This window comes from Schistocerca serialis, chromosome 1, assembly GCF_023864345.2.
Source record: "Schistocerca serialis cubense isolate TAMUIC-IGC-003099 chromosome 1, iqSchSeri2.2, whole genome shotgun sequence".
Taxonomy (NCBI): domain Eukaryota; kingdom Metazoa; phylum Arthropoda; class Insecta; order Orthoptera; family Acrididae; genus Schistocerca; species Schistocerca serialis.
The window spans coordinates 631117681-631189769 of NC_064638.1; positions in this window are offsets into that span (position 1 = coordinate 631117681).

Sequence of the window (72089 nt, forward strand, 5' to 3'; positions counted from 1 at the left end):
TCATATACAGGGTGAAAAGTATTTAAACCGACAAACTCTGGGAGGTTGTAGGGGACATCAAAACAAATATTTTTCCCTATGAGGATTATTTAAACCGGTGGAGGCCGTATTAGCTCTTCAGTTGTTAGAGGCCGTATTACGATCTTCAGTTGTTAGAAGGCGTATTACGATTTTCAGTTGTAGGCAACTGCTGTCCACCAGAGTAGTAGTGCATTGTCTCTGTTTACTAATGGAGCGATACACCTGGAGTGAGTACACTGATATGGTTGTGACGTACTACCGTTATGATGCGGAATACGGCGGTATCCCACATCATACGACTTGTACTGCTGTGTATCAACGTCTGCGTGAGACCGGGTCATTTAGCCGATTACCTGGACAGGGTCGCCGCCACACGGTAAGAACGCTGCAATTTGAGGAAGCTGTCTTGCAGCATGTGGAGCGGGATGCTTCAATCAGCACTCGTGCAATTGCACGTAACATGGGGACGAATCAGACGAACGTAAGAACAGTCCTTCGAGAGCAATTGTTACGTCCATTTCACTTACAGCGTGTCCACAACCTGGAACCAGTTAATTACCCACCCAGAGCACAATTTTCCCAGTGGTACCTGGACAGTGTGAAATGCATCCTACATTTCCATCCTATGTGTTGTTTACCGATGAAGCAACGTTTGGGCGCGATGGAGTCTTCAACATGCATAATTCGCATGTTTGGAGTGAGGATAACCAACACGCCACAGTTACTAGCGCTCATCAAGTGCGGTTCTTTGTTAATGTGTGGGTCGGTGTTGTTGGGGACTGTTTAATTGGGCCGTATCTGCTACCTAGGCCATTAAATGGCAGGCACTATTACAATTTTCTCGCCAGAGCTTTGCCAGAAATGCTGGAAGACGCCTCGTTCCCTACAAGACAACGTTTGTGGTTCCAACATGACGGGGCGCCGGCACATTTCAGTCGTCGTGTGCGTCGATTCTTGGACCGACGGTTCCCAGAAACGTATATTGGCAGAGGTGGTCCTGTACCATGGCCTGCTCGATCCCCTGATATGTCCCCTCTGGACTTTTTTGTATGGGGAGAGTTGCGCAACCTTGTTTACGCAACTCCTGTTGCATCAGAAGAGGATCTGGTTGCCCGGATAGTAGCAGCAGCAGGAACAATTCAGGATACTCTGGGGTTTTTGCCCGTGTCAGACAGAACATGATGCGACGGTGTAACCTTTGTTTACATGTCAATAGAGGTATTTTTGAAAATCTACTGTAATTGAAATTGGGTTGTGTTAATATGTTGTCTCTTGGTTATAAAAAATGGAAAAGTGTTTGTTGGTTTAATTAATTTGCCGCCAGAGAAATCTTCCTCTACCAGTTTAAATTCTCCTCATAGGAAAAAATGACATTAGGGAAAAATATTTGTTTTGATGTCCCCTACAACCTTCCAGAGTTTGTCGGTTTAAATACTTTTCACCTTGTATATAAAAATTATCCCACAACTACTACCACGTGCCAAAATTACACTCAGAGATAACTGAAGCAGAAAGAAGCATTATTTACGTCCTAACCAGGCCATGGCTCGCACCGAAGTGGCGCTTTTCGTCTCTTTGTTTGCTGTGCTTGTTAAAAGGCATTGTTGATGTTAGCGACAAATTTTATATCTTAGGATATGTACAACAATTATATTAAAAAGTACTTACAGTGGAACACATCTGGAATGCTGTCGGGCGCCAGCTTTGCGCCCATAAACCATAAGCCCATAATTTACGCGGACTGATGACCTATGCGTAGACATCTGGTGTTACTTACCTACCAAGGTCTTGTCGAATCCAAACCACGCAGCATCCTGCTGCATTGTGCTCCAAAGGTGGACCAACACGCAGCTGAATAGGTAGTCACAACGTTAGTTTAAATAGAATTAACTTTAAATACCTTTTTTTATCAATTCAATACTTGTCACCCTTTTTGAACTAGGTACAGGCGATAGTTCGACCAAAGTCATAACGGCTGTGGAGCCGCGCTACGCAATGCAGTTGAGGCCACTAACGACGGCGGATTACATTACTCGATGCGACCGAACATGCGGTGCCGCTGTCACACTGATTGGGTACACGAAGCGCGCCATGTAGGCGCCGTGTGTTCGAACAGCGGCTGACCAGATGAGCCGCTGTCAATAACCGCGGCCGCTCACCACGCACCACGCAGCGCAGACCGCCAACACCTGCTGCCGCTCTCCGCCGAGTCCGGACGCCGTCCTTATGACCAGCAGCGAACAACATAGGGAAGGTTGGGGCGGGGAAAACGCCATGTCCCAAGACAGAGCGATTAAATGTCTACATAACTGTACTTACTTATTCAAACATAGGCTATATCCACAAACTACAACTGTCAACAGCTAATATTTATTTCTATTCATTGACGAAATATGAAACTATAAGTATACTGCCGCTAACGTAATACTACACTGAAGAGCCATAGAAACTGGTACACCTGCCTAATATCGTGAAGGGCACCCGCGAACATGCAGAAGTACCGCAACACGACTTGGCATGGACTCGGCTGATGTCGGAGGTACTGCTGGAGGGAACTGACACCATGCATCCTGCAGGGCTGTACATAAATCAATAAGAGGTGTTAGAGGCCTCTTTTGAATAACACGGTGCAAGGCATCCCAGATATGCTCAGCTGTGTTCATATCTAGGGAGTTTGGTGGCCAGCGGAAGTGTTAAAAAACTCAGAAGGATGTTCCTGGACCCACTCTGCAGCAATTCTGGACCTATGGGGTGTCTTTTTGTCCTGCTGGAATTGCCAAAGTCCGTCGGAATGCACAATGGACTTGAATGGATGCAGGTGACCAAACAGGATGCTTACGTACGTGTCATTTGTCAGACTGGTACCTAGACGTATGAAGGGTCCCATATCACTCCAACCGCACACGCCCCGCAGCGTTAGAGAGCTTGAACAGTCCCCTGCTGACATGCAGTGTCCATGGGTTCATGAGGTTGTCTCCATACCTGTAAACGTCCATCCCCTCGATACAATTTGAAACGAGACTTGTCCAACCAGGCAACGTGTTCCCAGTCATCAACAGTTCAATGTCGGTGTTGATGAGCCTAGGCGGGGCGTAAAGCTTTGTGTCATGCAGTCATCAAGGGTACACGAGTCGCCCTTCAGCTCCGAAAGCCCGTATCGATGATATTTCGTTGAATGGTTCGCACGCTAACACTTGCTGATGCCCCAGCACTAAAATCTGCAGCACTTTGCGGAAGGGTTGCGCTTCTGTCATGCTGAACGATTCTCTTCAATCTCGTTGGTCCCGTTCTTGCATGATCTTTTTCCGGCCGCAGCGAATTCGGAGTTTGCCGGATTTATGATATTCATGGTACACTCGTAAAATTGTCATACTGGAAGATCCCAACTTCATCGCTATCTCGTAGATGCTGTTTCTCATCGCACGTCTGCCGACTGTAGCACCACGTTCAAACTCACTTAAGTCTTGATAACCTGCCACTGTAGCAGCAGTAACCGATCTAACAACTGCACCAGACTCTTGCTGTCTTATATAGGTGTGGCCGGCCGCAGCCTGTTTACATACCTCTGTATTTGAATACCAGTTTCTTCATCGCTTCAGTGTACTTGCCAACACTTTAACCGTCACTACTGTTAAGAGTACGCCCAGTATCACGACCGAATACATCTACTCCCATTAGTCTCTCTCATATCACAGTTGTACACTGTCTCTACTAGACTGTCGGTTTTTGGCTCATCACTCACGTGACCAGTTGGATGCGGTCCGCCACGAATTCGTCTCCCGTCGTATCAAACGGTTCAAATGGCTCTGAGCAGTATGAGACTTGACTTCTGAGGTCATCAATCCCCTAGAACTTAGAATTGCTTAAACCTAACTAACCTAAGGATATCACACACATCCATACCGGAGGCAGGATTCGAACCTGCGACCGCAGCGGTCGCGCGGTTCCAGACTGTAGCGCCTAGAATCGCACGGCCATCCCGGCCGGCCCGTCGTATCATCTTCATTTCAGAATAGCACTTGTTACCATCATCCTGAATTATCTGTTAAATGTATTCCAATCTGTCTTGCCCTCAAGTTTTTACCCTCCACTTTCCATTTAGTACCATTAAAGCTATTCCCTGATGTCTTAACAGATTTCCTATCATCCTGTAATGTCTTCTTGTAAGAGTATTCCTTAAGTTAACTTAATTCTAAACTTCTTTCTATAGCACGACAACTCAAAGATTTCCATTCTTTTATTTTCCGCTGTTTAAGCTGTTCATGATTGACTTTCATCCATTATTGCGGTGTACATTTAAAAATTACTTTCCTAAATTAACGCCTATATTTGGTAATGGTAAATATCTCTGGACCAAAATTGTTCTCTTTATGTGTTCTATTTGGCTTTTTGTGTTCTGCTTGCTCCATACCTAATGTGTTATATGGCAGCAGAATATCTTCACTTTGTCTTCTTCGTAGCCCTCGGTTTAGATGTTTACCGCTAATCCCATTACTAGTACTTCTCATTACTTTATCTTTCTTCACAGAACTGAAAACTAGCACTCGCAGCAGTGCAGTAGCCACTGCACGGACTGTCATTTAACAAATGTGCAACTAAAAGTTCTCTGTTTGTACTCATGGAGTTTGTTATTTGTGGGTATATACATGCTACAGAGTGTAGATTCCTGCAAGGCAGACTGCGTTTAATCTAAGGATCTTCTTGATCCGGACACAGAAGAATATCACATGAGTGCAACTTCCTGGCTGATATGGAAATTGTCATATGTAGGACATTCTTTGATCCTATGCAACGTCGCTGCAGGTGTGACAACAGATTGCGGGCATTCAAATAACTACGAAATGGTGAGATGAGGTGGCCCTCAACTACATACCCTCCGACTCAACGTTGAAATATTAGAAGTTTTGGCTGGTTTCGTTGTCTAGGGGCTGGGATACGTAGTTGCCACATTACAAGCCAAATACTGCTGAGTCTACAGTATACAATATGAATATACACATGAATCGAATGGTCGAAGGCTCCCATCACAAAGCACCGTCCTCGTCACAGTGTCTACATGGAATTCCCAGCCACGCGGCCGCTGGACCCCACTTGCTTCGGCCATCGTCCGGCACCACGTGTTCGGCCTGCCCAGCTGCCCGCGCCCGCCGAGCGTCCTGTGCGGCCGTCCCAAAAATGGGTCAAATGGCTCTGAGCACTATGGGACTCAACTGCTGAGGTCATTAGTCCCCTAGAACTTAGAACTAGTTAAACCTAACTAACCTAAGGACATCACAAACACCCATGCCCGAGGCAGGATTCGAACCTGCGACTGTAGCGGTCTTGCGGTTCCAGACTGCAGCGCCTTTAACTGCACGGCCACTTCGGCCGGCCGCGGCCGTCCCAACTCCGAACATATAGTACAGTATTTCCAGGGCGCCACAACTCACCCGTTACCTCACAAAATAATATGCAATATGCTGTAACTACAACAGTTGCTCCAGCACTAGCTCCACTCCTGGTGATTGCGACTAGGTTTTATAATAGTCAAATCCTCTAGGCAGTCCTCACCACACTTATTCTGCCGTAACTATGGAAAGTTCTCCCCAGTTCGTTGTTGGTCATAAATACCTGAGACATTAGTAATGACGGGAGTAAGACCCGTTTCCTGCTAGTCAGTCCTTGCAGGGGGCGACCGCATTATTGAGTAAAGCCTTTGAAAATATAGGGTGAATTCTTTTTCATCTGTTGCTTACCCTAACCTCTCAACCGCAAGGGAGCATTTACGGAGCTTAGCACGTGTCTCAGCGGACAAGGAAAGCGAAAGCTCAGATGCGCCATGAAGCATGCCGTCTCACTTCACATCCTTCGCAGAGTCCGGCGCTTGGGTGGAGGATAGTAGAACTGCCTGCACAAAGACAGCCGCCCAGGCCTAGGCACGGACATGTACCGCTGACGGCGGTCTTCCTGCCGATGCTGCGACCGTCGCCAGCTCGGTGCTCTTCCATGAGCCGAGCTCCGACGCCATCTGTGCAGCCAGACTCAAATGCTGACTAGCAGTGCCAACGTTGTCTCCGAACCGCCGACATCACCGTGTTTCAGAGCGTTGACAGCGAGGGCACGGTAGCCCGGCTCTTGACATCGTTGCCAGTCACCACAAAGTTAACAGCGCTGCGCAAAGAGTGGTTGTCACTGATGCAATGCAGGCTATGTTTGCTGGCCGCAATGGCAGCTAAAGGTGCTAAACTAAATGAGCAAGAGGCAAGGTCAGATGAGAAATTAGAAGCACGAAGTTGATAACTGTCTTCTGAATTAGCTACAAGATTTGATCAGTGATCGCAATCTTTAGAACCTTCATGATGAAGTGCCTATCATAGCCCTAATGGTCATAGTTCTGATATTTCTCGTATAAGTAACGCACTGTCTGAAATTCTAAAGTTTGCAGTGTAAAACAGGGCTCAGTATCAGTTTACATTGGTGCATGTTACACTATATACTCATGCATGTTAAGTTTAGCTAACATACAGGGTTATTACAAATGATTGAAGCGATTTCACAGCTCTACAATTACTTTATTATTTGAGATATTTTCACAATGCTTTGCACACACATTCGAAAACTCAAAAAGTTTTTTGAGGCATTCACAAATGTTCGATATGTGCCCCTTTAGTGATTCGGCAGACATCAAGCCGATAATCAAGTTCCTCCCACACTCGGCGCAGCATGTCCCCATCAATGAGTTCGAAAGCATCGTTGATGCGAGCTCGCAGTTCTGGCACGTTTCTTGGTAGAGGAGGTTTAAACACTGAATCTTTCACATAACCCCACAGAAAGAAATCGCATGGGGTTAAGTCGGGTGAGCGTGGAGGCCATGATATGAATTGCTGATCATGATCTCCACCACGACCGATCCATTGGTTTTCCAATCTCCTGTTTAAGAAATGCCGAACATCACGATGGAAGTGCGGTGGAGCACCATCCTGTTGAAATATGAAGTCGGCGCCGTCGGTCTCCAGTTGTGGCATGAGCCAATTTTCCAGCATGTCCAGATACACGTGTCCTGTAACGTTTTTTTTTTGCAGAAGAAAAAGGGGCCGTGCACTTTAAACCGTGAGATTGCACAAAACACGTTAACTTTTGGTGAATTGCGAATTTGCTGCACGAATGCGTGAGGATTCTCTACCGCCCAGATTCGCGCATTGTGTCTGTTCACTTCACCATTAAGAAAAAATGTTGCTTCATCACTGAAAACAAGTTTCGCACTGAACGCATCCTCTTCCATGAGCTGTTGCAACCGCGCCGAAAATTCAAAGCGTTTGACTTTGTCATCGGGTGTCAGGGCTTGTAGCAATTGTAAGCGGTAAGGCTTCTGCTTTAGCCTTTTCCCTAAGATTTTCCAAACCGTCGGCTGTGGTACGTTTAGCTCCCTGCTTGCTTTATCCGTCGACTTCTGCGGGCTACGCGTGAAACTTGCCCGCACGCGTTCAACCGTTTCTTCGATCACTGCAGGCCGACCCGTCGATTTCCCCTTACAGAGGCATCCAGAAGCTTTAAACTGCGCATACCATCGCCGAATGGCGTTAGCAGTTGGTGGATCTTTGTTGAACTTCGTCCTGAAGTGTCGTTGCACTGTTATGACTGACTGATGTGAGTGCATTTCAAGCACGACATACGCTTTCTCGGCTCCTGTCGCCATTTTGTCACACTGCGCTCTCGAGCGCTCTGGCGGCAGAAACCTGAAGTGCGGCTTCAGCCGAACAAAACTTTATGAGTTTTTCTACGTATCTGTAGTGTGTCGTGACCATATGTCAATGAATGGAGCTACAGTGAATTTATGAAATCGCTTCAATCATTTGTAATAGCCCTGTATTTAATTTTTCTTTAGACACGGATGGAGGTCACACATTTACGACTGCGCCCATCAACAGTAAGGCTGCAATGAGAGATTTTGGCAAACGATAGTACTCAAAAAGGAGAATATATTGCCATACGGTAAACAAGCGGAAATATCTTGTCTGTTGCGGCGTACTAGTTATTGCAAATTTTTGCAATGGATTTATGAAATTTTGTCAAAGTCATCGACAGCTGGTGAAATCTGAATTAGCGTGAGTGGTTTTGCAGCAAGAAAGGTTATTTTTTTCTGAGAATGTGCTTCTTTATAAGATTTTGACCTGATTTGTCATCAGTTGCCTGTATCCTAGCCCACTGCTTCAGTGTGCTTTCGGAACTGTAGCTGCACTAGGATGTTAGTGAGAAGACATTGTTGAAATCCCGCTTTTTTATGCCTAAACAAGCAAATTTTAACATGGCAACCAGAGAAATGTAAGCGGTACTCGAAATTCTCTACTAAAGAACGAGCGGTTTTCACGTGACAGCAAGTTTTCGTTGCTACAACTATAGTAAATGGGATGGACCAATGATGACATCGAAAAACTTGTAGAACTGTACCGTCGAATACATTGTTTGTGAAAATTGACGTATGTACGTTACACAATCAAGAATGTAAAAAAAATAAATAAAAAATAAGGTACACAAAAAGATGGTTGAAACATTACTCCAATAGTGGACATAAGTGTTACCGAAAGTAAGAAAAGTGTCAAGCAAGTGAATAGCTCAAAAACACTCAAGTAGACTACGTTCGCTGATGTGAGTGGAAATCGGACGTAATATATCTTTAAGTAAGGTTAACATCTTTTGCAACGAGCTAGTTTCAGAAGTAGAAAGCAAGCCAAATTACAGTGATGTTCCATTTTTCACCAATGATGATGTTCTATTTTAATAAAACGAAACGCTTTTGGTGACAAAAATACGTACTTCGTTGTAATAGCAAAGATGGATTTAAAATACCTTCAATAATTTCACAAATAATTCCAGAAAGCTTTTCGTCTCTTGAAAAAAGCGTGAAAGGGAGGCGGATAAGCTGTAGAAACGAAAACTATAGCGAGCGCCAGCAAAATATTGCTGGTACTCCATTATTGTAGGTTATTACTCATAATTGTGTCATGTCCATTATTTTAAAGTTATTATGAATTTCTGTACTTTAAAAAGGTTCAAACAGCTGGCGACTGCCACATTTTTTTCCTAGCATCGTCCACGCCTTCTGTTGAAAATGTAAAATACTTTAAAAGTGCGAAAATGTACTACGATAAATAAAATGCTTATAAAGCGTCGCATTGTACAACGTACTTGCGGTGAGGCATAGTCGAAACTCCCGTGGCCTCTGGCCTGTCGAGCATGCATGGCAGTCCAGCGACTGTGGATAAATCACGAAAATTCGTCGATTTGCCCCCACACACGAATGGACCCAGCCTGCTGGCAGATCGGAGCGACGGACAGGGTCTGCACGTTAGTGGGAGGCGGATCTCAGGGGCCAGACCCGTCAGACATACCCGCAGAACTGGCCAGCGGTTCCGGCCCGTGGCGGAAATCCGCTCCTGTGTGGTCAGCTTTTGTTGGTAGATCTCCAGGCTGTTCCCACTGTTCAGGATGTCGCTTCAGCTGACAGCAGTGAGAAACGCATTAGAACTAACGGCACCACTTGCGGCTCTTTTGATTGTAACTTTGCGCGTTCAGGCCCTCTCTTGCCTATGTCAGAAGCTACGCTGTAGATTTCGTTTCTGCTCCAGTAGTACCCTCGCAGATACAATGAGCAAATCAAGCAGTATTTTATAGATCTGACCCACGGGAACGAATTCACAGAATTAAGTCAGAGAGGAGTAGTCTCATTCGCTTGAAGTAAATAATTTACAGCCTGGCAGTTCTGTCGCAGTCACACTTCCTAACTGTGAACGCTTCAATGAGATGAACTGAAGGACACATCCTACTGATTTCCCACAAAATTTTCGATTCTGGTATGGTACTGTCAGTGTCAGTCCTCATAGGTTATTGACACCATCTCTTTTCTGAGGCATATCTTTGGTGACAGATCATCTTTCGTTACTGTTTGAATTTCGCTCTACTGAGCAGAGGGTTATTAGCCCAAGGAAAAGAACATAGGCCAGTCGTGGCGCCACCTTTCTGCCCTTCGCCCCTCCCTCACTCATCCCTCCAGGCACTGGGGAATCACTGGAATGAAGACTCTAGTCCCCCTACATGCCTGCTGGCCAAGCAAGAATGCTGAAATAGAACAACTTATTCTAACTCTCACTGCGCTGAGTATCTGGAATTTAACCGTGGACAGACGCCATTGAAGCTTGTCAGCACCTGCAAATTGATTTTACCGTCTGTCCTAAACAAGATGTGGTAGTAGCAGTTTATCCTTCTCTAAAATTCAGTTTGTAGTTCGTATACAAACGAATGATGAGATACGCTTCAAGTTCTCTGAGGCAATAGATACGTTAGTTTGGTTAGTTGGTTGGTTTGTGGAGGTTAAAGGGACCAGACTACAAAGGCCATCGGTCCCACTATACAGTAGATACAGCTATAAGGACTAGCTCAGTAGGCAGTACAGTTGAAGAGGACTGGACATCTGTAAAAAGGACAATCACAGGAGTTGGAACGAAAAACATAACTACAAAGGACGTAACTACGGAGGTACAAAGAAGATAACTACGAAGAAACCATGGATAACAGAAGAAATACTTCAGTTGATCGATGAAAGAAGGAAGTATAAAAGTTTTCAGGGAAACTCAGGAATACGGAAATACAATTGGCTGAGGAATGAAATAAATATAAAGTGCAGGGAAACTAAGATGAAATAGCTACATCAAAAATGTGAAGAAATCGAAAAAGAAATGATTCTCGGATGGAGTGACTCAGCATATAGTGAGAGGTGGCATGAGCCCCCTCTCATATTTCTATCTTACGATTTTCCTCTCTAATTGCATGCAGTGAAAAGTTGCTATTCCTTCACATGCAGACTTCCCACACAGCGTCTCTCGTCACTCAGGTGGTCTGGTGACAGGCAGGCGCTGCTGATCTTGAAAGGGTAAGCCGACAGGTGTGAGGGAGTCGAGTGAATGCTTTCCAGACGGCGACATTGTCAAAAGGCACGTCCAGAGGGGCCTGAAGTAGCGGCTGGGCTAGAGGTTCCGTTACTTCGCAGAAACTTAGCGAAAACACTTTCTGGCGGGCTACCAGCGAGACGTGGGAATGACTTGTGTTCCCAAGCAGCCTTGGCGCGCAAATTCCCGCGTTTTCTGCCGTATAGTCACTGTGATTGGCTTGCTCAGGGCATAGCTCCGTGACGTAGCAAAATCGGCGCAGAAATTGGCGCGAAGAATCTCCATTGGTGGAATGGTAGTGCTTCGGCAATAGAGTGGAATTTTCCGCCGGTTTTCAAGTTGCTGATTGGAACGTTTAACCACGACCACTGTCGTGGGGGCGGGAATGTTCTGTGTTCGGTTTGTACGGGTGCTCTTGTGAAGGAGTTGGCTCTCGCCTTTTCGGTCGAAGTAGGTTACAAGACTGAGTTCTCGCTGCGCGGGTCAGCCTGCCTTCCGTTGGCTGTCTACTATACTTTTATTTAATTGTAACTGTTTGACGAAGTTGCTGAAGTTTCGACTTCAACGTAACTTTCTGAGTACAGTTTGCAATTGAGCGTTCTGTGTACAAGAGGCCTATGTTGTCTGTCTTGGGCAGTTTTGGCTAATGTTGACTGTATCGGAGTTACTGGGTGACTTTGCTTGTTAAAATCAGTCACTGTACCGTCAGTGAATGTGTGGCGAGCCTTCTTCGTCTCCCTCAGAGGCGCATTTGTATTGCTAGGAAGTATTTAGTCTGGAACAACCAGGCCAGGATAATTTGTTTCGGGCTATACTCGCGACATTATCATCACCACGACGGGACGTCGAAGCAACCAGCCATCGCTTCCAGTACGCCAGATCGTGTCCTTGCAGCTAAGAAGACAGCTTGGTAATGTACGTCCGCAACACCGGCAAAGCAAGCATTTTTGCTAGGCGATAATCAGAGCTCAGCAGAGCGCGCCTGTTCGTCTTTTCTAACTTTGTTCTATCTTGGGTGTTCATTGTCTGAGTTCTCACTAATGTAGCAGCAATTAATGTTGGGTTAGCGGTGTGTCTCTCTTAAGATTTGAGTGGCAAGGAATTGGCTCCACATACCACTTCGTCATAAACGTCACAATCTAGTTTAGGGACAACTTCACCTTCACAGCGTTTGTTTGATTATCGAATTTGAGCCAATTTGATGTATTGTAAATGTTTCATGTGTTTTTGTTTATTATTTTGTGTTTAGTATTAATAAATCATATTGTTATTTTGGACAGAAATTTCATTCTGTTAATCGGTAGAGCAACCCTATCATTTCTCACTATGTTAGTGAAACCTTCCTTTATTTAACTTATTTATCAAATTAAATTATTGCAAGTGCCAAACTCTTTTCTACTCCACTTGCAGGGTTGATTACAGTCAGTTCGCGTATCTTTTTAATCCATGTGCAGCAGCAAAAGTCGGAGTTAGAATAGGGGGGCTTAGAGCATCATTTACATATGTAGATTCTAGAAGAATTTAGTGTTAAAAATACTGCTAGCCCCGCCGGCCGGTGTGGCCGTGCGGTTAAAGGCGCTTCAGTCTGGAACCGCGTGACCGCTACGGTCGCAGGTTCGAATCCTGCCTCGGGCATGGATGTGTGTGTTGTCCTTAGGTTAGTTAGGTTTAATTAGTTCTAAGTTCTAGGCGACTGATGACCTCAGAAGTTAAGTGGCATAGTTCTCAGAGCCAATTTTGAACTGCTAGCCCCGTCACCTCACATAAAATGGCGACCCTTAGCCTTGGATCTTTCCTGTGAATCACTGATAAGGTAACTGTGTTCTTAGTAGGAACATTCAAATTTTTTTCACTACTTTTTTTAATAAGTAGTACCCAAGTTCTTTTTCTTGTAGTTGCGTGGTGATTAGTTTTATGTAGCAGCGCATGATTACTGTTTTTATTTTCAGGGCACATATTTTTTGTATGTTGATTGTTTTATGTGTTCCTTTGATGTGGTGTCCGTACCACATCACACTTTGTCGGGTTTGTGTGCGGTTTCTGTACCACTACAAAACGTGCGTGTAGTTACAGCGTTGGAACGGCGTTGTTGAAATTTTATGTCTATGTGGAAAAATATATGGAGTTGAATATTTGTATAGTGCATTTTAGATAAATTTGTTTTTAATGAATGATCACGAGAAGTAAGGCACAACTATTATCGAGCGAAGCAAAAACAAAAGAGGATAGCATAATGGATAAGGGGCAGTTTACTGATGGGGATAGGTTCGGAGATGAAATGGGCACAATTTTTAGCAGGAGAGGACGACAGGGTCATTGATGAGGAAGGTGACTGGGACGCGATCTTAGAGCAACGTCGCGTCCGTGATTATGATAGTGAGGTAGAGGATGAAACAGAGACAGGCACACAGGTCGAGACGGTAGCAGAAGTTTATAATCAAACGAACGAGAGCAGACAGGGGCCAGATCGGTCACGTCAGAGCTCTATCGCCCAGGTGTCCAGAGTTACATCACCCATGTGTGACGAGGATCAAAATGATGACATTAACCTAATACTGAGCTTCCTACGATCAATGAAAGAAGAAGCTGACGAACAGCGTAAGAAGGAGAAGGAAGAAGATGAGAAACAACGCAAGAAGGAGAAGGAAGGAGATGAGAAACAGCGTAAGAAGGAGAAGGAAGAAGATGAGAAACAACGTAAGAAGGAGAAGGAAGAAGATGAGAAACAACGTAAGAAGGAGAAGGAAGAAGATGAGAAACAGCGTAAGAAGGACACAGAGGCAATAATTTCGCATATAGGGGAAATTCGTGGGGGATTACTAACAATAAAGAAAGAATGTGGAGAAGCAAAACAAATGTCAATGTAGCACAAAAAGTAGCAGGCCTAGCCAAAACGGCAGCAACAGGGGCAATGAAAATCGCAAAAGTAACTTCTCAACTGGCAGGTCGCTTGCGACGTGCGACACAAGCCCGCTCAAAATCCCTAGCGTTCTTAAAAACTCAAGGTAATATTGCGGTTACGAACATCACGAAACGAATGAAAGAAGTAGAGAGTCGGATAGCAAAACTAGAGCGAAACTGGCACACGAGCACTGCGCGTTCGGATACCAATGATGGAGTACACAGAATTTTGTCTCCGAGGAAAAGCCCGCCGTGCTCTAGCCCAGTGACAGAGTGCGGAACTAACAAGGCACACGCAGAAACACCTAGTAGTAGCTCCAATAATTGTAGCCCACTTAAGAGAGTGAATTCGGAGTGTCACTTCCACTGTGATACAGAGGTAGCACATCACAGTTATCAGCAAGATAGATCAGGACACTCAGCAGACGTGCAAGTATCGGAAACGAGTGACAACACCAGTGCGAGGATCGGACAGGATTTTGATCAGAATCACTTCCTGTCGATACTAAAATTCCAGAAGTTCAAAGATAATGGAGGGTCGATGCATCCGAAGAGCTGGGTGATGCAGTTTACAAATTCATTACCGTCGTCATGGCCAACCCAGGCAAAATTAGAATTCATGTGTGGACACATCGAAGGCCAAGCCGCGGAAAAGATGCGAGGTGTGGCAGCGACGTGTCGGACTTATCAGGAATTTGTTGGTGCATTCCTGCGGACCTACTGGTCAAAGGAAACGCAAGACAGGATTAAAGAGGAAATAATATTTTGTCGTGAACTGGAAGTGTCCGGGCATAGGAGCGCAACCAAATTTCTTGATGATTTACTGAAGAAGAATCAATTTTTAGATAGTCCATATAGCAACGGAGAAATCATTAAATTTTGCTTTTCCAAATTGCCAGTTAGGTACCAACAGACACTTGTCGGGAAGTGTGGATCTGACATAGAAGCATTCAAGAGTCTATTGCGCGAACTCGAAGTTGTCTTTGATAAACAAGACGCAAAGGACAGGAAGAAGGGGCAAACTAACAAATACCACGGGCCAGGAAGGGAAGACGACAACAGATCGCATAATCGCACTGGTCAGTTAGGAAACTAGGGTTACGGAAATCAAGGTTACGCTATTCAAGGTTATGGAAACCAGAGACACGGAAACCAGAACTTCAGGGAACAGGGTCAATCCAGACAAGGAATCTGGGACAGGAGGAATAACGAACGGCAAAGCGACCGTAACTGGAGAGAGCGAAACCAAGGACAACAGGAGAACCAGGAGATTCAAATTAGACCTGCAAATCCTAATGCACGTCAGAGGAAGGGGAGTCTGACAAGGGATTGGCGCTAGTCCATAGGACTCCACCACATCTCTCACACAAAGAAGTTCGTGGAATAATAGTAGTTTAAGTAGTGTACATAGTAGAATAGGCAAATATACGAACCTTTCTTCGGGGAACAATAATCGTTGCATTAATAGATTAAGATTGTTAAAGTATTAACACGCTGCGTTTCCTCGCATAATAATTTACTGCTGCTAACTTTTTTTTGTTTATGTTCGCGATCTCCACTGTCGATGCGATAAGAGGCACTACCTTTCCATGAGCAATGTTTTTGTCCTTTCCTATCTAGTGTCCATGTTAAGGGATAGTGATGAGTGACGAGATGTCGCACAAACGGGCGCATACAAGAACGTGCTCTTAGAAGCGTTCTGAGAAGTCGTGATACGCTCCATAGCGGCCACAACCAGTTCGTGAGACGTTCATACCAATGCTTGCAGGCACGCGTCAGTGCACTGTAAGATTATGATATATTGCGTGATTTCGAGGATGAATATGAGCAGTATAGTTTTTACAGTGATGCGCCAGCATCGTTGTCTTGCAAGTCGGGGTGAACCAGTGAGCGTTTGACTCCAATGGTGCCCTAGACAGAAACGCGGGCATAAAGCCTACCATGCCAATGTGCTGGTTGGGGATTTAGCATGCTGCTTGCGACTGTCACAGATGAATAACCAGGGACTTATACTTGGATATTCGTGACATACTGCGTAGCTGGCGTGTGGTGGGCGACTGAATCCTCAACAGGAACCAGTTTTGGCTTGGTCATATTACATTGCCTCTGGAAAGGTGCGCTTTCATTGCTAAAACTGCATCACATACAAAATTAAGTTCAACTATAAATTTATTGTCTTGTATAGCTATGGCTAACCCAATCTCTGGAGTTTCAGTGAGGCATAGTGAGAACTCGGAGGCCGTGTCGTACGGCGCGCACATCACTGTCGTCGTCAATAGCGGCGAGCAGCGAGACATCTCAGCGTAACAGGAATTATGTAAGAGTATTGTACAAAAAAAAAAAAAAAAAAAAAAAAAAAAAGGTGCGATATACTAGGATAAGTTAAACCGTAGGATTTAACAATAACTAGATTAATATTATTGGGGTTTTCTACCACAAGTAGGAACGTTTGGCGCGCGCCTGTAGGGATGTTATTTTTCAGGTCATCAAATCACAGACCCGAGATGGAGGGACGACAGGCGAGCGAAAGTAGAATAGTTGCATGTTCGTTATAGCACAGTAAAACTTCGACCTGCATAACAACATAATTTAATGAAAAGACATAGAATGTAGGTCGTTGGCAAATGGTAGTTAATTCTTGAGCATATCTACTGTCGATCTATATAATTAATAGTAATATTAGCGCGGGCCCGCAAATTTTGTTGTTCATCAAATACATGTGCTTTACACAAATATATAGATAAATTATTTCCGTGTCTAGATTAGATACACCAAGATTTGGTTATAATGATAGCCGTAGATTGATAACTATAAAATTAAAATAAGAGTGTCTGAAATGACAGACCATCAATGTGTCGTTATGTAAATTTATTATAACATAGAAGGTCATGGGAAAAAGTTAGGCATAAGATTTTTGTCAGAACTGTGCAGATGACGGGAATCGTGGCAATGCAGAGGCCTGGCGGAGCAAACACAAGAGGCCATCGGCTACCTGCATGAAGGGGAGCGTCAGCGCGCCACCTGACGTGAAGGGCGCGAGAGCATCTGGTCCTACAAGCTATCAGTCACCGGGCCGTATACCTGAGGGATTAGGCGGCAGAACAGCCCTTCGCCGGGCCACAAGCGAAAGTGTGGCTGGCCGTTGACACTGACACGCGACCAGCACTCCACAGCCAGCTAGCTCTCCGGACGCGGCAGGCGTTTCGAGGGATTCCCTGCGGCAGACCACATTGTCGTGAGTACACGAAGATCACGTAAGGCGTCAGAACCTGCGCCTCATGAGCCTCAGGACAGAAAGGGACGCTATATAATCACCTATTTGAGTGTTTACAAATCACTAGCATTGGCCGATCCGCATACACAAATCAGTATCGTGCCACACACTCTAACAAATGAAGTGTCTCATTTTTAAATTCCCCTCTCACTTAGAGAGCAGTTGTAGCAATCGTCGCTCCTAGTTCGATCCTGTCTGGATCACCTCACACACTTGTGGAGTCACTCCACATGCCATCATCACTCGTCGAACTGCAATATTGGGAAACTTAAAGTACTGTCCAGGGAGAGAAAAGACCTGGACTGGTGATGCATCCCAACTAGTAGTCCTCAGAGACATTTAATCGACATGAGGAGAGCCTATGTCTTCCTACCGTACTGCCGTGATCATATGCGTGGGTCTTGCTGCAATCTCAACAGCGTACTGCAGATGCTCCAGCACACCCTATTGCTGTTGCAACAACGTAGCAACAACACCCGACGTTTAGCCCTATGTGATGTCAGTACTGTGGCCCCATCCCAAAAACCCCATCCGATGCTCAAGACATGGAACCACGTGCATCAATGCATATGACTCAACATACCAACCCCCTCACAGAAACTAACGAATTTGTGAAGTGCTTCGAATATTTCCAGCAATGTGATTTAGTGCCTCATTCTCAGCACAGTTGTGAACATTGTGCAAGGTGGAAGCACAACTTGACACCCCATGAACATTGTTTTTTTTTTTTTCTTAAATTTCTTTCTCTAGTGTTGTTTTTGTAATGTATGTTATACCTTGTATGTGATTGTGTTTTACACTGTAATTCTTATGTAAGTGATAGAGTAGGGCGCACAAATTACAAATTACTGTATTGTTCTCCATACCATGGTTTTTGTTTGTATTTTGTATTTATTGTTGTGTGTATGCAAACAGTGTGCCTGAAGTCCCCATAAACTGAAGCAGATACCACCACTGTCATTGTGAATGGACCATCAGTTCAGGGAACATTTTGTAAAGGTTATTCTTGCTTCAGGGAGACAGAATGAATCGGAGGTTGTAATCAGATTCTGAAAGCTCACAAAGAGATTGTTAACGTAAATAGTATCATGTGTGAGTGAGTTCAGGTTAGTATAATGATTCAAACTGTTGTAACATCTTGGGCATTTAATTGCAGAGCACTCCAACTCTGATTGTAAAGAATAAATTGCTCCATATTTGGCTCACATGCCAGGGCCATGTTTAGAGAGTGAATGTCTGTGTGAATCTGTGTTTGGAAGGGGCTCCCTGGGTATGGATGTGTGATGTGAGTGTTAGAGTTCCATATTAAGGAGGTGAAGTTCGCTACATCATAAATAATCCTCCCTCTATGAGCTGCATTTTTCAGTTGCAGTGATTTTTTTTTATAGAGTGCGGCATGTGGAGTCAGTTTGTAAGATTGTTCTTGGGCGATTGACTCACTACCTTGCTCCTAAGTGAGCCAACCGCTCACCAATTACAATCTAAAATGGCGTAGGGGCTATGAGAGGTGGCATGAGCCCCCTCTCATATTTCTATCTTACGATTTTCCTCTCTAATTGCATGCAGTGATAAGTTGCTATTCCTTCACACGCGGACTTCCCACGTAACGTCTCTCGTCACCCAGGTGGTCCGGTAAAAAATGGAAATGTCGTGTGGCTAGGGCCTCCCATCAGGTAGACCGTTCGCCTGGTGCAGGTCTTTCGATTTGACGCCACTTCGGCGACCTGCGTGTCGATGGTGATGAAATGATGATGATTAGGACAACACAACACCCAGTCCCTGAGCGGAGAAAATTTCCGACCCAGCCGGGAATCGAACCCGGGCCCTTAGGATTAACAGTCTGTCACGCTGACCACTCAGCTACCGGGGCGGACTTTGACAGGCGGGCTCTTCTGATCTTGAAAGGGTAAGCCGACAGGTGTGAGGGAGTCGAATGACGGCGACATTGTCAAAAGACACGTCCAGAGGGGCCTGAAGTAGCGGCTGGGCTAGAGGTTCCGTTACTTCGCAGAAACTTAGCGAAAACATTTTCTGGCGGGCTACCAGCGAGGCGTGGGAATGACTTGTGTTCCCAAGCAGCCTTGGCGCGCAAATTCCCGCGTTTTCTGCCGTATAGTCACTGTGATTGGCTTGCTCAGGGCATAGCTCCGTGACGTAGCAAAATCGGCGCAGAAATTGGCGCGAAGAATCTCCACTGGTGGAATGGTAGTGCTTCGGCAATAGAGTGGAATTTTCCGCCGGTTTTCGAGTTGCTGATTGGAACGTTTAACCACGGCCACTGTCGTGGGGGTGGGAATGTTCTGTGTTCGGTTTGTACGGGTGCTCTTGTGAAGGAGTTGGCTCTCGCCTTTTCGATCGAAGTAGGTTACAAGACTGAGCTCCGCTGCGCGGGTCAGCCTGCCTTCCGTTGGCTGTCTAATATACTTTTATTTAATTGTAACTGTTTGACGAAGTTGCTGAAGTTTCGACTTCAACGTAACTTTCTGAGTACAGTTTGCAATTGAGCGTTCTGTGTACAAGAGGCCTATGTTGTCTGTCTTGGGCAGTTTTGGCTAATGTTGACTGTATCGGAGTTACTGGGTGACTTTGCTTGTTAAAATCAGTCACTGTACCGTCAGTGAATGTGTGGCGAGCCTTCTTCGTCTCCCTCAGAGGCGCATTTGTATTGCTAGGAAGTATTTAGTCTGGAACAACCAGGCCAGGATAATTTGTTTCGGGCTATACTCGCGACATTATCATCACCACGACGGGACGTCGAAGCAACCAGCCATCGCTTCCAGTACGCCAGATCGTGTCCTTGCAGCTAAGAAGACAGCTTGGTAATGTACGTCCGCAACACCGGCAAAGCAAGCATTTTTGCTAGGCGATAATCAGAGCTCAGCAGAGCGCGCCTGTTCGTCTTTTCTAACTTTGTTCTATCTTGGGTGTTCATTGTCTGAGTTCTCACTAATGTAGCAGCAATTAATGTTGGGTTAGCGGTGTGTCTCTCTTAAGATTTGAGTGGCAAGGAATTGGCTCCACATACCACTTCGTCATAAACGTCACAATCTAGTTTAGGGACAACTTCACCTTCACAGCGTTTGTTTGAGTATCGAATTTGAGCCAATTTGATGTATTGTAAATGTTTCATGTGTTTTTGTTTATTATTTTGTGTTTAGTATTAATAAATCATATTGTTATTTTGGACAGAAATTTCATTCTGTTAATCGGTAGAGCAACCCTATCATTTCTCACTATGTTAGTGAAACCTTCCTTTATTTAACTTATTTATCAAATTAAATTATTGCAAGTGCCAAACTCTTTTCTACTCCACTTGCAGGGTTGATTACAGTCAGTTTGCGTATCTTTTTAATCCATGTGCAGCAGCAAAAGTCGGAGTTAGAATAGGGGGGCTTAGAGCATCATTTACATATGTAGATTCTAGAAGAATTTAGTGTTAAAAACACTGCTAGCCCCGGCACCTCGCAATAGGAAACCCCCCCCCCCCCAAAAAAAAAAGAAACATTAGGTGAAATTAAAAGCAAGGGTGGTAACATTAAGGGTGCAACAGGAATTCCACTATTAAAACAGAGTGGAGGGTGGATAAGCGTAAAGAGTACTCTGAAAGCCTCTGTAAGCTGGAAGGTTTGTCTGATGTGAGCGAAGAAGAAACTGAGTCGATTTGGATGTAGGGGATCCAGTACTAGAATAAGAATTTAACAGAGCTCTGGAGGACTTAAGATCAATTAAGGCAGAAGGAGTGGAAGAAATTACATCAGGATTTCTAAAATCTTTGGGGGAAGTGGCAAGAAAACGACTACTCACGTTGGTGCGTAGAATGTATGAGTCTGGCGACACACCATCTAACTTTCGGAAATATGTCTCCACACAATTCTGAAGACTTCAAGAGCTGACAAGTGCGTGAATTGTCGCACAATCAGCTTAATAGCTCGTGCATCCAAGTTGCTTACAAGAATAATATACGGATGAATGGAAAAGAAAATAGTGGATGTATTAGACGACGATCAGTTTGGTTTTCAGGAAAGTTAAAGGTACGAGAGAGGCAATTCTGATGTTGCGAGTGACAGTGGAAGCAAGACTAAAATTAAGGTCGTCCATATGATTTGTCGGCCCGGAGAAAGCGTTAGACAATGTAAAATGGTGTAACATGTTCGAAATTCTGAGAAAATTAGGGGTATGCTACAGGGAGAGGCGTGTAATATACAATACGTACAAGAGCCAAGAGAGAATAATAAGAGAGGACGACCAAGGAGTGCTCCGATTAAAAATGGTGTCAGACAGGAATAAAGTCTTTCGTCCCTGCTGTTCAATCTGTACGTCGAAGAAGCCATGATGGAGACGACAGTAAGGTTCAAGAGTGGGATTAAAATTCAAGGTGAAAGAATATCGCCGGCCGGGGTGGCCGAGCGGTTCTAGGCGCTACAGTCTGGAACCGCGCGACCGCTACGGTCGCAGGTCCGAACCCTGCCTCGGGGATGGATGTCTGTGCTGTCCTTAGGTTAGTTAGGTTTAAGTAGTTCTAAGTTCTAGGGGACTGATGACCTCAGAAGTTAAGTCCCATAGTGCTCAGAGCCATTTTTGAATGAATATCAATGATACAGTTTGCTGATGACATCACTATCGTGAGTGAAAGTGAAGAAGAATTACATGATCTGCTGAATGGAACAACCAGTCGAATGAGTGCAGAATATGGAGTAAACCGAAAAAAAGGCGAAAGTAATGAGAAGTAGCAGAAATGAGAACAGAGAAAAACTTAACATCAGGATTGATGGTCACGAAATAGATGAAGGTAAGGAATTCTACTACCTGGGCAGCAAAATAACCGAAGGCGGACGGAGCAAGGACGTCAAAAGCAGACTAGCATTGGCGAAATGGGCATTCCTGGCGAAAAGAAGTCTACTAGCATAAAAAAAGAATGTTCAAATGTGTGTGAAATCTTATGGGACTTAACTGCTAAGGTCATCAGTCCCTAAGCTTACACACTACTTAACCTCAATTATCCTAAGGACAAACACACACACCCATGCCCGAGGGAGGACTCGAACCTCCGCCGGGACCAGCCTCACAGTCCATGAATGCATCGCCTTAGACCGCTCGGCTAATCCCGCGCGGCAGTAGTATCAAACATGGGCCTTATTTTGAGGAAGAAATTTCTGAGAATGTGGTTTTGGAGGACAACATTGTCTATTAACGAAACATTGACTGTGGGAAAACCGGAAAAGAAGAGCATCGAAACATTTGACATGTGCTACAGACAAATGTCGAAAATTACGTAGACTGACAAGGTAAGAAATAAGGAGGTTCTGCGCAGAATCGGAGAGGAAAGGAGTATGTGGAAAACACTGACAAGGAGAAGGGACAGGATGACAGGACATCTGTTAAGACATCAGAGAATGACTTTCATGGTACTAGAGAGAGCTGTAGAGGGCAAAAACTGTAGGGGAAGACAGAGATTGGAATACATCCAGCAAGTAATTGAGGCCATAGGTTGCAAGTGCTGCTCTGAGATGAAGAGGTTGGTACAGGAGAGGAATTCGTGGCTGGCCGCATCAAAGCAGTCAGAAGACCGATGAAAAAAAAAAAAGTTCCTCTTGAAATGCTACTCTGAGATGCAGAGCTCGTCACCGGAATTTTCGCTACTGTGAAACATCTCGTGTAGTGAACAACTGCCCTAGGCTATTTGAAGTACGCGTTTTAGAGAGCACTGGGAAATATACGTAATGAGCTTTTTTGATGTTGCGATTCTATATAGTCATGTATTATGTTCATGTATTTGTATTTTTTTTCTTCTGTCACGCTCTTAGATGGCTTGTTGATTTGCAATAAATGATGATGATGACAGTACGGGACATTTTCTCCTCATTTCGGTTCATACTCCCTTTTCTAAAAATATGGAAACTAAAAAGCTTGCAGAACAAAAGATACTCGTTTCACAGAACCGAAGGTGAAGACGTGCTCATAGCACTTCAGGAATTCATTTCAGAACTAATTTTTACTGTACTTTTTTCCTTGTTGTGGACCATAACACCACCTCTGAAAGTTGTCTGCCCCACGATCTTACCAATAACAGTACCAATACATGTACGAGTATTACACTGTCAGAGGCACGAGAAAGATTTTTCCTTTGTAACTCTCGACTCGGTAGATTCCAGGCCGGGGGGTCCCTTACGTCAAAAATGTTTGACTCAAGAGATTCAAGTTAAAAAAAATAAAATATACAGAAGATCTGTTCTAAAATGACAGTATTGTTGTGGGGTTAAAATAACAGTATTGTTGTGGATGTCTTGGGAACTGTTAGCTGTCACACACCTTCGACGTAGACTCTGCAGATGGTTGAAGAGAGCTATTTGTTGTGTCTAGGCAAGACAGCCTAGACACAATGAGAGGAAGCCGAAAGGCACGCGCTTAAACTCACGCAGGCTGGCGTGAGGTCTGAAACAGGATACGTAATGAATGCTATAAAGAAAAGTACGTAGCTTCTGGAATACTTAACTTTAATCCACATTTGTAGAACATCGCTCTTGATGATACATTAATAGATCTCAATATCAATTGAATACGGCGCCTTGCTAGGTCGTAGCAAATGTAGCTGAAGGCTATGCTATTGTCTCGGCAAATGAGAGCGTAGTTGTCAGTGAACCGTTCCTTGCAAAGTCGGCTGTACAACTGGGGCGAATGCCAGTACGTCTCTCTAGACCTGCCGTGTGGTGGCGCTCGGTCTGCAATTACTGACAGTGGCGACACGCGGGTCCGGTGTATACTAATGGACCGCGGCCGATTTAAAGGTTACCACCTAGCAAGTGTGGTGTCTGGCGGTGACACCACACTATTAGCTGTCATTCTTGCTTCCAAGAGAGAAATTCAATTGGGTAGAAGAGGTTTTCATTGGAACTCGCGGTCTACAATTCGCATGCGAAATGCTTCGTCGACTTACGATACTCGATTCAGACACTAAGACCTCATTGGGCACTGGGTGAGGTCGGCACGTTCCCTTGGGAGTAATTAATCCAACCGGTCGATGCACCCTTCTGCACCACCTGCATTTCTGTAAACTGCATCGTTTGGATGGATAACCTGTATACCTTTCGACCGTCAACGAAAATGTGTACTATAACCTCATCCAATGAATGGAGTTTGCTCCCATTACAACCAAAACTGATACCTTTTATTATGTTCCTGTCGCTGTGCTGATTACCAATCTACTGCGAAAATGTGTATGATGAAGAACGAGGAGTATGATATTTTTCCATTGTACATCTCCATCCTTATTCTCCAACGTACTGGGAAGTGCACGGAAGACAGTACTTCCCATTGTGTCATGTTTTAGGATGTAATTGGTGTTGAATGTACGGGTCCGTGGTCATCTCTGCTGTGTCATGGCAAAGTTAAAGTCTGCCTGGCACTCGTGTAACAGCTGCTCTGAGCACGGTACACAGTCTGTCGGGAAACTGGAGCTACTGACGACTCTGTACGCTTTGTAAATACGTTTCAGGCAACTCGTATTTCGTCGTGCGGTTGAGGCTACACATTGGTCCTGATGTGCTCAATCTGATGCTACCGCGGAAGTGTACTACGTTTTGACGCTGCCAACAAAGCTTAGGGGAGACAGTGTGGTAACTTCAAAGTCACCTACACTACGTACGTTCTGTCTGTCTCATAATTCAAGGTCCGAAGGTTCCAAACTGTAAAACAGTATCGTAGTGCTAGTAGAACTACGCTGTAAACTTTAGCACCAGACTATATTCAGTCCTAGTGAAATAGTAGCAACTATTTTTGGTATATGAGTCACCTGCACTTCCGAAATAGCGGGTGTCCCTTTCGTACACACAGCACACCGTTCTATTTTCAAGTGAAATGTTGTCATTAATTCACAATTACTTCCCACCTTTTCTTTTATTCTTCAATTCGATATCAGTGTAGAATCCTGATTATAAAGCAGATTTTTATGTTAGAATGTGTGTGAATTCCTAAGGGACCAAACTGCTGTGATCATCGGTCCCTAGACTTACACACTACTTAAACTAAGTTAACTTACGCTAAGAACGACACACACACCTATGCCCGAGAGAGGACTCGAACCTCCGGCGGGAGGGGCCGCGCAGACCGTGACAAGGCGCCTCTGACCGCGCGGCCACTCAGCGCCGGCTGATTTCAATCTGACACGTGAAAGTTCAGATGCAATACTGACATAACTGTTATTCGAATTGACGACTTTGTACAATAATTCGGTTGTAGCTGCTGCAACGTAAATGTTATTAGAATGACATCGATTGTCATTATCCATGAGAATACCTGAAATGAAGTTCCATGCTTCTTGTTAGAGAATATCTAAGAAACGAGAAACATTGACTCATTGTGATGCGTAATATACGACTTTAATCCCATGTTTGGAAATTTTAGGATGGAATTCATCCTAAAATGCTCTACACATTTGTTGATATTATTGTGTTTTGTTATTTTTCAACTTTACGATATGTATTTCGAAAAAACGCGTTATTCAAGAGCGTTGTGGTCCACATGAATTCACTGTATATCAGAGAATATATTAAGTAAATTTAAAAAAAGAAACGCTTTGCGGAAATGATCTTGAAAGTTTTTGTGAACACAGTGCACAACAAAAATGGAAGTCGGGCCTTCGAAACGCCTAACTCCTTGTCCGTCACTTCTATTGACTTCATAGTTTGGATTTTCAGTCACTTACTAAATTTACAGAGTCAAGTGTTTGATTCGACACAGACAATATCTTACTTGAGATATCATGTGTAACGTAAACACGAACCATTTCTATTACTTCTTCGTTGATTCATTATGATGGCATCAATGTAATACCGAAACTGGTAGCACATAAGAAGTTCATAAAATAAATTTCTACAATACATACGGCTGTTGGTAAATTATTGCATCAAGAAATTTCTATTACTTGTCGAACAAAGGTATCACTCTCTTTGGAAGTGTGCACTATTTTTAAACTTCATGGTAACCGTATTGCCGGCCGATGTGGCCGAGCTGTTCTAGACGCTTCAGTCTGGAACCGCGCGACCGCTACGGTCGCAGGTTCGAATCCTGCCTCGGGCATGGATGTGTGTGATGTCGTTAGGTTAGTTAGGTTTAAGTAGTTCTAAGTTCTAGGAGACTGATGACCTCAGATGTTAAGTCCCATAGTGCTCAGAGCCATTTGAACCATTTTTTTTTTTTGGTACCCGAATTATTTTTCTTGTAGTATTGCTGGTCCAGTAAGGTATCCAGGGGAGCTTTTGTGAGGTTTGTAAAGCAGCGGAGAGTCTATAGGTGTGGGTCGTGAGTGTTGACCTCATAGCGTAATAGGTAAGAGTATTACACGTGGGAAGCAAGGAAACGCTTCGCTGCCATGTCCTGTACACAGTTGTAATCTAAATTAATTTTCAGTTTTTCTTATCTCTTTATAGGTCACATTGTTAAAAGAGATTTATTGAAGCTACTTGAATGTAACTGGGACAGGTGCAGTGTTGCATAATTATAATATGGCGTTTAGGCATTTGTGGTCACGAATATTGGAAACTGGATGTGCTAGTGGGCGCATCTATCTCCATCACAATGACAGCAGTGTAGGCTGTGGCCCCTGTCCACAGCCATCAATCGAGCCCTGTGGCTGCACGCGGCGCGCAGCGGCTGACGTGGCGATGGCCGCAGCTGCGCCAGTCCCCACAGCCGTTTGGCAGCCACTGGTTCAGCGCCTCAGAGGAGCAAGCGCTTGTGGCTCGATAGCTCTCTCGAGGAGACCTCAACCACGTCGCCCTTTTCCTTCATATGTAATGTAGAACAGGCGAAGACAGCTTGCAATGATTATCTCGACACACTATAGTAGCACCACACCTAATCTCAATCAGATCCCTCATTTAAGTAATTAAAACCAGAGCGCTTGGCAGGGACGCATATGGCTGTGTTTCCGCGCTGGGAGGAACTTATATTCCAGAGAAAAATTGATAAAAACAAAAGTAACAGTGACACGGAGGTGTGAGTTGGCATTCATCGACAGAAAAATATCTGAAGCTAAATTATCTAGACGCGCCACAAAAATATATAATAGTTTAAAAGTTATTGTTCTCTTAAAGATTTTAAATTTATGAAAGTTCAAAAGATAATATCTCAGTAATGCTTTGGCCGATTAATATGAACAAAGTGTCTACGGATGCAGCTAGTAGAGCTGCATCACGAAATCATAGCCGATTTAGCATACTATGTACTATTTTTGAATGAGAGGTCGGAATATGGGATTCGACTGAGAGAAACTTTGTTTCTGCTAATAAATAAATTTAAAGCGCCGAAACTAGTGGCAGCATTTTAAAGTTTAAAGAGGTAGATGAGTAATTAAGTATGTATTTTTATTTATGTTTAATATAAAAAATCCGGGAAAAAGCGAAGTGCCACAAGAACATTATTTGTGAAAAAACGGGGCAAATACAAAAAATTGAACTCTAGATTGTTATTGCCCGGAAAATTTCCATATTTTTCAATACTGTATACAGGGTGTTACGAAAAGGAACGCCCAAACTTTCAGGAAACATTCCTCACACACAAAGAAAGAAAATATGTTATGTGGGCATGTGTCCGGAAACGCTTACTTTCCATGTTAGAGCTCATTTTATTACTTCTCTTCAAATCACATTAATCATGGAATGGAAACACACAGCAACAGAACGTACCAGCGCGACTTCAGACACTTTGTTACAGGAAATGTTCAAAATGTCCCCCGTTAGCAAGGATACATACATCCACCCTCCGTCGCATGGAGTCCCTGATGCGCTGATGCATCCCTGGAGAATGGCGTATTGTATCACAGCCGTCCACAATACGAGCAGGAAGAGTCTCTACATTTGGTACCGGGGTTGTGTAGACAAGAGCTTTCAAATGCCCCCATAAATGAAAGTCAAGAGGGTTGAGGTCAGGAGAGCGTGGAGACCATGGAATTGGTCCGCCTCTACCAATCCATCGGACACCGAATCTGTTGTTGAGAAGCGTACGAACACTTCGACTGAAATGTGCAGGAGCTCCATCGTGCATGAACTACATGTTGTGTCGTACTTGTAAAGGCACATGTTCTAGCAGCACAGGTAGAGTATTCCGTATGAAATTATGATAACGTGCTCCATTGAGCGTAGGTGGACGAAACTAAAATGAGCTCTAACATGGAAATTAAGCGTTTCCGGACACATGTCCACATAACATATTTTCTTTATTTGTGCGTGAGGAATGTTTCCTGAAAGTTTGGCCGTACCTTTTTGTAACACCCTGTATAACATATGTTTTTGTTTTTAGTTTTATAAAATTCTTAATTTTTGTGAAACATTGTTTTGAGTTAGGCAATCGTTTCAAGGGTGGATACGGCGGCCATCTTTGAGGGCAGTTGGTTTTGAGCGACGCTAAGAGCTGGACGTGCTGCGCATCTGCAGGTAGTAGTGGGTTAGTAGCCGTGTTTGTGGACAAGCATGTATGTAGCGACGTTAGAGAGCGATCAAATGGAGCGCATTATAGTGGTTTAGGACAGCAGACAAGAGTGTATATTGTGAACTGTGAACAGAAGTGCTGTGATCGGGACCTATGAATTTTATAGTGAAATGTTGTCGCATCAGTTATTAACGGCCGCCATTACGTAACAGCCCCTCAGACAGTATTTTAAGTGTTTAGTGAATATACCGACGAAAAACTAAACTACTTGTTCAAATTATAAATCAACATGAGTGTATCAATATTTTTAAATTTCACCGCAATACCTGACTGCATAGTTTTTTTATATTTGATCTTGAAAACTGAGTTTAGGTAGCCAAACATTGAGACCAGCCACATCTCTGGGTCAGTCAATTAAGCTAGTTGTACAAATATATACATTTTCATGCCATAGCATGTGGGTGCTCGAGCCAAACTACTCAACCTTCAATGTGTTGTGCCCAGTACTGTCGTAATATGGGGTTTATCGTCCGCGATTGTCTCAACTGAACGGGCTCGGTAGGCAGTGCAGGATTGCTTTTGAAAATGAAGATTGGGAGAAATGCGTTGCCGATCGCCGAGCAGTACGCTCAATCCGACGACGAGCACCAAAGCGGGTGTTGAAGCGCCATTGGCCACCAAACATCGACCCTCTGACTTCGTCGCCGCACTCCGGAGCAAGCCGTTCCACGCCACACCTCAGCGTCCGGCAGCCGACAGCATCAGTCAGCAGTCGTGGTGCAGCAGCAGTCTCAACAAAGCTAAGTGTTGGCAGCAAGCGCATTAGTTTCCAGGGTTTCTGTCTCACAGCCAGTTTAGCTATGGAGTCGGAATTTAGCGATATGGTGATAAACAAGTCAGCTAATGATGTTGAGTCTATAGGGAGTGGGAGTGAGCCTCTGAGCCCTAACAGACAGGGAGAAGAAGCAGAAGCTAATGTAGGGGCTATGCTTAGATCAATAATGCGAGAATTCAGAACTGATTTAAAAACTAATATGGGGATAGGAGAATTAAATGATCAATTGGGGGATTTATCAGAAAAATTTTAGGAAGTAGAAGGAAATTTGAATGATAAGATTGATGCTGTTGAATTAAGGAGTAGAACTGATTCAGGCAGGCAATTGTGTGACAAGGAATAATGAGACAAGGAAAGCTCTGATTGATGTGGATCGTAAGATTGTGGCTAGTTGTGATAAAACCAGAACTTTATTATTGGGTCAACTGGCAGGGACAGCTAGCGACCTAAGAAAGGAAATTGAAAATGTGGCTCCTGTTACTGTAAAGAGTAATGTAGAAATTGAGAAAGTTAACAGCAGATTAAGTAATGTAGACTTATGTGGGGCTGATGGAAGCATGGGGTGGCCTATGGTACAAGTACCCAGTGGTAGGACTTTTTCAGGGGAAAGCAAGTACCATACTGTAGATTTCCTGGCAGCGCGCAATGACTGTTTTATTGATGGTATGAGCGACAACAGCAAAATTAAACTGGTAAAAGAATTGTTGGAGGGTTCTGCTCAGATATGGGCAAATCAATATAGTGAACAATTTAAATCATACTGTATATCGGAACGGATGTTTCTAAATAGGTAGCGGAGCCAAGCAAAACAATGCAGATTACAGAATGATTTTTTGAATGGGCTAGTTTACAAAGAAGGTAGGAATTAAGGAAGTTGGTATATTTGGATAGGCCATTGGGAATTTTGACGGAGATTTCTACTCTAAAGAGAACGTTACCCGAAAATGTATGGTGGGAGCTGATACATTGTCCAACATTTTCTATAGAAAATTTCTTGGATTTTATTGAGAGGATGGACCAGGCAATGCGCTATAAGCCAAACTCAGCGGTAATAATTCAGGGAATAATCAGAGAAATAATGGAGAGAGAAAAAATAATGTGAATTGTGGTAGTAACCACCTTAATTCAACCAGGGAAGGAAATCAGAACGGTAACTGGAGAGAAAACAGAGATAGGATTCAAAATGAAACTTGGGTGATGACAGAGAAAGATTTAGTGGTGATGTCAGATACCAGAGGGGTGCATGGGGAAATATAAACAGGAGTGTTCAAAGGCCAATGCAGGAACAGAGAGATGGGAAAGGAGAAATTAACGCAAGGAGACCACAGGGACAAAATTTTTTAAACTGATATTTGTTCCAAATAGGGTCCGATTTGGGACAATAAACCATGCAGGAAATAGGACCATGAGACGGGGCCTGTGACCGCTGAGAAGAGAGAGAGAGAGACGGGAAAATAGTTGTGGGAGAAATAACGGTGGATCCCTTAATAGTTTTAGGCAAAATAATGGGAGGTATTTTAATGAAAGCAAAAGCAGTGGAACAAGGGAAGAGAAAGTATTGAATAAGAATTATAGGCAAACTAACAGAGGGTTTATTGATCATGATAAAAATCCACAAGTGATGGAAGAAAGGATTTGTGGAATGGAGGCAATTATGGGTAATGGCTCAAATGACTCTGAGCACTATGGGACTTAACATCTATGGTCATCAGTCCCCTAGAACTTAGAACTACTTAAACCTAACTACCCTAAGGACATCACACAACACCCAGCCATCACGAGGCAGAGAAAATCCCTGACCCCGTCGGGAATCGAACCCGGGAACCCGGGCGTGGGAAGCGAGAACGCTACCGCACGACCACGAGATGCGGGCAATTATGGGTAATGGTGAGATGTTTCGAGACTGGTTTAATCGGCATAAAAGAAGGGACCTTAGAAATAAAAAATAATAGGAAACGTAGGAATCAAGAGGCAGAAACTAATGTTGGGCCTTTGTTAAATAATAGGGATCAAAATGTGGGGGATAATGATGCAAATAGTACTGGCTTGTCAATAATGTTCAGTAATGAGCATGCTGTGCAGCCTGTGGGAAAAAATTTGTGCTGTGGTGTTGAGAGTGTGTATGTGAATGATGGAAGGAATAGCGATGTGTTGAATACAACGGAACTTTCACCAGTGGTAAGAGGTATAAATTATGTGGAGGACACAGTGTCTGATTCAAATGTTGTTGTAGATGGAGATATACAGGAAGGTACGTGCTCCATCAGTGTGAATGTATTAAATAGTGAGTATCAGATGTTATAATGGATAATGAGATGATATCAAGCACAAGGCTGCAGAATGTGTTGTTAATGTATGTGGAGGCTCTCACTCCAGTAACTATAGAGAACATTTATCCAAGCATCATAATGGAAATAAACTTACAGTGGACAGAAATTTGCGAAAGAGTATCCCGAAGGTATTCGCTACCTCTGCAAGCAATAATGGTGCGACACTAACGGTAAGTTCTTAGTGTAGTGATGCAAGATGTTGGTGCGGAGTAATATTGAAACTACCTTTCTCTATTGAGACTGGTTTTCCCCACACGGAGCTCAGCCATTTTAGTAAATAAATAGCATAAGCATTGTATTAGTGCTCGAGAAAAGCCAAGTTCAAATGAGGCGTCACTGTGGTAATAAAATACTTTGTGTACTTAGGTTGGCGACTGTAGGGTTTTATTAGTGCCTGCTGATGTGCTGCACATGCTGCGTGCGTCATCATACAATAGATGAAAGGATAGCTTGGTCACAGTCATGCTTGTACAGTGCAAAGCAAATTTAGGTCCGCTGGATTCCAAAGGTTACGTAAAATGCATCCACTATCACAACACAATGGCATTTCAGTTCTTGAATTCTACGCGCAACGTGTACCATCGCGGTACAAGAGTTGACAGACTAATTGTGCAATAATCCTCGCACTAATCTGTCCTTACTATTTTCGCGATTTTGGGGATGACTTTACTCCGAAAGCGTGATGGTATGTCTGCGGACTCATAAATTCCACAAGCCATCTTGAACGGCTTTAAGTTACCATTTATCCTAATGATTTATATAAATTTCGAAGGAATGTTAGTTATACTTCCCGCTTTATTTGAAAGGAGATCTTCGCTCACGTTATCAGACACTTCTTCCCCATCACAGTGGTCGTCGGTGTGCTCTTCCACCTACGAACTCTCTGCTATGTTGTAAACAGTGAGATTCAAAAAAATGGTTCAAATGGCACTGAGCACTATGGGACTTAACTTCTTAGGTCATCAGCCCCTAGAACTTAGAACTACTTAAACCTAACTAACCTAAGGACATCACACACATCCATGCCCGAGGCAGGATTCGAGCCTACTACCGTAGCGGTCACGCGGTTCCATACTGGAGCGCCTAGAACCGCTCGGCCACCACAGCCGGCAGTGAGATTCATCTTGGAATCTTCGTGTTTACACCTTTGCTCTTAATTTCGCCGAAGATTGTTTTGAATTTTCTACTAGTGTACCCTGAATCTGTCCTTCCGGCGATCATTTCTTTTTTCGATTTCTTTGCACTTTTCTTGCAGTCTTTACGCCGCAGCATCCCTGAACTTACTATTTAGTTCGTTCATAAGTGGTTTACATTGCCCTGTTCCTGTTTTATCCTGAACATCTTTGTATTTTCTCCTTTCGACAATCAGTTTACCCTAGAATTCGTCACTCAGCAACCTATTCTGAGCGTTATTACTATTTCAAACACACTTCATCTTCCTTCAGTACTTCAGAATCCTAATTGTTTCCACACTGACTCTTTCTGACGATTTTCTTCAACTTCAGTCTGCTCTTCATTACTCTGCTGAGTCTATATCTAAGTGTATATCTATTCCAGGGTACGCCTTACAATACAATAGCTGATTTCGGAACTTCTGTCTCTTCACGATGTAATCTAACTGAAGTAGTCCTGTGTCTCCATGCTTTATCCCAATACCCTCTTGCTCTGGTGATTTCTGAATAGGCTATTGGCTGTTTCCACTGACATTTTTCGCAGGAATCTTTGCTTCTTTTCTTAATGTCACCGAGCCCATATTATCCCTTAACTTAGTTTTCTGTGCTTTCCCGTAATAAAGCGTTCCAATCTTCCATAATTATTAGATTTTCGTCTCTTTTCGCGTACTGAGCTACACGTTCAGCAGCCTAATACATTTCTCTATCTCTTTATCTTCTGCTCGCGACGTCGGCGTGTGTATCATTTGGCAGTCCGACTGGGGGACCAATTCGGAATCTTTTGGCAATGGAAAATCATCATCCACGGATCATCACGACACTCTTTCTAAAAGCCACAAGTCATGTGGATACACATTAAGTGTCTGTAATGCAGTAGTTTACAATGCTTTCTGCATAACTCCACCACAAGGTCAAGAATGTGCCCAGAAACTCTGTCGGCTCCTCCACTCGTTAGCAGAACGGTGACACCTTACCGTTTTCGGTCGCCACTGATAATGATCTTTTTTCCAGTTTAGGTGTCTGGAAATTTGGAGTAGGGGGGAGGAGAACAGATTTAGGGACAAGGAATTTCCTTACGTTACTGCTCTTCCAATTCAGAATTTTCCCCTCTTTAAATGATGTTAACGGTACCATTGATTCTTAGGATGAAATTGAGTTAAAACTTGTGAATGGTTCACTTTATTAAATCCGCTTGTATTGCTAGCGTCTTTCTTTAAATGTTTTAATGTGCAACACTCTTTACTTGTGCAACATGAAAATTTTAGCAGATATCTTCCACTTCCAGGAAGAGAGTTTTTTCTCGTGAAGTAAAAAATTTGATGAATTGTCTGCTTGTACAGATATAATTTCGCACGTGGGTTTTGTATTACCTACCCTTCAAATTTAATCATTTCTTCTGAAAAGATTTTACTCCCCGGGACTCTTTCTTTATGAATTGTTATAGACTTCGTTAGGAATTACCTTCAGATTGTTTTTACTTTGATCTGTGTTTCTGTTCACTTCTTGAAATAAGCAAATAATTTTAGGAGTCACCGATATCTTCTACATCTTCCCTTCCTTTGGTAGCTACTACACCATCTACCACAGATGAAATTTTATTTCCTCCAAATATTTTTCTGTTCTATTTTCTTCATCCTGAATTTTCCAATTGTTTCCGTTGGCCAATTTATGTGAGATATATTGTTTCAAATTTATTGTATCCATCTGAAAATCGTTCATTGAGTGTTGTCCTACTATTTATTTTATACCGTCATCAAGCAGTAGAACTTTTTTTGGTCGCCTTACACTGTCAGTAACTCATGATTAAGATATCCGCTAATTGAACATAATGTGGCCACGATGCCACACAGATTTTTAATACACCGACGGAAAAAATCTCAACACCAAGAAGGAATTGTGCGACATAAACGAAAGTCCATAGGCGTGTTTCCGCAACCGAAAGATGGTGTCTATTCAACTTTTGCGCCAGTCGCTTAAGAATGCCGCTATTAGCGCCAGTAAGAAAATGCAAGTCAGATCTGCTGTAAATATAAACTGAAATAGTCGTGAGCGTTAGTTACCTTTGGGATTGGACGTGGTGAGTTGATATTAGTCAAGAATGCCTTTAAGGCGTCAAAAACACCATTATCAATACCTCACTGAATTTGAATGTGATCGTGTAATAGGGCTACGAGAAGCTGGATTTTCCCTTTGCAACATCGCAGAAAGACTTGGTAGGAAAGTAGCTAATGTACATGATTGCCGGCTGCGGTGGTCACGAACACCCGACTCCGGACGGCAACGTAGCACTACCGAGAGGGACCGGTGTGTGGCTCTGGAGCATCGTACCGCATCTGCAGCAGCAATTTGAGAAGCAGTTGGCACCGCAGTGACACAACGAACTGTTACTAATCGATTACTTCAAGGACAACTCCGAGCCAGACTCTCTGCTGTGCGCATTCCATTGACCGCCATTTGCGACTTGAGTGGTATCAAGCGCGAGCTTATTGGAGGGCAGGGTGGAAGTCTTATGTTTTTCGATGGAAGGTGGTTCTGCCTCTGTGCCAGAGATGGCAGTGTGTTGGTTAGGAGGCGGCCAGTTGAGGGCCTGCAACCAACGTGCCTGTGTGCTGGACACACTGGACTGACTGCACCAGTAGTTATGGTATGGGGTGTGATTTGGTATGACAGCAGGAGCACTCTCTTGGTTACCCCACACACCCTGACTGCAAATTTGTACGATAGTCTGGTGATTTTGGTGTTTTCCAACAGGATAATGGTCGCCGACATACAAGCTCTACAGAGTGTCGACATGTTGCCTTGGTCTGCTGGATCACTGGATCTGTCTCCATTCGAGCGGCTATGGGACAATCGGTCGACAATCGAGCGTCATTCACAAACAGCATTACCCGTCCTTGTATTGACCGACCAAGAGAGGCAGGCATGCAATTCCATCCCACAAACTGACATGAAGAACCTGTACGAGACAAAGCACGCATGTTTGCGTGCTTGCATTCAACATTCTGGTTGTTACACAGGTTATTAATATACCAGCATTTGACATTAACAATGGTTTATCTCGCGCTTACATTAACCTGTGATCATGCAATATTAAGCACTTACATACTCGTATGTTACCTAAACAAATATATTCAAAAATTTCATTACTCTTTATCAATTATTTTTTTAGTGTTGCGAGTTTTCCGTCAATGTATTTATATCAAATACTTTCAGACTATTTTTTATAGAAGTGTCGCTGTTTCGTTTGAGTCTTGCAACATTTGCAAGGTTTTTGTGACTGAGGAAGTCGGGATTGGGGGGTACACTTAGCATGGAAGGTCAAGGCTCCTACAATACCACTCTTTAAACACACCAACTACCACATCAATAAATTAACAATTTATTCAAAGACGATGTTTATAAAACAGCTAAGATACAATCAACACTTGGCCATCTTAAGACAATACCAAAATATCACAGATAGCCTGCTTCTCAAGGAAGGCAGCAAATTACTATTATGAACTCTCACTTAACGAGATGAGCCACATAGATTCCAATACTTAAAGGAACAATAAATTACAATCAGAAAGTGATTTTAAGAAATATGCCACAGATAATTTATTTAAAGGAGCAATAGTTTGCGATATGAAAGTGATTTATGAAACGCACACCAGTTCGTTAAGAAACAATGGTCGCTAAAAGATTCTCATCGACATGGATCGGAGACACATCTTGTCAGTGACAATAGGTTTCGAACCCAACATAAATTCGCACCATTGCTTATGCTCCTATAGAAGTGGTGGCCCTACCAGCGGAGACATTGACATCAGCTTTGGCAGCATTTGTAATTGCCGACTAATCAGAAGCCGTCGAAGGGTTTTAAAACGTCTTGACAGCAGCAGCCTCGGTACAAAGTTGCTCTTGACTTGATAATGGTGGTAATCACCGGAAGCTCGAAGTTTAACCTAGAACTGAGGCGGGAAGAAGTCCGAGAGTACTTCATACAAGAGTGTGGTCGTGAAACACTTCGTCCTCATTGTTACTATGCGTTGGAAAGTGTGCCATGGTTATTTTAATGGCGGTGCGCACAGAGCTGCTGCTGTACCAACACAAAGCACGTCCATCTAACACTGTGAATGGACATTTGGGGCGGGTGACTCGCCAAAGGTCACTGCTTTCAGCTACATGTCTTAAGTGAGCCATTAAACGTCTGAACTGGAGAACACGTTACGGAGGCGTGAACTGTGTTTCGACTAGTCACGTTTTTCCCCTCCCTTCACACGATGCAAGAAGCTGAACGCGCCGATGGCCAAATAGACGTTTAACCTGCAGTATGTGGAGGATGTAATTCAGGCCGGAGGTGGTTCAGTGAAATTTTGAGGTTTTTCGCACTACGACTTGGTCGTTGTCATTCAGGTTACGGTGAGCATGAACCAGGATGTTTATTTAACACTAAACGTAATCAACTGTTACCCTTTCTTTTGCATCTTCGTAGCAGGTTTGCGGTGGCCACACCCCTCTTACATGACAACAACAGCCGAGTTCACAGGACTGCACGGATAAGTTCCTGATTCAACGAACGTGGACTCACTCTATTGCTCTTGCGACGGGTCACTCTAAATTATACGTTCTTAATCACACAGAACATGTCTAACACTATGTGGAGCAGTAGGTGAAACGTAACCATCAACATACCTTTAATTTGGTAGCTAGACGATACCTAATCAACGAGTGGGTTTAGTTGTAAGCAACTGATGAAGTTTATGGAAACCGTTGCAGAACTGAGACAATCACCAAGTGTAGAGGTGGCGTAACATACTATTAGCCTGATGACTTCTGCGACTAATATCTTATCCAGTATGCTGACGACGAACATGACATGAAGACCTTCGCTGTCAGCCTCCTTAATGAATACTGAGAAGTCGTTTAGAACTCTCCCATTAGTTATTATTGTCACATTTTTCAAAAATCTAAGTTGTATATTTCCCCAATAATATATTACGGTTAGCGAGGAATTATTATGAGGCAATATGTCACACCTATTTTTTTTTTATTTGGAGTGCCTTGGTCGCATTTGCTTAGTTGAAAGAAACTATCAAATGCGACGAAGACAACTGTGTATAAAAATGTCCTTTTCAAAACAATGTCCAAGTTTCTTGTTACCACGTTTACGTTTCCCTAAATCAACTTAAATGTAGTGGCAGAAGACGTTTATCTTCCTATTACTGGGCTTTTAGACTAGAAATTGATATGTTAAAAAGTTTTAACTAGCATCACGGTTATTTCTGCCGTCTTAACCCACCTAAGATTTTTTGCGGTATGCCAACAGTTCTGTAACTTAATAAGAAATTCACAAAAGCAATTTTTACGAATCTGAAAACAAAACGCTCTTTCCACTCGATGTGAATTTAATCCGCTCGTGTGTTCTATAATTATTGGATTTTTGTGAGAGAACCTTTTAGAAGACCGCAATAGTGGCGACGGGATAGCAGTTATTAGCTGGTTTAGGCAATTTTGGGTCTCGAATTAGTGACTGAAGCAGCGTTTCTGATGGCGGTCAATTGGCGGCTACTCTTGACGGTGCAGAATACCAGTGTGAGTGTTACCTTGTTCCGTCCAAATTTCAGCGATGCGTTGCTACCTGGAATTTCAGAACGACTTTTAATACTTAACTAGTGACCGAAAGTAAAGCACAATCAAGCAATGAGAGCGTATTCCGTAATAGTACGTTGGGAGAGATGCAGAACAGAGCAAATCTTATACCTCTGGGGTATAACAGTCTATAACAAGTAGTTAAACTCCTTCGAAACCGAGTATACGGAAACTCTTAATAATGAATTGATGTCCTATACCACACATTTCTGACAGCAACTCATCTTGGACTTCTAATTGCTTTGAAGTGACTTTAGTGGCTGATTCCGTGCCCCAGCAATCCATTCCATGATTTCCTAACTCATAATGTCAGAAGGATGTAGGCTGCAGTAGGTATTGGGAGATGAAGAAGCTTGCACAGGATAGAGTAGCATGGAGAGCTGCATCAAACCACTCTCAGGACTGAAGACAACAACAAACAATGTCCTTTTAAATTAAACAACCAATTTACGTGTTTATGCTAGATTATTGCTGACCACACTGATTCACGTATTTTGCTCTCTTTGTAAGGCATTTATGTCTAAAGATCAGTCCTGTTATCTTTCAAAAGCAAACCAATTTTCAGTTTTTGCCTGTGTTCTGCATTTTGTGGTTACAAAAGACTTTCATTTTCAACGGTAGAAGTTCTCTATCACCCTACGAAAAGAGTTTTCTCCCTTTATCGTGAACGTTTATGAATTGGTTATTTATTCTTGGAGCACCAGGTTAGCACATGTTAAAGACTCCTCTTAAATAACGTGCCCTATTTCCTTCCGACCTTAGTGAATAATTGTGTAGGAATCCTCAGTGGAACTGTCTCGAATTTAATGTAAAGCATAATTCTGCAACCAAATGTTCATGAGCTTCTCCCCTCGCTTATTGACATCAATATATGGAGTAATTGTTAAATGTAATTTAGTGAGCGACTGAGGTGGACGAGACAGGGCAGCAGAGGTGAATCCAGACACCCGCACATGATTTGCTCCTTTCCGAAGCCGTTCATTTCATACGACACAAGATCGGTTAGTACATTTATCTCACCATACCCAGTTTTATTACATGAACTTTAAAGTCTTAATCTAATAGGTGCAAACTGTCACTGCTCATTCACCATTACTGTACGAAGTCCTGCATTACGATCTAGTATTTAAACCAGGGAATTTGTGTTCATACGAGAGGATGCAACACAGCATCCGTTTCTAGTATCCGGTGCAATTCTTGTTATAGTGATGGCAAACGGAGCGGTAGGGCTAGGCCGAACTGTGAGTGAACACACGATTTTAGCATTTTATTTACAAATACATAAAATATCAGTTTATAAAGAAAATCACTAAAATAACAGATAGCCAAAATAAAAACAAAGATTTATTAACAAGCTAACGCTTTCTCTATAGAAGCCAAATGTTAGCAAATAATTAAGACAATAAAAACCATAACAATCAAAAATATTAGAAACTGAGTATAAATGTTCACTATCAGAGTCAATGTAAATAAAAGCAGAGAAACAAAAAATAACGCTATACAACATATACAGTACACAGGATGTTCAGCTATAGTTCATGGAGCCAAGCGCCCTGCTGAACTACACACTGCCAAGCAATTAGGAATAGCCTGATGCATGATATATGTCGAACAGTATATTATCCAGATACATATGCATCAGCAAGAAAAACACAATTGATTCACTGAGTACCATTTCATGAAAGGCCAGTTCAATTAAGCTCTGAGCTCAAAGGGAGGTGTGATCTGTCAGTCACATAGTTGACACCAGTGTAAATTAACATAGTCAAGTTCAAACAGAGCGATGTCGTGAATACGCCACGCAATACCACCGCCAGCTTCCTGTAAGTAAGATACCATCCGCGCAACAGGGAGACCTACGAGATGCAAAGGAGCCTGGAGACAGCAGCATGCAAAACATTCTATAACTTAGCCCCACGTAATCCACATAATGTAAAAATATGAAGAGATGCCTTCGGTAATACTACGGTAGAAAATGTTATATTCTGTAACTTGGAAACTACTAATATTTTTATTCTGTATGATCCTTGCTTCGCCGAATAATGGAGGGTTTCTTTTAGGAATTAAATCATGATGAGTAGGATTTTATATGTGTTAGCCTCTGCTTTTCGTCTGAATTAGGTTCCAGTCGAAGTTACTGAATTGGCATCAGCTCTAAGTGGTTGTGTTACGACCGCGTTGAAACACGCAAATTTTACTCTGTATCACTTTTATAGATCAGCTGACTTCGTATATTACTAATGAATCGAGCAAATACCGAAATTTCGATGGTACGAGAAAGTCGACCGATCGTCTACACTTCTACTGAAACGTCAGCTAGTACAACTACTGAGACCACCCCTATTTACAAAAATAGGTTCAGTTTAAAAAGACGTGGACTCAGGACAGTTAGCTAACTTAAATGAAAGTTAAGACATATTTTAATCTAATATCATTAAGAAAAAACAGCTCACACTTACATCAGTGCTGCATGAAGTAGAGAGAGAATCAGACTAGAATTAAAAATTTTGAATCATCATCTTATATCCATTATATTAAAAACAATCTAGGCACGGCTAAGAACATTATGTAATAGTTTATTTGTGTTATTGTTACTCTCTGATAAATTACAATGTTATCTTCGGTACTTTACCAATACCTTAAACATTTGGCATCTTTTATTTGATACATGTAACTTAAAAAAGGTTTAAAATACCAAAATAGATAACTGTAAGAGGAGCGTCACATTTCATAGATTAAAGACTACCGTCAGTTCAACGCATTCCAGTATGCACACAGGACAGACGCATCGGACCTTCCGTACTTGCGTCCTTCAGACAACAATCTACCAGTCAAGCGTTACCCAAACGTGTCTTCTAGTGCTTCGTCTGACCACACCACAACACTCTGCCGTCTGGTTGTCAAAGTTCTCTGGACGGCACTGGTTGTGTTGTGTTGGCGCAGCAGCAGCTCTGTGCGCACCGCCATTAAAATAACCATGGCATACTTTCCAACGCATAGTAACAATGAGGACGAAGTGTTTCACGACGACACTCTTGTATGAAGTACTCTCGGACTTCTTCCCGCCTCAGTTCTGGGTTAAACTTCGAGCTTCCGGTGATTACCACCATTATCAAGTCAAGAGCAACTTTGTACCGAGGCTGCTGCTGTCAAGACGTTTTAAAACCCTTCGACGGCTTCTGATTAGTCGGCAATTACAAATGTTGCCAAAGCTGGTGTCAATGTCTCCGCTGGTAGGGCCACCACTTCTATAGGAGCGTAAGCAATGGTGCGAATTTCTGTTTTTGTTGCGACGGTCACAGCTTGCTTCTATGCACCACTAAGATTACATTCGCTGTCGCGTGCAAAATGATTCTCTCGCATTCTTATTTCTACCGCCTCTTTTGTGTGAGAACATGTGAGGCTGTGCTCGGAATTTGCTAATTTGTCCAGCCCACGATTTTTAGTCCGCCGTTGATATTCTACACTGAGATGGGAAACAGTACGGATGTAGTTGCTGACGAGGGACTCTGAGGCCTAGGCTGTCTTAACCGGGTGCAACATCTCCTTTGTCTTCTTACGTGGTTGGAAAATAGATCTTCTCCGTCGTCGTGCCGGTACTTTGTCTATTTAGCTAAATGGACCACCACAGTCGCTAAGACGACCGTCTGACTTCTGTTGTATCAAAATATCTAACTGCAGCGGCTTCACTGCTCTTTTTTCCGACACTGAACTGGATTAATGGATGCATGCTGTTTGTGTTCAAGGAATTGCTCAAGAGCTTCAGCGCCATGTGATCAAACGATAAAAGCGTAGTCTAAGAAAATAGAGCGAAATGCGATGCACGTTGCTTGAATTATTAAGAAAGAAGTTGGCTACTGCTGCAGACAGTGAATAGCCCGTATCCATCCCGTCTGTCGCCTCATAAAATGTACAGCCACGCAAGAAATAGGTCACCATAACATGCCGGAACAACTCTGTTCTATAAGGAGGACTGCACTCTACAAACAGAAATAAGAAAATACGATAATGTCTTCAACTGGGGCAACGGATGTAATCTTAGTAGTGCATGGAATACAGCTCTCTACGGAGAGAGGTACAGAGTAATTCTCCGTATTGTTTACTCTCCAACGAGAGTGCATAGTTATGCAATATCCTCCATACATGGACCTCATACATTCTGAACAGATTACTGCATTACCTCCACGTAATACACATCGAAGGCATGCACCTTCCACTTCAAGCCAACGCAGAAATAGAAGTCTATTAGGTTCAGGTATGGCTCTTTTGCTATCTAGAGAGCTAAAGAGCCGAACCGGAACCTAACAGACTTCTATTTCTGCTAAACCATTTGCACACCTCGAACACTCATTGGTCTGGTTGCATGAGCAGCCAGCTTAGGTTTTTGCACAGGACGCTGTCGTTTATCGACTAATTAAGTCATCAGAAGATCAAAACAAATTGAAAAAAGGATTTAGAAAAGATATCTGAATGGTGCAAAAATTGGCATTTGACCCTAAATAACTAAAACTGTGAGTTCACCCACATGAGTGCTAAAAGGAACTCAAACTTCGGTTACACGATAAATCAGTCTAATCTAAAAGCCGTAAAGTCAAGTAAATTACCAACAACTTAAACTGGAAAGAACACACAGAAAATGTTGTGGGGGAAGGCTAACCAAAGACTGCGTTTTATTCAAAAAATGGCTCTGAGCACTATGGGAATTAACTGCTGAGGTCATCAGTCCTCTAGAGCTTAGAACTACTTAAACGTAACTAACGTAAGGACATCACACACATCCATACCCGAGGCAGGATTCGAACCTGCGACCGTAGCGGTTGCGCGGTTCCAGACTGTAGCGCCTAGAACCGCTCGGCCACTCCGGCCGGCGCGTTTTATTGGCAGGACACCTAGAAAATGTAACAGATCTACTAAGGAGACTGCCTACACTAGGCTTGTTCGTCCTTTTTAGAATACTGCTGCCTGGTGTGGGATCCTTACCAGATAGAACTGACGGAGTACATCGAAAAAATTCAAGGAAGCGCAGCACGTTTTGTATTATCGCGAAATATGGGAGAGTGTGTCACAGAAATGATACAGGATTTGGGCGGAACATCATTAAAAGAAAGGCGTGTTTCGTTGCGACGGAATCTTCTCACGAAATTCCAATCACCAACTTTCTCCTCCGAATGCGAAAAAATATTTTGTTGACAACGACCTACATAGGGAGAAACGATCACCACGATAAAATAAGGGAAATCAGAGACGGAAAGATATAGAAGTTCGTTCTTTCCGCGCGCTGTAGAAGATTGGAATAATAGAGAATTCTGAAGGTGGTCCGATGAACCCTGTGCCAGGCACTTAAATGTGATTTGTAGATGATCCATGTAGATGTAGATGTAGAAATCATACCCACCAGTAAGTATACTATTAATAATTGCAGCTCAAATACTTAGAGGGGATTCCCTATTGAATCTGTATTTACCCAGAGATGCACTGTCTAATGAGAAGCATCTGGACACCCATATAAAATAGGGAAGTAACCATTAAATAACATGAGAGACGAATCCGCCATAAGAAAATAAGTCGAAGATAATGTGCTGTCACTAGAAAAGCATCAGCCAGCAGAATCATCGGTCACGACAGGTCAGTTACTTCAAGTATGGTCTACTTTTTTGATATCACATGCGTTATAAATCCATCAGAAACTTTAAAACCCTCCTAAAGCTACCCAAGTATGCTGTTGGTGGTAGGATTGTGAAATGGAAACGCGAAGGGGCAACAGCAGCTAAACCAGGACCGGGCAGACCTCATGTACTGTTAGGCGGGGACCGTCGAGCATTGGGAATGGTGGTTGTAAAAAATCGCATCAAATCCAGCGGAAGGAATCACTCGTGAACTCCAAAGTTCTACCAGCAGTAAAACTAGCACAACGACGACTGCATCGTAAACCGTACATTTTTGTAGCGGATGCTAAGTGACGCTTAAGGAGCTGTAATGAGAGACGCCATTAGACAGTGGATGGCTGGAAACGGGTGACTTGGAGTGATTAATCACGCTGTACCCTGTGGCAATCGTGCGAAACGGCACATCTGGACTTCCCGCCGCCGGTGCAAAGATTATGGCGGGTTTTTCTGGTGAGTTAAGCGGGGGCAGCGTTGCGATGTGCGGGCTTCGCCGCTAGTGCCCCTCTGTCCATTCTATGGCGGCTTGGAGGAGTGAGCAGCAGTTCATTGGCGGCCAGCAAGCGGAAAGGAGACAGGGGCAGGCTGGTGTGGGGCTGAGCAGTTTGTGGACGGTCACAATGGTCAACGCGGGGCGTGGTCGGGCTGTACGTGGACATCGCTGACTTGGTCTTTTCCTGGTATCCAGAAGAAATGGCAGTCACAGCCAGAATGGTGTGGATTAATTATTGGTGTATTCTGCAGAGCACAAGGTGTCTTGCTTTTTTGACGAGCATCTATTGACGGACAGCTGAGCGTGGTTGTGCTTTGTGCTATCATGATGTTCATAGCCTTAGCATCAGCTTATTAAGAATTGTCTTGCTTTTCACTATCGTGAAGTAAATATTGCTGCTAGAGTGGTGCTGGGTTCAGCGTGGCTGCACGTGGAGGGTTGGGTTACGAGGTATACACTCGAGGGCATACACTGTTGGGTTGGGTTGTTTGGGGAACGAGACCAGACAGCGAGGTCATCGGTCTCATCGGATTAGGAATGGACGGGGGAGGAAGTCGGCCGTGCCCTTTGAAAGGAACCATCCCGGCATTTGCCTGGAGCGATTTAGGGAAATCACGGAAAACCTAAATCAGGATGGCCGGACGCGGGATTGAACCGTCGTCCTCCCGAATGCGAGTCCAGTGTCTGACCACTGCGCCAGAGGGCATACACTGTGAGCATTGTGGCTGAGTTGCCCCAACAACTTTGACAGATGAGGGGGAGAGGGGGGGGGGGGGGGCGAGCCATTGTATTTGATAGCTGGGGACTGAATTGGCGTAAGGACATCGACAACATTAAGCTGACGTCTATAGAGGTAGAACTTATGTTTTTAGTGAAAGAAGAAGATATGAGCATTACAGCATAGGGCTGTGAGGATATGTATCGTTATTAGTGGATTATTGACTGACTCATCCTTGCAGGGTAGCAGGACAAAATTAAATGTTGAAGATATTAATCAAACAGAACACATGCAGGTACCGATGCTGGAACGTAGAATGTGGAAAACGCAGTTCAGTACGTTACCTCGCGGAGACTTATACTAAGTGATGTCACTAAGAGAGCAGAAATAAGTGTTTGGGCCGGCCGGGGTGGCCGAACGGTTCTAGGCGCTACAGTCTGGAACCGCGTGACCGCTACGGTCGCAGGTTCGAATCCTGCCTCGGGCAGGGATGTGTGTGATGTCCTTAGGTTAGTTCAGTTTAAGTAGTTCTAAGTTCTAGGGGACAGATGACATCAGAAGTTAAGTCCCATATTGCTCAGAGCCATCTGAACCATCTGAACAAGTGTTTGGGTTAAGGGATGAGGAAGTATCGCAGTTATCGTATCTTCACGCTTAACGCAGTTTCATACAAAGAATAGCTAATGCCAAAATAGAAGAGGAAATGGTGGCGGCCGCCCACCAACAGTTATGTAAAAAGGTAATTCTATTTGGAGCATTGCGGAAATTTGTCGACGTGCAATGTGGCCGAGAGCAGGGAGTAAAGGACCGGTTTGGTAAATAAGTAAACTGCGAAGGTACAGCAACTCGGGCTTTTGGAGACTGTTGAAGAAATTTCAGCCAATTTGGTGGAAAGGATCAGAGCAGCTTATCAGTCGTGGGTCATGTTTGCCCAGTCCCTCAAGCGTTTAAAGACTTAGGTGAACTGTGGTACCATACTGAAGGATTTAGGTATACTGACTAACGGAAGAGGTCGAAAGGAACATGAAGAGAGCGTTTGACGAAACCAAAGAATGGAATTTTTCTCTGTGTTTGATACCCCATTTTAGGCGGATTACCTGCAGTAGAAGACTGTTTCGTAAGAGTGCAGCGGAGGATGTGAGCTCGTTAGCAGCCCTTACCAGTACTACAATCAAGCGGCGTAGGACCCCATTCCACTTGTTGCAAAACCAACCATGAGTCGGGGTGTGGTCTGCGTCATACATGTAATTCAGTGGCAGTCGTGAGTGAAAGCTGATTTCGTAACCAGTCAGTTCATATGGAAACTTAAATTGAGCGTAGCGAAGGAACTTTCCACTGATTTGGTACTGGGATTCGATGTGTTAAGGCTCTGTACTGGTTGGCCGTTGTGGCCGAGCGGTTCTAGGTGCTTCACTCCGGAACCGCGCTGCTGCTACGGTCGCAGGGTCAAATCCTGCCTCGGGCATGGATGTGTGTCATGTCCTTAGGTCAGTTAGGTTTAAGTAGTTCTAAGTCTAGGGGACTGATGACCTCAGATGTTAAGTTCCATAGTGCTTAGAGCCATTTGAACCATTTGAGCTCTGTAATCCCGTAACCAATACCAATTGCAGATTTCCTATCGACATCATAACCGGTATGGAGTTATCTTTGATAATAGTTTATAACAGAGCATTAAGTGGAAGGGCTGGGGGTGAGGAGGTAGGCGTAATAGAACGGTTCTAAGCATAATTTTATTTTAACTAACCATCCAGTAAAATCCACTGATACTCAAGCCCAAGCTTTTAAAAACACGAAATAATTGATCTAAAACAATATGTCAAAAAACTTTACAATGAAGCGTTGAAATTAATTTAATGTGATAGCTTGACCAAGAAAAATTTTACAGCCAGAAGTGAATATAACATGCGCTCATCACAATTACTACAGTTCCTCATTGGTCTTTCCTCAATGCAGAGAGTTACAAAAGATTAACAACTATCAGAATTTGTCGCTGGAAGGGACATGAAAATAACCATCTGAATACAGTACGTGTGAGTAAAATGTCAAGTTTTTGGACTCCCCTCCCGCAGTTCTCTTAAACATTCGCCACAGCTGAGTCACATAGAACACGCCCGGTATTCAGACACGTGGGCGACGACCCTTCCAATCACCACATCTCACTGTAGCCCAAAAAGGTTAATGATGGGTACTATCCACGGTGTCACCGATACCGACCAAAGGCACTTTCTGCCCGGTCACGTCATGTAGCAGGTTGACGCAGTAAGGGGCTCCGCTCTTCCGTCTCGCTCCCTGGTTGCAACCGTTCTCTCTGTAGCGGGCTCCGGCCGTCCCTCATGGCAGTCGGCAGAGGGTGTCACCCGAGTGCCGCTGGTCGCGCCACACTGTGGTACCGGCGCGGGAACGCGGCATTCAAAGGCGTCGGACATGTGGCGATGATACCATTCGGCACAAGTTAAAAATTCTTGTGATAAGGTTCACTTGGTCTGACAATGCCACACCAGCAGAAAAGAAAAACATAAGAGCTTAGAAGGCACAGTTTGGTCGTTTCGCAGTGTGATTTATCACACATTTACAAGTCACGTGGTGTAGCCGCGCGGTCTCGGGCGCCTTATCACAGGTTCGAGTTCTCCGTCACGTCGGGCATGGGTGTGTGTGTTGTCCTTAGCGTAAGTTACATTAATTAGTGTGTAAGCCTAGGGACCGATGACCTCAGCAGTTTTGTCCCATAGAACGGTGCCAAAAAAAAAAAAAAAAAAAAAAGGCTCTGAGCACTATAGCACTATGGGACTTAACATCTGAGGTCATCAGTCCCCTAGAACTTAGGACTACTTAAACTTAACTAACCTGAGGACATCACACACATCCATGCCCGAAGCAGGATTCGAACCTGCGACCGTACGGTCGCACGGTTCAAGACTGAAGCGCCTAGAACCGCACGGCCACACCGGCCGGCCACCTTCCCACAAATTTACAAAATTTACCAAATTACCCATACTACACAACATCGATTCCGCATAGACATCTTAATTAGACAGAAATAAGCTAAAAGTCGGGACTAGCAATAATTACAAAATGTCTATTTATTATGGACGTAAAAAGGCATGACGGAGGAAGATCAGTCTGACTAAGGCAATGGAGTTAGAAATTTCAAATTAACTTGAGATTTATTAAGATAATTACTATGACAAATCCTCACACGGATTAATATCATTTGAACCCTCTGCTACACTTAATACAGATACGTTCTGCTCGATTTTTGAATCGTAACTGAAAAAAAACCAAATATTATCAATATGTTAGCTAAATGAAACAACGACTTACTAACTCCCATTGGAGGGTTACATAGAATGCAAATGTAATCAAAACACTGTATACTGATCTCTGTCTAGTTGTCACTTTCTACATAGTTCACAGGAAATGAGAATAATCATGTACTTGCATGTCAAGTCAAAGAAGTTACATAGCAAGGACATTAAATTATGAATACTTGACATAAGTGGTAGAAGCTCTGCCTTTGACCCACACCTGCCGTTGCGGCATGTGCATAAATATGTTGGTGCATTTCTGTCAGCTTTCTTCAACAAATCCTCGGTATTATTTCTAACGTCCATCCAATAATACTGTTGTAGTTCATCAATCACTTTATCTGTCAGCCTGCCTCTTACGGTTTTACCATCAGAAAGTTTCTTGTCTGTCAAACTTTTTTTCAAGTTCCTCAACCTGTTGCCCGTCCTCTTCTGGACATGACCTTTATAACACAGCAACCCACAGCCTTTTATATTAAAAATTACCGATTTCATTAGATCTTGAAGTAATGCAAGTAAAAATTTTAACATTTCCAGCCGGTGTAGATTATATTTAAAAAATTAAAATAAAATACTTCCCATGTGAGTTTATATATATTCAGGAAATTGCGGATTTAATAATGAGATAAAAATCCGAAAAATATGAAAAAATAATTTTCCGTTCTAACTCCCCTTAATGTATGACGCAGCATTTTTTCACTCATCTCATCGTGTATGACGTTACCTCTCCCGAAAAATGTGTGGTATCATAATATAATTTTCTAGGTGCATTTAAGACCATGTGTGGATCCTGTCCGCGAAATTTGTTGCGAATAGAGTTAGTAGCACAGGAGTAATAAATTTAAACGTCGTACACAGTGCGGCAGTTTTTCACGCTTCTTAATGTTTATTACGTAATATCTCCTGAACTATGATACTTAGGTGGGGCTCTTACCCCGGCAACAATTGTTAGGCGACAGTAATGGATACGTGTATCAAGTCTGTTTGCAACCATTACACTCGTTTATGACGAGATGTGGAACACACACACACACACACACACACACACACACATAAGTGTGCACGCGTACACATATCCATTTTTATAATATGTATGGATTTGTGCTGTGCTATTTTTTTAAAGTAAGAACTATTTCGTGTCAGAATACTGTTTATTTTCATATTAACTGCTAAGCATTTCTATTAGTGTCATATGAGCTTTAAGTGCTGTATCCTTGTTAGTAATAACTATTGTAGAAAAAGCCTATACTTGTACAACCTCCAACCAAAAACGTACGCTACACAAGTCCTGCACTCTCTGTATGAGTCATCAGTCTTCTGACGGGTTTGATGCGGCCCGCCACGAATTCCTCTCCCTTGCCAATCTCTTTATCTCGGAGTAGCACTTGCAACCTACGGTCTCAGTTATTTCCTAGATGTATTACAAACTCTGCCTTCCTCTACAGTTTTTACCCTCTACAGTTCCCTCTAGTACCATGGAAGTCATTCCCTCATGTCTTAACAGTGTCCTATCAATATGTCCCCTCTCCTTTTCAGCGTATACCATATATTCCTTTCCTCCTCAATTGTGTGCAGGACCTTCTCGTTTCTTACATTATCAGTCCACCCAATATTTAACATTCTTCTGTAGCACCACATCGCAAATGCTTCGATTCTCTTCTGTTCCGGTATTCCCACTGTCCATGTTTCACTACCATACAATGCTCTGCTCCAAGAAATTTCTGCCTCAAATTAAGGCCTATGTTTGATACTATTAGACTTCACTTGCCCAGGAATGGCCTTTTTGCCATTGGTAGCCTTCTTTTGATGTCCTCCTTGCTTAGTAATTCACTAGTTATTTTGCCACCTAGGTAGCAGAACCCCTCAACTTCATCTACTTCGTGACCATCAAATCCTGATGTTAAGTTTCTAGCGGTTCTCATTTCTGCTACTTCTTATTACTTTCGTCTTTCTTCGATTTACTCTCAATGCATGTTCTGTACTTATTAGACTGTTCATTCCAGGCAGCAGATCCTGTAATTCTTTTCAATTTCACTCAGGATAACAATGTCATTAGCGAATTGCATCATTGATGTCCTTTCACCTTGAATTTTTATTCCGTTGCTGAACCTTTCTTTTATTTCCGTCTTTGCTTCTTCCATGTACAGATTGAACAGTAACGGCGAAAGACTACATCTCTGTCTTATCCCTTTTTTTAACCCGAGCACTTCGTTCTTGGTCGTCCACTCTTATTATTCCCTCTTGGCTCTTGTACATAATGTATATTACCCGTCTCTCCTTATAGCTTACCCAAATTATTCTCAGAACGTCGAACGTCTTTCACCATTTTACCTCTTCGAACGCTTTTTTCAGGTCGACAAATCCTATGATCAATCTCGATATTTCTTTAGTCTGATTCCACTATCAACCGCAAAGTCATAATTGCCTTTCCTAAAGGCAAAGTGATCGTCACCTGATGTATCCTCGATTTTTTATCATTCTTCTGTATATTATTCTTGTATTCCTGCACTACACATCACAAATGAAGAGTTTAGGTTTGGCGAATGTCATCAAGCGTAGTGCCGACAATGAAGTAGTATGGGACTTTCAGTGTTTAGGGCATGACTTCCTTATTGTGTTTAGCAAAACGCTAAATATGGAAATATATGAATATATGACGGTGGTTAAAAAAGTTTTCGGAATCACCACGAGAAGTCAATGCTAGCGCAACGAGTTTTTCACGTAATATTCATTGGCCTGTTGCCTGTAAAGACGTGCTACGTCAGTGCTCTTGGAAGACACCTGTGGCGGTGACGTAGCTCTGTTGTTTTTTGCGTAGTGATTTTCGAAGATGGAAAAAAATAGAGATTCGAGGAGTGATTAAGTACTTCGTAAAGAAATGTATGAGAGCAAAGGACATTCATGTCAATTTCCATAATGCACTGGGGGAATCTGCTCTTTCATATTCAACTGTTGCCAAGTGGAAAAATGAATTTGAATTTGGTCGGGAGAACTTAGATGATGATCCGCGCAGTGGCAGGCCAAGATGTGTCACTATTCCAGAAATCAATGCAAAAAAGAAGTTCAAATGTGTGTGAAACCTTATGGGACTTAACTGCTAAGGTCATCAGTCCCTAAGCTTACACACTACTTAACCTAAATTATCCTAAGGGCAAACACACACACCCATGGCCGACGGAGGACTCGAACCACCGCCGGGACCAGCTTCACAGTCCATGGCTGCAGCGCCTTAGAGCTCTCGGCTAATCCCGCACGGCAAATCAATGCAAAAGTGCACAAAATAGTCAAGGAGGATAGCCGATTGAATGTGCATGAAATTGCTCACACCTGCCAGATGTGACCTCAAAGAGTATATCACATTTTAACTGAAGTATTAGAAATGAAAAAAATATCTGCAAGATGGGTACCGCCACTCTTGACGCTGGATCAAAAACCTGTGTCGTCGCCATGGCAAAATTACATGAACTAAGGTATGAATTCTTGTCACACCCGCCTTATTAACCTGATATGGCTCCGCCAGGTTTCCTTCTCTTCCGAAAACTGAAAATTGTTGTTGTTGGACGAAGATTCACTTCAGACGAAGAATTGATAGCCGGAGTTGACAAATTATTGTGCAGGCCTGGAGGAAACTCACTTTCGAGATGGGATCAAGGCACTGGAAAATCTTTGGCCCAAGTGCATTAATCTATAAGGAGACGACATAGAAAAATAAAAAAAATTTCGGTGATGGTACTACTTTTTTTCTATTGGGTTCCGACAACTTTTCGAACCACCCTCGTATTTTACAGCAATGTGAACTTCTTACAGCAGAGGGACAGTTTGCGGATGATGACTGTTTGTATCAGCATGACAATGGACCCAGCCATACAACAGCTTCTTCGAAGCAATATTTGGTCAATAATAATATCCCAGAGATGGACTGGCCTGCCCAGACTCGCGACCAGAATCCAAAAAAACAATTTTAGCACCAATTACAACGTCGACATTGCGTCAGACCCCAGCGTCCAACAACACTACCCTCCATGATGTGCCTCTCGAGGAAGAAAGGATTGTCATTTCCCCTCAGACATTCAAACACCTCATTTAAAGTGTGCCCAGCATAGTTGAAGCTGTCATACACTCTAAAGGCGATTGGTGACTTGTTCGGTGCTATGGAGAATTAGAGTTCGCCTAGACTGCATTTGGAACTACTGGAAGCACTTAAAAGGGTAGGCCAGTTGGGGATAAGATCTGCCTGCATTAGACTGCAATGATGTATGTCCAATGTGTTTTGACTTAGAAGACGACGTATGGAAACGTGTTTCTGACACCAGTGATCACTCGAGTAGGGCCATTAACCCATGGTAATAAGTAGTAGCCAGCATCTCAATGTATGGCATCAAAATAGCAACTGACATGTACTGTTCCTTTCCAATACAAATATCGATGAAGTAACATTGTGCAAATGGATATAGTCAACGTGGAGGTGGAAACTTCATGGCACATCGACAATGCTTATTATTTTTCATTTCACCACACATTCGTCAATTTCATTCCACTACAACTTCGTCACCACTCGAAACAGTAATGCTACACTTAATTACAGACACGTTCTTGTCGCTTTCTGAATCGTAAATACTTAAAAAAAATTCTACCTATCTGCTAGCCGAATGAAACAACGACTTACTAATCCCTATCTGTGGGCTAAACATGGGTTGTAAATGTAATCAAAATGCTGTATATTGATCTCAATCCAAGTTTCAATTTTTACATAGTTCATAGGAAATGAGAAAAATGATTTACTTGCATTTCAAAGTCAAACAAGGTACATAATAGAGATGTATAGTGATCTCAGTGGAAGTATCACTTTTTACATAATTCATAGGAAATGAGAAAATGATTTGCTTGCATTTCAAGTCAAAGAAGTTACATAATACCGACATTAAATTAGGAATACTTGACATAAGTGGTAGAAGTCCGCCGGCCGCTGTGGCCAAGCGGTTGTAGGTGCTTCAGTCTGGAACCGCACGACCGCTACGGTCGCAGGTTCGAATCCTGCCTCGGGCACGGATGTGTGTGATGTCCTTAGGTCAGTTAGGTTTAAATAGTTCTAAGTCCTAGGAGACAGATGACCTCAGATGTTAAGTCCTAGTACTCGGAGCCATTTGAACCATTTGGTAAAAGTCCTACCTTTGACCCACACCTTCAGTAGCAGCACGTACATGAATGTGTTGATGCGTTTCTGTTAGCTTTCTTCAGTTCGTCAAAATTTTGACTTGCCCTTCGATTGCAAGTGGAGCTGGGTTTTGCAAGATTTTGTTCTGAGACGCAACTTATGTCGCAGCTGTTACTTTTCCCATTTCGTGGGCTGATGTGACATCAAAGAAGACAATTTGATCAAATATTTGGTACCAGAGCGAAATTTTAGCTCTCCAGCGGAGTGTGCGCTGATATGAAACTTACTGGCAAATTAAAACTGTGTGCCGGACCGAGTTCGACTCTCGGTCCGGCACACAGTTTTAATATGACAGGAAGTTTCAAATATTTGATAAATCACGAAACACTTAAACGACGTTTATTTTTCGGTTAGCTGAGTTTCTCGTTTTTTTACATTGTATTCCACACCCCACCCCCGTGTACGTCCTTTTCCTCCATAACATTCTCTTTTATTTTTATTTTTTAGTACATCGCTGATATCGATTCTCATTCATTTGTGCCTTTTTCTCCCTACGCATATGCGTAGCTTCTGGCATATCCATTATTTCCTCACGTTGTCAATTATTTTTGCTTATATTCATACTCCTGTCTCCTGTTGTATTAGTTACACTACGTAATCTGGTCGATAGCCTCCAATTAGCCACTGTGTGGCTGCTTTCCTCCCTAGGCTGACGTTATTTCAGCAGCCGTGTTCGTGGAACGGTGCGCAGGCGTTTCGGCGGCGTCATCGAAGTATCTCCACCGTTTTCCAGGAAGCGCCTGTCAGCTCGTTACGTCAGCCTTTATCGTGATCTTCTGCCGACTGTTGCTCCGCTGATGGCTGGAACTTCGCGCAAGTTGACGCGTAATTACTGGTGTAAGAAGGATGCGACGCTCGGCGCCAGTTTTCTTTTAAGAAGACCGTTCTCGATACACTCTACCTATTAGCCTTCCCAGGAAGCTCTTAGGCTCAAGTGGTAAGATTAATTAGATTAATGTCGTAAGACACATTCTTTCCGCAACACGAACTTATCCTTTCTTAGAACACTGTGCTTTTTTTCTGGTTTTAGACTGGAGTGCTGCTGTCCTCCATCTTTTCCTGCAATGTGCTAGTATTTATAGCTATAATAACTGCAGTACTCACTGTCTTCTGTGATCGAATGTATATTTGGTCTGCTACTTTAGCCTTCTACTGATTCTTCCAACTGTAGGTTTATTATTCCTAGAGTAAACATCTTGCCAAACTAAAACTGCGTCTCAGCCCAGGCTATGGACCTTTGCCTTTGGAAAGAAAGCCCCCAAGATCGAGTCTATGCCTGGGACATAGTTTTAATCTGACACGACGTTTCGCAGGCCGTAGTGGCCGAGGGTTTCTAGGCGCTTCAGTCTGGAACCGCGACCGCTACGATCGCAGGTTCGAATCCTGCCTCGGGCATGGATGCGTGTGATGTCCTTAGGTTAGTAAGGTTTAAGTAGTTCTAAGTTCTAGGGGACTGATGACCTCAGCTGTTAAGTTCCATGGTGCTCATAGCCATTTGAACCATTTTTGACACGAAGTTCCATATCAGCGCACACCCCGCTGGAGAGTGAAAATGTGTATTATGGAAACATCTCCCAGGCTGTGGCTAAGCCATGTCCTTACACTATCCTTTCTTCCAGGAATGCTAGTCTCTCCAGTTAAGCAGGGGATCTTGCGTGAATTTTGGAAGGTAGGAGATGAGGTGCTCGCGGAAATAAGGCTGTGGAGACGGGTCTTGCATGGATAGGTCAGTTGGTAGAACACTTTCCCGCGCAAAGCAAAGCTTCTAAGTTCGAGTCTCGGTTTGGTACACGGTTTTAATTTGCCAGGAAATTTCATACCAGCGCACACTCTGCTGCAGAGTGAAAATTTCATTCCAGTCTTCTCTCGTTTGGTTACCGGTCACTGCTTTCATTCTTGGTCACTGTAAGTCGTGTAGCTATCGATCGTAATTTCACGAGTGTACCTTGCTATCTGCTGTAGCACTGAGATCCCGGGTTCGAGCCCCGGTCGGATCACACATTTTCAACTGTCCCCGTTGATATTTATCAACGCCCGTCAGCAGCTAAAGGTCTGGATTCATTGCAACTTCATTCTTCGAGAGCTGCAAGATCTGTTCTTTCGGACATGTCCGAAAGAACAGATACCATCTTCATATCGTAACGGAAAGAGTACAAACAGTCAGTATATCAGCTGGAATACGCGGATAGACGTAGTGTGCAACCGCTGTATGAAGTAGTCCGCTGGACCAGGAGACTTTCCTATGGAGCTAGTGAAATGTAAACCACGTATTTTATGGCAAATGCTTCTTTAATTAATGAGGAATGGCGAAGAGCTACTTACAGATTTTATTGTTACTGTAAGAAGTTCCATTTACATAAAAGGAAGAAGAATTGTAATGATTATAGAGCTCAATAGTAAAGTTGTATAGTCGTATTTTGAAAAAAGACTCAAAGAAAAAAATGTATACATTGGAGAACAGATGGATTTAGAGCAGGTAGGTCGTTTATTCATAATACTCGAATATTCTCCCTATGCGATTCGGCAGAAAAAAATTGGGATCAGGTTACCTTCCATTCAGAAAGCTGTTACACTCAGCGACTCTTACATTGACTTGTAAATTATAGATTTCAGCCATCAGTCGTACTTTTTAAATTTTATCGTGCATGGAAATTTTATTACTTGCTGGCAAATATGAAATAAGTCCGATGACAATGTAAGAATTTTACTTATGTTTCATTTTATATAATTCTCATGCAAATTTGAAGTGGTTTACTTCCCTTGAATTTTATATACGTAGTTCACGTAGATGGTGCCATGTAACCAACTGATTTGTTCTCCAAACAGCCTGACTTATGCAAACAGCAGTATTCAATGAACTGTAGATGAAGCCCAACCAACAGGAAATTAAATGCATTGAGCGACGATAATAGTGGTATGTAATATACAAACCATATGAGTTAAGCCATTACCTGTAACTTTTTATGACATCATCTAACTATATACTTCTTGTATTCTTAGCATTGAGAATGGCTAGCTTCTAGCCGAAATTTAGATCTGCACAATAAAATTTGAAAGGGATGACCGATCGCTGCAATCTATAATTTACACAAAAAAAGGGAGGAAATTTGGAAATACATTTAGTGTTCGTGGGTTTTGAAAGCACTGGAACTGTGTGGCATTTTGGCATTGAGGCAGTATGTAGAAGAAATGTATGTGACTTACATAAAGGAATGCATGGAGAAATATGCGTAGGATCTATCATTACTAAAACGTTTAGAATAAAGGACTGAAACAAGACTGTTGTTGATCTCCAACATTTTTTAAAATATGTCTAGAAATCGCCTTGCAGAACTGGAAAAATAAATACAGTATAATGGGAAATCAGTTATTACACCATTATGTCTCCACCCCTTTGTATTCGAAGATGACTAGGTGGTGGTTGCAACGGATTAAGAAGATTCTCATTTATGATGAGAAAATTAATAGAAGAATAGGGCAAATGGAGACTGATTCAAAATGGTTCAAATGGCTCTGAGCACTATGGGACTTAACATCTATGGTCATCAGTCCCCTAGAACTTAGAACTACTTAAACCTAACTAACCTAAGGACATCACACAACACCCAGCCATCACGAGGCAGAGAAAATCCCTGACCCCACCGGGAATCGAACCCGGGAACCCGGGCGTGGGAAGCGAGAACGCTACCGCACGACCACGAGATGCGGGCTAATGGAGACTGAAAACTCACATTTATATACATATAAACTTATTACTTAGCCAATTATCCTCTAAGGTTCAAAGTCCTGGACGATTACTGAGACGAACCGCATGAAGATCAAAGCTGTAGAAATTGCCTCTATCAAGGATCTTTCGTTTGGAACGTAGAAGAAATGAGGATGAAGGGAAATAAGCCACAAGAAAATAGCTTAATAGATTAAATAAATCGCGAACAACTTTTTTGGTTTGGACACTTAATGAGAATAGGAAAGAAAGAATCCCCTAAAACGTTTTTGAATAGAGTCCGAAAAACAGAAGTCTTAGAGGAAGACCGTGACTCAAGATTCAGGGCCCTTACGGAAATCGGTAGACTAACTGCCACGAGTAATAAGTATAATGGGCAGGGGTGTGTGGACAATAAGTTGGGAATGTGGGTCTCACGGGAAGCGTCCCTGCAGTCGCACTATCCATTGTGTCCTCGGTGGCTCAGACGGATAGAGCGTCTGACATATAAGCAGGAGATCCCGGGTTCGAGCCCCGGGCGGGGCACACGATTCCAACTGTCCCCGTTGATATTTATCAACTCCTGTCAGCAGCTAATGGTCTGAATGCACTGTAATTTCAATGTCATCTTTCCGTTATGGTGCAGTAGCTTCTTGTAATGCTCCTCCTATTCCTGTACATTAATTATTCAGACATTAGCTTTTCCTGTTCTATTTGATCTGAAGTACTTCATTATTATCCAGGCATCTCTCACTTAGGTGCTTTTTGCATACCTATTGATCCAATACTTTTATCCATCTTCTGCTGTATTCTTGAAATTTCTTCTTTACCTCTCTGTTGCACCCAAAATAGCACTTCCTACCTTCGACGTCCTCTGTACGTAACAACTTGTGGTATAATTGTTCCTTCTCTTTCGCCATTTCCTCTTTACCTTTTGTCCACCATTTCCCATTCATATTCTTAGCACTATTCACTATTCCTAAGGCATTTCGTGCTCCACTACGTATGCATTTCCTTGTACAATGTTGCTGCCGTGGCTCCATTGATATCGTTAATACAATTTAGTTTGTAGGTCAACCTCGGCTTGTGTAGGAACTTGACAGAAACTTGTAAACTTTCCAAACAATAGGTGGGTGCATCACCTATTTTTCTCATCTCTTAATTCTTACAAAGGATCTAGATTTTCTTATAGCTTACTAGAACTTATGCTTTGACTATAAAATCGTCTGATATACGTACAGCTCCCTCCCCCCATGAACCATGGACCTTACTGTTGGTGGGGAAAGCTCGCGTGCCTCAGCGATACAGACAGTCACACCGTAGGTGCAACCACAACGGAGAGTTAGCCGTTGAGAGGCCAGACAATCTTGTGGTTCTTGAAAAGGGGCAGCAGCCTTTTCGATAGTTGCAGGGGCAACAGTCTGGATGATCGACTGATATGTCCTTGTAATATTAACTAAAACGGCCTTGCTGTGCTGGTACAGCGAACTGCTTATGCAAGGGGAAATTGCAGCCGTTATTTTTCCCTAGGGCAAGCAGCTTTACTCTATGGTTAAATGATTATGGCGTCCTCTTGGGTAAAATATTCCGGACATAAAATAGTCTCGCATTCGGATCTCCGGGCGGGGACTATTCAGGAGGACGTCGTTGTCAGGAGAAACAAAACTCGTGTTCTACGGATCGAAGTCTGGAATGTCAGATCCTTTAATCGGGCAGATAAGTTAGAAAATTTAAGAAGGAACAAGGATAGATTTAAGTTAGATGAAGTGGGAATTAATGATGCTCGGTGGCAGGAGGAACAAGACTTCTGGTCAGGTGAATACAGTGTTATAAATACAAAATCAAATAGGGGTAATGCAGGAGTAGGTTTACTAATGAAAAAAAAAAGCAATAGGAGCGCGGCTAAGCTACTACGAACAGCATAGGGAACGCATTGTTGTAGCCAAGTTTATATGCGAAATAGCCCCGCAGATGACGAAGAGCTTGAAGAAATGTATGAGAAATAAAAGAAATTATTCAGATAATGACGGGAGATGAAACTTTAATGGTCATGGGGGACTGGAATTCGATAGTAGGAAAAGGAAGAGAAGGAAAAGTAGTGGGTGATTATGAAATGGGGGTAAGGAATGAAAGAGGAAGCCGCCTGGTAGAATTCTGCATAGAGCATAACTTAATCATAGCTAAAACTTGGTTTAAGAATCATGAAAGAAGACTGTATACGTGGAAGAGGCCTGGAGACACTGGAAGGTTTCAGAAAGATTATATAATAGTGAGCAACAGATTTAGGAACCAGGTTTTAAATTGTAAGACATTCCCAGGGGCTTGATGTGAACTCTGACCACAATCTATTGCTTATGAACTGTAGATTGCAGAAGCTGCAAAAAGGTGCGAATTTAAAGAAATGGGCCTGGATCAGCTGAGAGAACCAGAGGCTGTAGAGTATTTCAGAGATATCATTAGGAACAGTTGACAAGAATGGGGGTAAGAAATACAATAGAAGAAGAATGGGTAGCTTTGGGAGATGATATAGTACAGTAGCAGAGAATCGAGCAGGTAAAAAGACTAGTGCTAGTAGAAATCCTTGCGTAAGAAATATTTAATTTAACTAATGACAAGAGAAAATATAAAAATGCAGTAAATGAAGCAGACAGAAAGGTATAAAAAGTCTCAAAAATGAGATCGACAGGAAGGGCAAAATGTTAAGCAGGGATGGCTAGAGGACAAATGTAAGGATTTAGATGCATATATCACTGGGGGTAAGATAGATATTGCCTACATAAAAATTAAAGAAACCTTTGGAGAAAAGCGAACCATTTGTATGAATATCAACAGCTCAGATGTAAAACCAATTCTAAGCAAAGAAGGGAACGCAGGAAGGTAGAAGGAGTACATAGAGAGTCTATACAAGCGCGATGTACATCAGGGCAATATTGCGGAAATGGAAGAGGACGTAAATCAGGATGAAATGGGAGATATGATACCTAAGTCGAAACAAGACCCGAGAGTAGACCACGTTCCATTAGAACTACTGACAGTCTTTGGAAAGCTAGCCCTGACAAAACTCTACCACCTGGTGAGCAAGATGGATCAGACAGGCGAAATACCCTCAGACTTCAAGAAGAATATAAGAATCCAATCCCAAAAAAAGCAGGTGTTGACAGATATGAAAACAACCGAACTATCAGTTTAATAAGTCACAGCTGCGAAATACTAACACGAATTCTTTTCAGACGAATGGAAAAACTGGTAGATGCCGACCTCGGGGTAGATCAGTTTGGATTCCGTAGAAATATTGGAACGCCTGAGGCAATATTGACCCTATGACTTATCTTAGAAAATAGATTGAGGAAAGGCAAACCTACATTTCTAGCATTTGTAGACTTAGAGAAAGCTTTTGACAGTGTTGACTGGAATACTTTCTTTCAAATTCTGAAGGTGGCAGGCGTCAAGTACAGGAAGCGAAAAGCTATTTAAAATTAGTACAGAAACCAGATGGCAGTTATAAGCGTCGAGGGGCATGAAAGGGAAGTAGTGGTTGGAAAGGAAGTGAGACAGAGTTGTAGCTTAGCACCAATGTTATTCAATCTAAATATAGAGCAAGCAGTAAAGGAAACAACAGAATAATTCCGAGTAGGAATTAAAATCCATGGAGAGCAAATAAAAACTTTGAGGGTTGCCAATGATATATTGGAATTCTGTCTGAGACTGCAAAGGTTCGAATGGCTCTGAGCACTATGGGACTTAACTTCTGAGGTCATCAGTCCCCTAGAGCTTAGAACTACTTAAACCTAACCAACCTAAGGACATCACACACATCCATGCCCAAGGCAGAATTCGAACCTGCGACCGTAGCGGTGGCGCAGTTCCAGATTGTAGCGCCTAGAACCGCTCGGCCACTCCGGCCGACCAAAGGACCTAGAAGAGCAGTTGATCAGGTGGTGCTGAGGTAATTAGAGTAGGAAATGAGACACTGAAAGTAGTAGATGGGTTTTATTATTTGGGGAGCAAAATAACGGATGATAATCGAAGTACAGACGAGGTAAAATGTAGACTTGCAATGGCAAGGAAAGCGTTTCTGAAGAAGAGAAATTTGATAACATCAAGTATACATTTAAGTGTCAGAAAGTCTTTTCTGAAAGTATCTGTGTGCAGTGTAGCCATGTATGGATGTGAAACATGGACGATAAATAGTTTAGACAAGAAGAGAATAGAAGCTTTCGGAATATGGTGCTACAGAAGAATGCTGAATGTTAGATGAGTAGATCACGTAACTAATGAGGAGGTACTGAATAGAATTAGGGAGAAGAGGAATGTGTGGCATAATTCGACTATAAGAAGGAATCTGTTGGTAGGACACGTTCTGAGTCATCAAGGGATCACCAATTCAGCACTGGAGGGGAGCGTGGAGGGTGAAAATTTTAGAGGGAGGCCAAGAGATGAATACACTAAGCAGATTCAGAAGGATGTAGGTAACAGTAGGTACTTTGAGATGAAGCTTGCACAGGATAGAGTAGCATACAAAGCTGCATCAAGGCAGTCTCTGGACCGAAGACCACAACAACAATAATAACAAGAATAACGTTCTGCTCTTGTGCGGATTCTAACATCTTCAGTCGTCTGAATTTCGCTATTTTCTCTGATTATATATTATGGATATTAAATTCCTTACAGGTTGCGCCTACGTATATTTATGTATGTCTTTGTGAGTAAAGTAACCGTACTGCGTTTGAGTGCGCTCAACAAAAATGAACCGGTCTTTTGCCACTTTCTGTTTCCTCTCCACAGCTTCCTACGACATCTCCGTTTTTTGTTTTTCCTGCCGCGATTGAAGTCCCTCTTGAGGCATGTCTCGTTCCGTGGATGCATGTCATTTATAATATTGTCAAATCTTCACAAAAAGCTTCTTTGACTAAATGATCAGCAACATCCGTTGGTATGTACACTCTTTGACATAAAACTTGACCGGCGGCCGGCCGTTTCAGAGGCTAAGTCCGCGCCGATCGCGACATGGGACAAAAAAACTGGCCAACTCGCTAATTCTCTAAGTCCGGTTATCTGCACAATCTGGCAACACTGTAGACTGCGGCACTTCCTGGAGGAAAACTTGTCCCATGATAGAGAAACGCTAGGGTGATTACGCCTGTGGTCTAGCGGTAGCGTGCGTTGTTTCTGTTCGTAATGTCAGTGAATCGAGAGCAGCTGGCATAAAATATTTTTATAGCCTCTTCTGTCTGAATGCTGGAGACGTGAATGAAATGGTAGCGCAGATTCAATCTATTTCGCTTTGTGACACACCGATATCAAAATTTTATCCAGTAACGATTTTGCGGCAGATTTCCTGCAGACTATCCTCCTCTGGACGCCGTATGCGGCAAAGCTCCGGGATCCATTTGCTGGCTACTGCCAGCGGCCGTGGCGACAGCAGCGGCGCTGCACTCCCCCGTTCTTTATCGAAAGCGCCTGCTACCGCTCATCGCTTTTGATGATTTAAAACGCTTTATTATTAAATGTTGCTCCACAGAAAATTTCTACAATTTCCATTCACGCTCAGAAGCAACGGAGACAGACGCCCTGATTAGTAGGCGGGTATTATATTACATTAATCGGCAAGAGCTGAGTATGGCCCGAAATTAATTTTATAGACTGGGACGAAATTACACCACCTCACTACATTCGATGAATTTATAAATGCTTCATACCTCGTTTCTTTTCCTTTCAAACTCAATTATTTATGCAACTTTTGGTCAATGTTTGGATGTTTTCGTCAAGCCAGAGTGAGCGTCTGTGGTGTAAAGTGTATTACAGTTCTTGTTTCATTCCTTATGGTAAGTCTATGCGATAAACTGTGTGAATACCTTGCAATGCATGCTCTGTAGCAGTAAAGAAACACTGCACATTTGGAGTTCCATGTATGGGTCCATGAAATATTTATTGTAGATCGGAAGTGATAGTTAAGCTCATCAGATTTAAACAAGAAAAATTTGTCGTTTTGAAGGTTTCAGAGAACGGAAAGAAATTGCTAACGCCGGTGTTAGAAAACGTCTACAGTCAAATGCTATTGAAAAAATTTAGAACAAGGGAACTACATTAACGAACATGTGCACTTCATAAACAACCTTCTGACATGTTAGACCTATATGACGAACAAAGCTCAAATTTATATCGTTGACAGTCGGTTTGAATCTTTTCAGGGTCTATTTTACAGTGAAGCACCTTGGAATTTGCAAAGCAGAAATCCATGATATTAACTTAATTTACTAAGTCGAAATCGGACGAAGATTGATGTTTAAAGGCATTCTTCAGATTTCGCATAAGAAATTTTTACTAGCAGTTTGCAACTCCATTAATTAAAATGGAAAATAAAAGGTTGTAGTCAGCGGCTTCTACCGTGATTCGAACTGCTGTGTCTTATAGTACAAGCACTGCAACGCACAAGGGAACCTCTGAGCTAACGACACACTGGCGGCCAGAGGCGGAATATAGTCACTGCGATGTTGCCTGAGCCTCAAAACGCAACCTTAAACACACGAACAGAGGAGGTGGAGATTACTGTTTTAACGTCCCGTCGACAACGATATCATTAGAGACGGAGCACAAGCTCGGATTAGGGAAGGATGGGGAAGGAAATCGGCCGTGCCCTTCCTAAGGAACCATCCCGGCATTTGCCTGAAGCGATTTAGGGAAATCATTGAAAACCTAAGTCAGGATGGCCGGGCGCGGGATTGCACCGTCGTCCTCCCGAATGCACGCACAAACAGGTGTTACTTATTTGAAGAACGCCGTTCTTGGAGTCCAGAAATTAAATATACTTTCTAATTGTGTCATCTTGCAGTGGATTATATCGTACGAGTCTTCGATGTGGAAAACGAATGTCAAGTGAATTTAGCGAGGTAACGCCGACCTACACCCGGAAGTAAATGCACTATCAGAGTGTTGACAAATACTTGCTACGACGCTGCCATTTCTAGGCTCTCTGACGAGGCAGCTCTTCAGCGAAATGCTTGCCGTGATTCTCCGATACGGTTCTTCAGAGTGGAGACGCGCGCGCACGTTTGTTTTTTATGCGGCGTTCTCCCCTGATGGTTTCTGACGTCGCCTTGTGGGCTATGTATACATATGAGACATTCAATTATCATTAATCCAGAATGATACAAGTTTCAGCTTCCAGCGTGGAAGAAGGCTGTTGACGCCGACATTATATCATTTCAACGTAGGGAAAGCAAAACGGATCATTCAATGTTTCTCATTCAACATAAAGCATGTGAGATAATTTTCCGTAACGTTCATAATCATCTAAAAATACAAACGAAGTAAAAATACACCGGAAGCTTATTCAAATTGAATATAACGCTTTGCACCTCGATGTCGAATTTGTCCACTTGCAATCTTTTGCAGCATACACATAGAATGTCATGATTACCACGAGAATGAAGAAATATGTTGGTAAGGATGGAAGCAAGAAGAGACGCAGTCAACAAATATTCTATTCCTCATGGCATTCATTTCTTTTGACACGTAAGAAGAGGTAAAGCGGGAATTTACTTTCGTTAACACGAAAGATATGCCGCACATATTGATAACGAGGAAGTCTGCGCCTTCATACGTTTCCTCCTTGAAATCTGTATGCTCTATTATATACTAAGTAGCCCGATCATTGTTTCAGTAATGTTACCCTCTTGTTTGACCCCGTAACGATGAACAGATTCCAAATGCATGTCTCCCTTCCTGGGTTGTTTTTTGTGTTTTATTGCTTGGAATTCCTGAAGCAGACCACTGTGCCTTCCCCCATCGTGGGTTAGGTCTCAAAACTAAACCGCTTTGTATCCAATGGCATAATTTATTCAGACAGCATCAGCATAAGACTATCAAACAAAGCCTTCCATTTACAGTTGCAGCACTCTAACCAGCACTGACCAAAGTGTAATCCACGGTCATGGTCCTAAATTACCAGCTGTCTGCTACTGTGGCAAAGTCCGTACTACACTGTCGATTCCGCAGCACCATTTTATCTGGTAACACTGTGTAGTTGCACAGTTGTGCTACCAGGTCTGTCCTCACACCGTCAACTTTATGTATCTCACTTCTCCTGTAGCGTAGATCACGAGGAACCGAAGTAAATGAGTGTATTCTGCATGACGTAACATTCAGTATTCCCTTCTTTCATAGCCACTCTTCATGTGCATCGATACCAAATAGGAATGCGAAAACTCTTGCGAGTGAGAGAATGACAATAACAATCGTAACAAGAACAAGCAAATAATGAATGATGTTTATTCCAACGCAGAACGAGAATGGCTTTAAATATAAAAATCTGTATCTATATCTGTATCCATATCTATTGATCTTTGAGTTGGGACAATGCAAATATATTCTTAGCATTTAGTTACTGAATTTAGTTCTGGATGTTTGCAGAGAAAAGGAAAAGTCGGTACTTCTCGCTAGTGTAATATAATGTGAACCAGCAACTACCCTTTCCTTAGAACACGTCCTCAAGTAGGTAGCAAGGCACTGCTGCATTCTGTTCCCTGACATTGCTCTGATGACGGTTAATGCAGATAGTTCCGATTATGAAATACAAAACGTATTGCAGGTTAGTTTCTAGGATAGTAACATGAAATTTGCGTTGTAGACGGCACATGAACGTGACGACTATCCATATTACTCATCAATATAAAAAGACAATATTTTGGGAATTTAGCAGGATTACACAAAATGAATTCTGAAATTGGGTGACTGACTGCACAGGTGCTAAACGTCGTCAAGAGTATACGATGTCCTAATCGCATTAGGAATATGAAGATCGTCTTCGACAGCTCGCAACTTTCACATTGCTATCTCCACCCTACTCCAGACAGCCCTCGGTGGAGTTGCACTATGTTGCCGATGTTATGGAAGGCCTTCAAACCGACAACAGACCACATATTGAAAAATACAAGCGAATTCTCTTGCAGCGTAAGCTTATTGTAACTAATCTAAAAATTATTGGAGAGGAACATTGTCCTATTCAAAAAAAGTAAAATGTTACACACTGTTGACGTCAAACGGACATTATCTATGTCCTGTCTTGTGTCCTACTCATCTATAATATCAAGTGTACTATGAAAATGATTATATATAATGGATGATAGGGTAATGCATTGATACCAGATGGTGGGGGCCGGCCGGTGTGGCCGTGCGGTTCTAGGCGCTTCAGTCTGGAACCGCGTGACCGCTACGGTCGCAGGTTCGAATCCTGCCTCGGGCATGGATGTGAGTGATGTCCTTAGGTTAGTTAGGTTTAAGTAGTTCTAAGTTCAAGGGGACTGATGACCTTAGAAGTTAAGTCCCATAGTGCTCAGAGCCATTTGAACCATTTGAACTATTTAACACAAAATGACATTAAAAATTAAAGTTATTCACGAGCAGCTAGTTGAGAATATGTATGAACATTAAATGACACGACGAACTGAAATAATATGACGAAGAGTTCAGCGCTCACTGGGAATAGAGCCCCACACATATCGTTGTTGACTACACACAAAGAGACGTTAGCTACCGAATTTTTCTCCACCAGCTGCTCAGAATAGCATCTTGAACTTACAGTCATCTCGCAAATAGTTCTGTGTCTCACTGGGAGTTAAAAACGTCAGATATCGTTAGTGTTGACAACGAATGAAAATACATTAAAAATCAAAATTATTATCCACCAGCAGATAGGTGTTCTCATGATAGAGCTTGATAATACATAATTAAATCTTTAGTGCCGGGCCAGGATTCGATCCCATTCACGCGTAATATGTGAAGGTGTTGAGGAATCTGCAGTTTTGAACAAACAACAAATTTTAGCAGAGCTGTATTGCCACGAAGGGATCAAATTCCGCGTTAAGGGCGGTCTGAGTTGCATTCCCAGTTTAGAACCAATTTTATCGACATACAGAAACTCAAATAAAAGATGGAATAAGTGTCCTGTGACCATACATAGCGTTTGTGTCGTCACTTGAAATAAATAACTAGTATAAGAAAGGTTACTGGTGATAGAGTTTCTACATGTCGCCACTCCAGACTTTATTGTGGTTCAACCTACCGTCTACTTGGTAAAGAAGGAATATCATCTTTAATGTGAATTTTCAGACCACGCAGCCATTATACCTCCTTCACTTGGTGTAGCCAGGAGAGAATGGAATCTGTCTCTCCCTATCTAAAATCATCGACGGAAGTGGGAATCGAACCCAGACCATAGGTATAACAACCTACCATCCGTCCAACAGACCACGAAATCCTCTTCTCTGCGAGTCATTTTTCTATCGTAACGCAGTTGCGCCACACTGGATGAGAATTCTGACACACAGGCTCCCTGTAGTAATTTGCAGCATGTTCAGTAAATTCATTTACTTGGTTGAGCGAATCACCATGAACTAGCTGCCTCGGCTACCCAGTGCATACATTCGACTATTTTGTAATCACAGAAATAAAATCACGTAACTACCACCTACACACAACTGCCAACAGTGTAGGATGCAGAAGTTTAAATAGGAAGTGTTCCTTTCCACTTGAGCTATTCTATTGCGCTATCTGTTACTAGAAAACGTCGTTCAGTCCAAAAGAAAAGCTGTAACTGTTTGTCTCTCAGAAGTCAAGACCTGGTCATATGCATAATCTCACAGTGCTGTGGAATCCAAAAGTTCTGGAGGAATAGTTGCCGAGCTCTGGAGCTGCTGTAGCTACGTGTCAGCTTCTAGCATAGATAAGATGTCGTGAGTTCGAATACATTCAGTGCTACATTTTTTAAAACGCAATTCTGCTCTCTGCTGAAGGTATCAATCTAATGGAACTTTGAACATAATTCCCTTCACTTCTCAACCCAAAGTAGTCGCATGTGGAAAAAGGGCTAACTACTGTGACATTTTGTTCTATTCAGGTTTAATAGACACCAGGCAGCAGATGCATCTCGAAGATGTGCAGGGAGAGCGCATCGTGCCATAATATGTCAGAAAAGTATTTTCTACATTAGCCGTCGTGTGGTAGTGATATTTTATTCTTCTTGTTTGACAGCTTTAACTCAGAACAAGTTTTCTACATGCATGTAATCAATAAACTGCATGTGCATTGTCAGACTGTCATAGGTAACATCTGAGAATTCGCATATATCGTTGATGATTAATTTCTCTATCATGTTTACTATTGTTTTAACAACACTAAAGGAAACCTTACGAAAATTGTGCACTGTATTATAAGAAATGAAATAAAACTAACCATGATAACCTTACGACGAAAGTATCTGTACACAAGCATGCCTCTATCGACACGAATTAGTAAAATACTACTCACTTAGATTTTGATTGGGTCTGTGTTTAATTGGTATGCTGTGTCATACTCAAGAGGTATGCAAATGTGGCATTTCATAAATATAGTTACGTATTCCTAGAAACCCAAAATTCGCTTGTCAGCAGCGGAAAGAGGCCTTACCTGTTGTGCAGCATTGTAAGTTTTTCCACATTGCACTATGAGCTGAAATCATTTTGTTGCGATTTCCTTATTGATGTTTGATCTGACTGCTTGTAGCTCTTTCACAGAAGGGATAAAAACGTTACAGTCAGTGAGACTGGAACTGCGAACCGTAACAGACGCTTTTTCACAGGTCAGCACGTTACCACAGAGCTGGCGAGGAGGTACGGGTCTTATCTTCCTATTACGAGGGCAATAGTAACTAGAACTCGTAAACCGCTATTTGAAGGTCGAGATTAGTTGCAGTTTCCACCTGAAACGACTTTCCTGGGATGAAAACCGTAAATTTTCAATCTTTTGTTACCCTTCAAGCGATAATAACTCAGATTATTCAATGGAAATGACAGGTAAAATCAAGTGAACTTTGAGGCTTAATTCCGTGCGCACCAGGAAGTAACTCGTCGATCACAGAGTTGCCAAACATACGTTGCCTTGTTGCCAAATCTCAGTTACAGTACCAGCAGGAAGAAGACGAACCGTTGTGATCCTACAGCGGTCTGGGAAGTGACCATAGCTGGTGTCTCCAAGTCACGGCTGCTACTGCCTGGAATACGTAATGCGTCTGATTCGCTTTCTGTAACTAGGTTTAGGGACTGGAGCGTAGTTACTAATAATACTCAGAACTGACTGCAAACTGAGCATCACAAATCAGTAACTCTCATTGTTGTTTTTATATTTCTTTCGTAAGTGTACTCAAAACTAAGAAAGTCATTCACAGGCGTTTTAGTGCCTCGCCGATAGTCGAGCACAACATACAAATAAAAATAAAAAAGAATGTGTGTGTGTGTGTGTGTGTGTGTGTGTGTGTGTGTGTGTGTGTGTGTGTGTTTGTGAGAGAGAGAGATAAATAAAAAGCAATGAGAGAGAGTGTAAAAAATTGTTGTAAAGAAATTGAATCATGGTATTTAAAGAAATCTTTCATTAAAATGACACGTTCCACATCATTACGAAATGTCGTATTCATGATCTATGGAACAAGAGTTAATCTAATGTAATCTAATCTAATCTAATCACATCATATTGATGATTGACCATGAAGAGTCATGAATTACCGAAATTTTGGCCAATACCAGTAACCAAATCTAAACTTGAAAATAAAAGACGACAATTTTTGTAATAAACCGTGACTCCTATCAAGACCCTTTCGTCCCTGTTATCGAACCACGAAAGATGTCTGATATACCTCCATTATGAAGTAACGAAGTGTGCATGCATTTAAAGATGAAGTGCATGATGTGAAGTTCTGTGACGGAGATACGAACCCAACACGTAATCCGATTGTTAACTAAGAAAAATCAAATGTTACGTTTCGGTTTTTCTTACGAGCCGCTAGGTGGCTGAATCTAAAATAAGGATAAAAACTTTTGTGCCTAAGCGACAATCGAACTGCACACCTACCGTGCATCCACGAATATAGCTTAAGTATCAGTTGCTTACTCATGAGCAGTAAGATGTGTGCGTGTTTGACCAGAAATAACGACACCTGTTGCGATTGTTGGAAACACATGAACAGACATTGAAATTGCGCGTTAATTTTCACTAGCAGGTGGGTGTGCACTTGATAAAGCTAGAAATGAAATTATGAATATTTTTGTACTGGATCAGGTTTCAGACCCACATACTTACCTTTGGAGGAGACCTAGAGAAGATTGCAGTCTTGGGAAAAGGAACGAAATGACTGAACTATACTGTTCCGAGAGATTCAGATCCTCGAAAGAGGAGATACGAATTCGAATCACAGTCCAGCACCAAATTTTTAAACGTCTCTAGTTCAATCAAGTACAAGTAAAATAAGAGCCCTGTCCCTTTAAATGGCTATCGGTTCATCAAATAAAATAAAATTTTCTAATGTAAGTAAGCTTACTGGCGACTGTATTTCTGTTTACCATGACTTCCGCTGTGTCATTTCCCAACGTAAACCGGCTCTGCCCAGTTGGTAATGAAGGAACGTGATGTTTAATGCGGATTCTGGATTATAACGTCTTTCTCTTGAGGTTACCAGAGGTAAAATAAATCTGTTTGTGCCTCTTAAAAGTAAATGCCTGAACCCACGCGTTGCACCTGTGATAGCTCGTTCCACCATACCATTGTGGCCACATTACCCAGCCCCAAGAGTGTGCTGTAACGGATGATGTGCTTAGCTTACAAAATTAGTCACGGTGGAAAAAATGCGAGTTTATTAAGTGGTCGAGTAGAAGCAAGCTTCTGACGCAGAGATTATGCTATTCTCATGTCAGCAGGATGTAAAGACTCTTCTAGGCATCATAGGCTGGATGTGAAGCCATTTTGATTTTTCACAAATTCAGCAAATTTCTTAGTTCGAGAAAATCCACTGTGAAGTGTGAAGTTGCCGGATAATTCGATTATTACTGTTATTATTAATATCATTTTATTCATACCGCTGCTGGAACACGACCGTAGTCTTCAGGTGAAACGCGAGACCAGCTAATATGACGTCTGGCGATCGAAAGCACATATCGACAAAATATTTATCGCCCCTTTCCTCTTGGTGCTGAAGCTATGAGTGTAATTGAAGCGAATCTACAATATCATATTAGCTGGTCTCGCGTTTTACCTCACGACTACGGTCGTAGTCAAGAGTAATGTACTAAGACTGGAGTCATGACTTCCTCTGGGAAGGGCCGCTGTCTACATGTTGCTAGATCGAGCATATTGCCAGACATAGAATTCTGAGAGGAGCACGACTGTATTGTCCACCTTACGTGAACGACTCGGCGGTCAATTTTTTGGTCTGAGACTGTATCTACAACACATATTGCACGCTGAAGACCCAGAAGAATTTAAAAAAAAAAGTAGTTTATGAGAGCAACGTTAACCATAGCGTTCGAAGTATTCATAGTATTGTATACGTGTGTGTTAACGCCTTCCAATAACCACTCAAGAAAGACAAGGATACACAGTCTAGCTCCAATGTTATAAATACGCCTCAGTTTGGGGATGAACTCAGACTTAGGTTGATAATAATTGTGAAAATTTA